The sequence below is a fragment of the Lepidochelys kempii genome, chromosome 26, assembly GCF_965140285.1.
Source record: "Lepidochelys kempii isolate rLepKem1 chromosome 26, rLepKem1.hap1, whole genome shotgun sequence".
In the NCBI taxonomy this organism is placed as follows: Eukaryota; Metazoa; Chordata; order Testudines; family Cheloniidae; genus Lepidochelys; species Lepidochelys kempii.
The window spans coordinates 2,657,893-2,729,784 of record NC_136405.1 but is presented as its reverse complement, the minus strand read 5'-3'; the positions used below and the strand labels follow the sequence as shown (position 1 = coordinate 2,729,784).

The 71,892-nt window shown below is 47.3% G+C and overlaps 1 protein-coding gene and 1 long non-coding RNA gene across 2 annotated transcripts; one reads left to right on the top strand and one right to left on the bottom strand.

Moving 5' to 3' along the window:
- Positions 1-25,191: 25,191 nt before the first annotated feature.
- LOC140903600 (uncharacterized) lies at positions 25,192-57,190 on the bottom strand. The gene is made up of 4 exons (XR_012156302.2): positions 56,247-57,190; positions 36,673-36,764; positions 27,833-27,993; positions 25,192-27,234 (listed from the first exon to the last, which is right to left on the bottom strand). It is a non-coding gene; the product is annotated as an uncharacterized LOC140903600 (long non-coding RNA).
- Positions 55,717-59,910, top strand: ZNF703 (zinc finger protein 703). Its single transcript, XM_073325124.2, has 2 exons — positions 55,717-56,285; positions 57,250-59,910. The coding sequence occupies exons 1-2, from the start codon at positions 56,046-56,048 to the stop codon at positions 58,693-58,695; spliced, it is 1,686 nt and encodes a 561-aa protein (XP_073181225.1). The 5' UTR covers positions 55,717-56,045; the 3' UTR covers positions 58,696-59,910.
- The last annotated feature ends 11,982 nt before the right edge of the window (positions 59,911-71,892 follow it).

The following is a 71,892-nucleotide window of genomic DNA, read 5'->3' as shown; positions in this document are numbered from 1 at the left end:
TACAATGAGGCCCTGTTCTTGGCTGGCCCCTACATGCTACCGTAATAAACATGTTAAATAATCAATTCTAAATGAATGTAGTTATTCCTCAGAGTATCCATCCATTTAGGAAGACTAGTCTTCTTATTCCAGAGACCCGGTATTTTTGATTTCCTCGGTTGTTGTCACTCTTCTGCTGCTGAAGAGGGTTTTCTTTCCTTCTCCTCTGAACGGCGTGCACTTCACCTGCCTCGTAACCGTCTGCCACAAAAAGTCGTCACCTGTCATCTCATCCCAAGTGACTTCAAAAAAAAGGCTACGGCAGCTATAAATAATTAAGGCCCTGTCTTAGGTGGGTGCAACGACAGAGTTTTGAAACTTCCTGTACATCATTGAAACTCATTTGGTAGCCAAATGGGGATCTAACCTGGTACAGAAGGATGGTGTGAACAGAGCCATGACCATTTTTTAAGAGTAAATAAGAGTGTGAGCAAACTCTAGCCTCAATTCCTACCTAGTAATCTCTTAGCTAGGAATAACCCGCCCACAGTGGTGAGTCAAATCATGCTAGAACCCCATTTGGCCACAGCCAAGTTCAGACTCTGCTTAAGCCCGCAAGAGAAAAGCCCTAAACGGAGCAATATTTGCCCTAAGCCTAGGATTCCAGGCACATGGCATATCTGTATCCCTTCATATGTCATGGGAAATGAGGAGCTTCTTGCATTTCCACAGCCTCTCTCCATTAGCATGCATGATTTACTGATCAAATCCTCCAGTCATCTCAGAGCGTGTAAGAAGTTAACATCAAAGCCATGGAGGGGAGGGGATGGTGAGAGTTAGAGAGAGATGTCACATTAGTGTCTGGCTCACTGCGTGCTTCTGCATTTTAAACCTTGTTCGTTGAGATTTCAACTTCATCGCCGTGTTTCATAGAAAGAAAACAGGCCACACATACCTCTTAAGTCAAAACATCCCCAAAACATCCTCATCTTTTCGGACAACTGCCTGGGTCCTGCACTCAGCATGCAGCACGCTCTGTGTTCTGCTTTGCAAAGTTTGGTGTTCTGTTCATTTCTGTTCGGCTCCCATACTGCGTGGTGTTGGAGCATCCGCCGGTAGGCCAGTGAACAAAGGGATTCGCTTCTATTCTGTGGGTCTCTTTCCTTCTTTTTCTCTTCCTCCCCAAATAAGAGCCTTTGCAAATTTCACCACTTCCACCAGAGAGTGCTTGGGAAGGCAGCATGATCTAGTGAGCAAGGGACTAGATTAGAGCTCAGACCTGTGGAGTCGACTTGCCTCTGTCACTGACCCATCGTGTTACCCTGGGCAAGTCACTTCCCCACTCGTAACATTGTTTCCCCTACCACTCTTTGTCTGTCCTTGTCTATTTAGAGGGTAAACTCTTCGGAGGAGGGACTATTTCTTAGTATATGTTTGTACTGAGCTTAGCACAATGAGGCCGCAACCTCAGCTGGGTTTAGGTTCCACAATGACATTAATACCCCAAACAAAATGTTAGGATGTATAAATAATGGGAAAGACAATAATATTGAGGTGGTAAGAAAGGCATTATGTAATTCAATGGTACTCCACGCCTGGAATACTGTGGTCAGTTCTGGTCCCCCTATCCTAAAAGAGAGAAGACAGAATATCCGAGGTTCAGCAATGCCTGACAAGCTAGTTAGAGTCCTTCTGTGTATAGGACAGGGTGAACAGTTGGGACTTTTAGAGAGGGGACATGACAGAGGTATAAAAATAATAAACAGGCCAGAGAAAGTAAATCTACTTACCTTTTCTTGTAAAACAAGAATAAACAGAGTAGGAATAAAAAAAACAGATTAGACATTAATCCTCAGTCCTGCTTAGTGGGGGAATGAACTAGTTGACCTCTTGAGGGCCCTTCCAGCCCTACATTTCTATGATTTTTATGGACAATGAGAACAATCCACATTTAAATGAAAGGGAATGAAAAAATGACTAAGGGATATACACCCTTCTGCTTTGGGGCATAAACAAAAGCAAGGCGTAACTGACAAGGGTTAGGTAGAAACTTTGTGTTGGAGCAATTCTGTAACTATATGCTAGGGCCCTGATCCACCAAAACATGTTTAACTCCCACTGAAGTCAAAGCACCAGTGAGGGTAATTAACCATTGGGACACCTTACCTAGGGGCATGATGGATTTAAATAAAGGCTGGATGTCTTTCAAAACACTGAGCTGTGAATCAACCAGAAGTCATTAGGCAGAGCTGGTTGAAAATTCCCTGACAGAGCAGGTTTCTGTTGGAAAATGCTAACTCAACAGAACTGAAACATTCCGTGGGAACAAACTGATTTTGTCAAAACTTTTGACGGAAGAAGGAGGGCAGGCTAGGTGGCCCTGCCTGGTTCCCTGCCAGCTTGCCCAGCTCCCAGGATCCCTGACTCCCCTACAGCCCGGCTCGTGGACTGCCTAGCTGGCAGACAGGCAGGCAGGTTGCCCAGCTCCATGCCTCCCCAGGCATCTGGCTCCCTGGCTCCGCATGGAGCTGGATGGCTGGCCCTCTAGGTGGCCCACCTCTGAGTTGGCCAGCTCCCTGGGCTACCTGCCAGGCAGGCAGCCAGTAAATTGAAAAATTCCATTTTAGTTCTCCAAATCTCTCAGAATTTCTTTCCCAAGGGAAAATTTGGAATATTTGATTTTTTTGGTCCCAATTTGTGATTTTTCTTTTTCTTCAGATTTGAAAATTTTCACGTGATGGAAATTCCATTTTCGGGCTAGCTCTGTTACTGGGCTAGAGGCAGGAATCACAGTCTCTGCCCATGTTCTGCAGGAAGTCAGACTTGATGATCACTGTGGTCCCTCCTGACCTTAACATTTATGAACCTTTGCTGATTTGGGACACCTGTTGAATTGCAGCTCTGGAGTTCTTGCACCTTCCTCTGCAGCAGCTGGTACCAGCCAGAGACAGGAGATGAGGCTAGATCAGTCTGATCCAGGCTGGCAGTTCCTGTGTTCCTAGGCTGATAAGAGAAATCATACAGTTCTGCCCTAGAACAAATCATAAATGTTCACTTCTGTCTTATGCAAAAAAAAGTTATTTTTTTGCTGCCATGTTTCAATGATGTCTTTTGGCTTTGCGCAAACCAGAGAGAGAATTTGCAACAAACCAAGAAAATACTTCACAGGCCTTTTGCAAATCCCATGATCAGGGGCCACCTTTCAATCCCCTGGTGGTATGTGCACTTACTGAAGCCTGAGAAGAAGAATTGAGCTCTTCAACATCATCCCGCTTCAGATCCTCCCAGGGATAAATCTTTGGCCCCAGCCCCTACCGTGTTCATCTCTCAGACACATGCAGTAGGCTCTGGGATTTCTCCCTCCCCACCAGTTTTTACGAAGGGACACCCATTAGCGCAGAAAGCTGCTTTGGTTTGGACTCCATGTTACAGTCACGGAGAGATTTATGACCTGAGCAGCTTTGATGTGGGCCTCTGATAAGCATCAGGAATATGTTTGTTTCATGACAATGTCAGCCAGTAAACTCTGAATGAAAAGAGTTTACGGGCAGCAATGTTTCCTGGAGCTATTCAGCCAGCTGTTACATACCAAGGGAAGGCCGGCCATTAAAACAAAATCATAAAAAACCCTCCTGGTAGGCTTTGTAAATAGAGCGAGGCTTCTCCTTTAAGGGAGAGGATAGGGGAATATTTCCATTTCAGTTGGAGGGAGAAGCCCTGGAACAAGACTACAGAAAGGCCTGTGTAGAATTTGTCAGAGGATTAGCTCAGGAAAAGAGAGAGAGCAGGATTTTTCCCCTTCACACTCACTCGGCTGTTATTCCAAATTAGGCTGTTCATGTTCGGCTCGGAGGAGGGATAATGAAAACCAGAAGGACAGCAGCGGCTGGGGCTGGGTGGAAGGGAGGGGGCGGTTTCAAAGTCGAGAGCACATGTGGCAACTCATGCTGGCCCAGACCATCTCCTCCTGTGATTCCTCGACAACCCGATGCAGGAGACTGTGGTGCAACCCCACACACCAGTGCAACACAAGGGGGCACCCTCCGCCCTCTATGCCCAGGGTCTCCTGCCCCACTGGATTACCATAGTCAATGTTTGGGGAGCGAAGGGCCGTCAAACCAGGATGCATCTACTAGGGATGGGCGGAGATTGTTGGTGCCATTGGGATACCTTGTCTGAATGTTAGAGGATTCCCCTCCCCGCTGCTAACCTCTGCTGCCCGCTCGCCCTCACGCCTTGGGAAGGCTCCTCTTTCACTTCATGCTCTCTTCCTGCCAGGGACGACAGGTTCCTAAATGGGCCACAGGTTATGGGGGAGAGAGAAATTATCTTTCCTGCCTCCCTAGTGCCCAGCCAGCTTTCTGGTGTGCATGACCACCTCGTGGGCAGCTAGGAAGTGTGCAGCTGTTATGAATGTGTTAGTGTCCTGCTCCTTTCTTGCAGCTTTCCTGGAAGGTGAGCAATCCCCAGGCCAGGCAATGATACACACAAGTGGCCATGAAGACACATGGACAGTGATTAGAAGGGTTTTTTTAGGGGCTGGGTGTTTGGTCATCAAGGGAAGCACAGGATACTCTAGCCCTGGTTCAGACAATGCAGCAAGGTTCACATGCAAGGAATCTCACAAGAAAACCCAGTGTCATTTTGCCCTCAGCAAAGCACTTGGTAACCAGACAGTAAATGACCAGCAGAACTGGAAACATTCAAGTAACTGACACTCCTGTTTCTCAGCATTGCATTTTATCCAATCAGGGAACAGAAAACAATACCATGTGACCTCAGTTCAATCCAAACCAACCAAGCAATTCAAATTTCAAAGACTCACAATGAGCAAGAATCATAGAATCATAGAATATCAGGGTTGGAAGGGACCCCAGAAGGTCATCTAGTCCAACCCCCTGCTCGAAGCAGGACCAATTCCCAGTTAAATCATCCCAGCCAGGGCTTTGTCAAGCCTGACCTTAAAAACCTCTAAGGAAGGAGATTCTACCACCTCCCTAAGTAACGCATTCCAGTGTTTCACCACCCTCTTAGTGAAAAAGTTTTTCCTAATATCCAATCTAAACCTCCCCCACTGCAACTTGAGACCATTACTCCTCGTTCTGTCATCTGCTACCATTGAGAACAGTCTAGAGCCATCCTCTTTGGAACCCCCTTTCAGGTAGTTGAAAGCAGCTATCAAATCCCCCCTCATTCTTCTCTTCTGCAGAATTATTTCCCCTTCTCCAAAATTAATTCAGCAAATAATGTCCATTAACAAACAAATCAGAGCACATCGTAAACATCTCACAAACACAGGAAAAGAGTCTGAAAACACAGACTAACAAATTGTCCACCAGGAACCATCCTGGACGCTACCTTGAGCGTCGTCTCAGGATCCCCGAGAGCGAGGCAGCATATTCTAACACAACTTGGATGGCAGCTGAGGATGGGACAGGTCATTTTTATCCTAGGATCCTCGCCCTCACCTGCTGCTCTCCTTCCCTTCCTACATCCCCTGTCTCCATTTTCTAGTGTTATTTATTATAGATAGATTATTTATTATCTGTACTGCAATAGCTCATAGGAGCCTCGGTCATGGACCAGGACCCCATTGTGCTAGGTACAAACAGAACAAAAAGATGGTTGCTGCCCCAAAGAGCTTTCAATCTATGTATAAGACAAGAGACACAAGATGGACACTACTGGATTTCTAGGGTCACTCCCTAGCTGAGTGAGAGCACATTTTTAAACAGAATTCTAATACAGCTGGTTCCTGTTCATACTGGGCAGCCAAATTGGGTTAGGAAGCAGTTTATCCAGAAGCAGGTTTAAACCTTGCCCTGGATCTATCCATTCCTGAGCCACGCAGGCCTGCGTGGGAGAGGAGCTGGCTTTCCTCGGCTCACGGGGGCTCAGGCCTTGTGGTACCGTCCCCAGGCTGATCCAGCCTACTGCTTTGAAAGGATAATTGCCTGGCGTTCTCCCCACACCAGGCTCTGCTCACTGTCAGCTGTTTCCATTTGATTTATTTGAGGTTTACACTCCACTCTGTAATGTGAAACCACCAAGCACATTTCTTCCTCCTTGCAATTAAGCACCCCCCACCCCGATGCTGCAGCGCACACCTGGCATAAATAGCTGTAAAAAAATATATAGCACCAGCCCAATTTAAATGCTGGCAATGCAATGTGACACCGAGGTGCACATCCAAGAGCAAGACAAAAGGGGGGCGCTGGCTCCAAAGGCTCCACATTCACAAGGCAGAGTTTGGGAACAGCAAACAGCACTGGGGGCCTAGGCCGCCTGACAGTACAGCTGTGTGACTCTCCGAGGAACCCGGCACGCTCTTGCTCTTTTGCACCGCCAGGGATGCAGAGGCTTCGAACAGCCACCACTGCCCATCACTTTCTCCAGTTCTACTGCTCCGGCACCCTGTTTGCAGCAATAAAAAGGTGGCTCCCCTTTCTTTTCGGTCTTTCTTTCTTCACCAGGGAAAGCACAGAGGCTTTCAAAAGGGAGCTAGATACTTGGCTGTATCCTCAGAGTTAGCATCACAGCTTGAACCCAGCATTATGACAATTCCCTTTTCAGTCCGCACCCCTCCCCAAAAGGTACACATACAGCCCTTCCTCTTCAAACTGAGATTAAAACATGGGAGCCACATCTAAAATGAGCTCATTAAAATGCCCTGGGCAGCAGACTAGTGTCCAATCCATCATGCTGTATTCCCCGCTGCTGCTGCTGAGACTAAGAGCTGGAGGTGCAAGGGAGCTACAGAGCATCTGTAGGATAACTCGGATTATGTCAGCCAGTGCCTTCGTAGGCTCCCATACTAAAGTTAACTCACTTCCTCCGTAATGGAACCGGACGATGAGAGAGAGAGAGAGAGCTTCCACTCTAACAGCCATGGGAGGAGAGTTACTAAAGTTGAGCAAATTTACCCTGCCTTTGGCTCTCGCGGTACTTGGCTTGCGTCTGGCTCCGATGTTCCCATCCCCAGCTGAATATCAGGCAGCGGCTGAGCCCACCAGAATGTTGGCACAATGCAGTTTTTAGGAAGCAAACATAGCAAGGAAGCTTCCCTCTGGTGCTCGGGGTTCCAGGCCCACGTGATTGTCATCACATCTGTGTGAACCATGGGCCTGAGTCTCCATAGCATTAGCCCAGTGCTCCGCCAGCACAGAACTGGAGGAACTTAGCGGTGAATCAGGCCTCTGACCTCCAAAAGGTGCCATTACAAATTCTCCACGTCATGTCAGTTTTCAGCAGAAATGCAGCATCCCACCTTTCCCCTTCCTGCCCCAACACTCGGCACTCACCGCTCAAGCAGACTATGCCAGTTGGAAGTCAGAAGTATCAGGCTTGTTAGATACTTGATAGGTATTACATTAGGGGAGGGGTTTTTTTATGGGGACTGAACGTTCTTCCTGCCTCAATGGGAGCACCATGCATCCACGGCCAAGCTCCAGGCTTTAAAGTAAACTGATTAATGCTGGATGGGTTTGAACTTCCCAATGGTAAAGAGAGCGACAACAATGGTCTTCCTGAACTTAACTACCATGAGATGAAGCCGGCATGAATTCTAAAGCATGCTGTCTGCAGGAGGCTAAGTCCACTTGTCAGGGTGCAGTGGAATGAAAGAATCGCCTTACAATTTGGAGGAGGAGACAGAAGTACAGATGCCTCACCAAACCTCCGTGGTCTAGAAATCAGATTGGAACTGAAACCCATAAGAGCCAGGAAACCCATGCCTACAAATCAAGCAGGTAGGGCCAACATTTTCCAAGCAGGGTCCTTAAATTTTGGCTCCTAAATCCACACCTGACCATCTAAATAGAAAGTGGCCTTATCTTTTTCCCCAAAGGTGCTGAACAATGTGCAGCCCCCCCGTGACTTTCCTGTTTGTGCCTGTGAGTCTACTGTGGATGCAAAATTGCACCAGCAAAAATGGAAGCCAAGTAGAGGCCCCTGTAGAAATCAGGAGCACAAAAAAGCAGACTGCAAGTGCTGGAAAATGAAATAATGGAACAAAACACCACACACCTCCCCTCTTCCCAAACCTCCCCCCACGTGTGCCATGATCAGATTGCTTAATACCAGCAAGTCCCTTCAGCCCCGTCATTTCCCAGATTAGTGTTGGTGAAGCAGGCTATATTAAACAGATTCTGAGGAAGAAGAGGGGCCCTTTGCACATGTTTGTTCCCCTTGTTAAAGCTGGACAAAGGGACTGCCACTCTGCCAGTGGCTTCCTGACAACGATGCACAAACCCCAGCATTTGGGCTGCCACTCACCGCACCCAAACCAGAGGTCAAGCTGCACGGAAGTTTAAATCCTAGGTTTGCAGAATGGGGCACATGGGTGGCTGGGCTTGCTGTTAGTTCTCCCCTTAGTCACAGTTAATAAACCCTTGATGGATTAGAGTTGGGGCATCTTGTTGTTTTTATGTATAATACAGTAATGCTTAGGGGCTTCATCTGAGATCAGGGCTAAGCGCTGTATAAACACATAGTAAGAGACTGTCCCAGCCCCAAAGAATTTACAGTCTAAGGAAGCACAACCAAAGTCTTTGCTGTTCTAGTATCAGAGGGCCCTGTTGCAGTCAGGTGAGCCACATGGTCCATTCCTTCAAATGCAGGTGTCCTGGAAATCTGCTGCCCTAATGCCTGGAGAACAGGGCTTTTCATAGCAACAGGAATCCCCAAACTCCAGTCAAAACTGATTAAATGGCCGCATTTCAGCCTGTTTTCAACATGGAACCATAAAGCAGGCACACTTTTATTCACAATGTGGCCCAGCATGGTCATGGATCCCAGCAAAGAGCCTGCACCAAGTTTCAGGCTTGTAATGAAATGCAGTGAGGGGAGTTTTGCACCTTTGGCGGGGAGGGGGTGTCTCACTGATATCACTTCAGCAGCAAGAAGAAATGGGCATAAGCCACAGAATTCAACTCTGTGCTTCAAGCACCCCAAAAAGCTGGGTGTTTGCACTGGGGGATTTCATTCAGATCCATCCCTTGTAGTGCTCTCTGAATAATATATTGTTCAGATGACTGGCAGTTCTGAAAAATAGAAAAAAATCATTGTGGTCAACCCTAAAACTGCTGGGGGGTTTTCAGAATTTTCGGTGAATTGAAAAGTTAAAAAAAATCCATTTCATGTTGAATGAAACTTTTGTTTCTATTTCAGGCATTTTTAAACTTTTTAAAGTTCAAACAGTAGGGGAAATGTCTACAGGAAATAGCACTGTTACCCAAAAAATCAAACCATTTTGTTTCAAAAATATCAAAACAACACATATTTACTTTTTCAGATTTTTTTCTTTTAGTTTTTTTCCCACAAAAACAATTAGCTGAAATTGACATGAAATCACCAAAAGTTTCACCCAAAAAATACCACTCCGCTCTAATGACTGGCAGCCATGGAACATGGGCAGTTGCATTTCTAAAGCGCCTCAGATTGTTCCATTGCGGCCAAGTTTGCAAAGCCAGGCCAGACATCTGGCAAGAGCAGATTTTCTCATGAGATTTCAGACAGCTTGAATTGCTCTGGTCCAGAAATAAATCCAGTCTGGAAGCACCTTTAGAGCAGGCTCTCTCACTGCATTTTTGGCAATTTCAGTCCTTTGCTGGAAGCTCACAGTGGGGAATAACGTTGTCGCTGAACACCTCCGAACCATTAAGAAATGCTTGGCTTGAGTCTGGTTCTCAAATAACGGACAAAGACTTGGAGGGAGGAGATGTCCCCCTTTTGCCCTTCACAGGAAACAATCAAACACAAGATAGGAGGCTTCTGAGATGCACCCAATCATTTTAGGTAACCTCACTTGAAACAACCTCAAAGCTCCAGCCATGGGGCTAAATCCTGAGAGGTGCTAAGCAGTGCAACTCCATCTGACTTCAGACCTGGAAATCTGTGGACTTCAAGGAGATTTCTGATGTGGATCCAGGGCAGCATGCTGTGACACAGACATGCCCACGCATACCCAGGCAAAAATGTTGAATTGCTGAGGCAAGGCAGGTCTCAGGGTTAACTCAATCAATATTAAGAACAGTGTACGTTCATGGAGACAGCATTTTGTTTATTGTCTGGACCAGGTGGAGACTGGAGCATTTACAAAGACAAATGAACCCCAGGAAAGTTCTCTGAAGATGGGGCCCCCTGGGCTAAGAGCCAATAGCCTGTAACGGTATAAGAGCAGAAGAAATAGCACAAGTGGAGAGAATCGGTTAGTGGGGGTGTCTCATGAGAGGTGAATCCCAGCTCTCAGGATGGGACAAGCATTGCAAGGACTGACCACTGGGTGAGAAATACCTTGTTAGACAGGAAAGTCACCTGTTAATAAGTACTGGCTACAGAATGCATTTTATGGTGTTCTTTTGACTTTTACCTGAAACCTTTTGTTCCCAAATCCCTACACTTGCTTTTATTTGAAAGTTTTACTCAAGTTAAATAAACTTCAGTTTGGTTTTATTAATGGTTAAGTGCCTTGTGCTAAGGAGAATGTAGAACTGAGGTGAAACCAGTAACTCGAGGGCCCTGCTTCCATGAAGATCAGTGTCCATTGGGCTGTCCAGAAGGCCGAGGACTGGGCACTCGGGGGTAACAAAGTGGGGTGTGTAAATTGCAAGCCTGCAGGAGAAAAGAGTGTGGCTCACAGAGCCCAGGGCACAGCACCTGTGTTACCAGCAGCTGATGGCTGGGGAGAGTTTTCACTGGTGGGCACAAACAGGGCTCCCTCCTCCTGTGAGTGGCTGGTAGTGATTCACACTGGACACCTGGGGTAACCATGAAAAGTGTTACACACACCAAGGGACTCTTAGGCCCAACTCCTGTCTCACTGAAGTCAATGGTGGCTTTGCCATTCACTACACTGGGAGCAGAATTCGCCCCTGGTGCATCTTTCTCTGGGACATAGTCTCTCTTTACACTGGCCTGAGAGCCATGCAGGCAAAGGGAAGGGTGGGCTGCAAGAGGAGCAAGCCCCACGGGGATCTGTTCACCAGGCAGGAGAACGAAGGCGACCTCCAGCCAACTGCGTGGCTGGGTTTTGTGTCTGGGGAAGCGAGGGAGTCCCGCCATGTGCAAAAGGAAATCTAAATGCTAATACAGGCCGAAAGCAAACAGCCAGGGCTTGGTTGGGTTTGCAGAGGTAGCGAGAGCAGGCGCCTGCTCTGTGTAGCATTGCAATTTACCCTAGACAGGCAAGATGTCTGAAATTCCACCACTCAACATAAGGAAATGAAACTTTTTAATTGGACTCCGCTTAGCAATCACGCTGGAGGGGTGTATTATATGTACTGCATATATAACAAAAAAAAATTTACAGCATATGTTGGCCATAGCAGACACATCTGGGCTGCCAGCCTGTTATAACCCGAGGGTTTGCAGTGCACGCGAGAGGGGGGGAGAGAGGGAGTGTCTGTACGTGTATGTGTATGCATGGAATTGGAGTGAGGGAGAATATAGTGCAAACACAAATGCAGAGATTATTCCAAATCCTACCCAGCGAGTCTGCGGTTTCACAGAAGTTTGCTGAGGGAACAGGAGTCTTTTCAAAAGGAAGTGTACTACTGAGGTATTGGTGAGTCCCATGGCCTAGGCCCGGTTCCTGTAAACATTCTGCCACGTGCATTCAGGACCCATCCATAACAGGCCAACAGTTTCATTGCTCCAGTCGAATGTCGTTGTCATAACAGGTCACAGCAATGGCAGGAGAGGCAATCTGGCAGGGAGGCTTTTGACTATCAGGACAGAGGCACTTCGCTGGCCAATGTACTCAGTGGAGAACCAATGCAGAGAAGAGATGATGCGGCTGCATTTTGTGCAAAGGAGTGCAGCTCCATTCCTCCACACAATGAGTTGCAGAAACCATGCTTGAAGGTCACAAATGCATCCATCATCAATGGTGGGTTCTGTGCCTGATAGGATGGTGGGTGGAGGACAAGAAGCTAAGAGGCCCGCCTCTAACCACTCTCATGCCTGTTGGTAATGGTGAGAAGAAAGCTCTTCTGCGTATTCCTTAACCAGTATTTATCGTGACCAATACAAAAAGTCTGCTCTTACCGTATAAATAGGACACAAAACCTGAATTTGCTTTGAAGAACTCACCCAGCTGAAAAATGGAAGCATCTAATTAAGACTAAATGCTATTTTAAAAAACACACACACACACACATTATTTTTAGAGACTTCTTTCTGACTGTCAAGGCCTTCTGCATAAATTAAAGTGAAAGGAAACAGAAGGCATGAGGGCATGGAGACTTGTCCCTTTTAAGTGCATCTTAGCCCCGCCCCCGTTGACTTCTTCCTGTGTCTTTCAGTTCCCTCCACTTCGTAAACATGCCCAGCTGTCCATCAAACTCATTTATATTATTTGGGCCTAATGCATTTACCTGGCAGCTTATTCCATACAATTCCTAGGAACTGAGGGAGTTCTTCCTGCATCCCTTGGTTTGTCTCAATTTGCTGTTCATTAGCAATTATCTCCTGACAGTGCATGTGCGCCACTGAAAGAGCTGCCTACCCGGCAGAGGGTGCTGAGCACAGAGAGCTGCCCCCCCGGGAGAGTGCATGAGACATGAGAACAAAGTGCTGAGGGCCAAGGCACCTTCCACTGGTGCTCCTCTGAATGACACGGCTCTTGAGCACGTGTGTTGCTGTTGTAGCAATGCTGGGTACTGTCGGTGGGGTATTGGGGTATGCTGTGCTATGCAGGGGCGCTGGACCAATGTGTATAGTGGGGGTGCTGAGAGCCATTGAACCAAACTCTAAACCCTGTATATGATGGGAACCACTTTCAGCCAATCCCTCTGGTGCTATGAGGGAATATTCCCAGCAAGGTGACTCCTGCTCTTATCTAGCTGATAGCCACCCACACGCTCCAGAGAAGAGCAAGCCTGGACAGCATTTATGCCAGCCAGCCCTGCTCAGCATTAAGATCATCAGCAAGCGCAGATTATTCCCCCCCCACCACCCCCATTATTCAGGGAACAAAACACACAGAAGCGCCAGCCCCGTCGGTAATCAAATATGGTTTCTGTTCAGAGTCTAACAAATAAACATTTAATCAAAACCTGCTCAAGCACTTTGCACAATTAACCTTTTATAGCCCTCAGGGCTGCCATCAGGCAAACCGAACTGGGAGCAAAGGAAGGGATACAACACAAGCCAGCTGAGGCCAACCCAGGCCCATGCAACCACTCCTCCACCAGGAGACTCCTCCTCCCACTAGCATCTGCCTGGTGTGCATGGGAAGGAAATCACAAGGCCAGGGCACGGAACCCCTGGAACAAAAGGGAACATGCCTTTCCCAGGTCAGCCCTGCAGGGTTCTAGGTAACAGGTTATTACTGGGAATCAGATGCATGTGTGGGACTGTAAATTCACATTGTGCTTCATGGCCAGGCCCCATGTGCGATGGCATGTCTGAGAAATGAGTACTATTGGGGCACGCCCTGAATACAGACATACCCTGGTGGTGGTGTGAAACAGGGCCTGCGCTCATGGGACTTACACCAGGAACCAGCCAGAGCAAGCTACGCGCAGGTGCAAATCTCCCTAAGGTAGGCATGCCCGTAGTCAGGCCAGGCCCAGCACAATTCAGCCGAGGGAGGGTATGAGGAGGAGACGGTGGGAGGAGGGATTGCCCGAGGAGGTGAGCTTTACGAAGAGATTCTGCAGTGGATACAGAGGCACTCGGCAGGTGGGGCCAGGGAAATGGCATGGTCCTGCTGTGACAGTGGAAGCCAAGAACAGGAGTAAGGCAAGAGGACTGGGAGGAGCAGTGATAGATGGATGGGGTACAGAAAGAAGGAGCGTAACGATGGATTTCATCATCTTGCAGGTAAGGCAGTGGACTGGGGCTCAAAAAATATGGATCAGTTCCTGCATCTGACAGACTCCTTGTGGAGCTTGGGAAGGGGCCCCAGGGGGTTGAAACTGCAGGGAGAGCAGTATGGGATGCTGCTAATCCAGAACAGAAAGGGAGCGCACCGCTGCTTTAGTGGGGAATGCAGGTTTCCCAGGCTAGGCGTTCCATCCTGAGGAGCTCTGTTGTCCCTACCTGCACCCGACTTTAACCCCAGACCCTGGGCAAACGGCTTGTGGCCAGATTTCCCAGGGCTCAGCACCTACATGGGGGGCCAGGATTCCAGCAGAGCTCTGCACCCGGTGTGCTGCAGTCGGTTAAAAACCTAACCACGAATTTTGGTGGCTAAGTGGTGTTAGGTTCCAGGCATACACACACAGAAAGAGGTTAGCTAAAAACACAGCTCCTCTTGCTGGAAGGTTGCAACGCCACTCAACTTTATTTCTTTGCCTTCAGAACGATAACACACAAGAACCCAAAACCTGAGCGAGAGAAAGCAGGCAGCTCCCTAGCGCAGCAAGGCCCAGCTCACCTCACTTCGCTTGAGGCTGGCTTTTTCCAGACTGACTCTAAATGCATGCTTTGCTACACGGTCTCCTAGCCTGCGAGAGGACCAGGAACCTCTCCCTCCCTACCACGGGTAAAGTGACAGCGTGCAATTCCTCAGTGAGAGCTGAGCTTTACTGAAAAATCTGGCCTTATCTTCTACGCACCTCTCCGTTTCTTCCTCTCTAAAACAGGAATAATGACACATCTTCCCTTCACAGTGTAGCTGTGGGGGCAGATCCAGCGATGCTATTGTTTATGCGTGTCTCAAACACTTCAGTGAAGTGGGTTGGATAAGTACCTAGGAAGAAGTAGGTGAGGATGAGGTTATGTGATGCTTTGTAGGCTCTAAAACCTGGTGGCTTAGATGAATTAGTTAATCAACAGCACACCTTGAGCTGATGAATTCCAGCCTCAGAGCTGAGCAAATCGAGCCCACTTCTTCTGTAACCCCAAGTATCAAATATAAATCTTCCTTTCTTATAAATCAGTTTGATCTCTCTATTGACAAAGGAACACAACCTGGCAACCCCCGCACAACAAATATACAGTAGGAGTTCTGGAGCACAGATCGGTCATTTAGATAAAAGACATGCCAAAAAAAAATTTTTAAATCTTTTTTTGAGCTAACGATTTTGCATTGTGTTACCCGTGAACAATCATTCCCTTCATAATAATACCTTGCAATTATATACAGTGCTATTCAGTTCAAAATGAACAGCATTTAATATTATTTCACATCAAAGAGAAAGGTGGGGGAATACTATGTAAAATAGCATTTATTTCTCTTCTATGAAGGACATAAAGTCAGAGGCACACAAGATAACAGAGCTCAGCTCTGTTGTATTCACCTAGGGACTTCTATAGCCCTCATCACCCTAGTATCTGAGTGTCTCATAGTTATTAATAGAATTTTATCCTCCCAGCAGTCCTATGAGGTAGGCAAGTGCTATTATCCCCATTTCACAGGGAAATAGAGGCATAGGGCAGATTCAGTAACTTGGCCAAGGAATTGAACCCAGCTTTCCTGCATCCCAGACCAGGGAGCCATCCTCTAGAGCAGCATCTTTCACTGGGGATGCGTGGGAATACATGAGATTTTTCTAAACTATCCTGTGGCTGCCTATGCCCTTCAGATAACATCTTTCCTGCCTTAGACTCTGGAGAAGCAGACCACAAACTTTCATGACCCTTCTTCCGCTTTTGGTGTGATTTCACTTCAAAGGGGCATGGGATTCTGACTCTAACTGCAGTATGCACAGGTGGTTGACGACATTATATCAGTTGACAATAATAGTGAGAGATGTAGAAGACCTATGAGCCCTTCCAGTCCATCTCTCCATTAGATAGATGAGCAAGGGCAGAGCAGAGGCTGTTCCCCTTGCTTGAGATGATGCATTTTATCTTGATACTACCCTTGATCTAAGCCCAAGGTCTAAGGTGTTACTCATTAGTCAGTGAAGGACCTATTGACTGAGATGTAAGACCAAGGTACTGGCCACTGGACCACTGAGATCTTCACGTCCATTCCCCTTCCAAGGCAGGGTAAAGTCCATTCCCAACTATATGATGTGCTAGGGGTTCTACTGACTCCACATATGATCTTAGCCAAAGGGCTCAGATTTCACCAGTTGCTTATTGAAGGCTAAGGAAGAGGATATCGTAGCAGCATCTTCAGAGGATATGTAAAACTGAGGTCCTGACTTCTTGGTAGAACCTGGCCACCCTCAAGCTACAGGACAACCTCTCATTATTTGGGGTTAGGAGGAAATGTCCCCTGGGCAGGTTATTCCATAACCACCTACTGCAGGGTTTATTGCACCTTCCTTTGAGGCAGCCGGCACTGGCCAATGTTGGAGCCAGGATACTGGACAAGATGGACCATATCCTACATGGCAGTTCCCAAATCCCTTTGTGTATATGAGGGAGCACAGGTATGCAGAGGGAATGCATTTGGGAGATGTACCGGAGAATTAAACGGGGGAGGTGTATACGCAAGGGTGAGGGGCCTGGGGATCTATGTACACACAGGGCTATGCTCCCCTGTGAGTAGCTGGTGTGAATAAGGGGAGCAGACTGGTTTCCTCATGCTTTGATCATAGGAAATTTCCTGGCCTCCCCACACAAGCAGGACGGCGGGTTCAACAGGCTTGGCAGGCGGCACAGAGTCACAGGAAGCATTTAATGTCTGAACAAACATTTTCTTTTCTATTCTCGGCCGACGATAACAATCAAATCCCCACCTGCAGGGGATGGAGAGAGCTGAGAACAACAGGATCTCTTCCCCTGACTGCCACATGGGGGAGGATCCAGCCAGTCCATAGCAAGCCATGTCCTCTCCCATTTCCCAGAGGGAGTGACACCCCAAGTCAGACGCCAGGAGCAAATGCACCCAAACCTCTTGCATCATAATCTACTCCCCACATGCCTGGCCTCTCAGTAAAGGTTTGTGACTTTGTTTTAACTAGGCATGGACCCCACATGTAAAATGTGAACGCACCATTTGAAGCTGTCCTGCCAGCTTCAGTTCTGAAGTGTTTGCACCCAGCTTTTGGCACAGGCCCATCTCTAGCTATTTCAGGTGTCGTTCCCTCACCAGCCATCTCCCCCTCTTTGCTTGTCCTCAGCATTATGCCCTCCCCGTTGCACAAGCTCCAGGAAAGTAGTGGGGAGGGATAAGATGCTGTGTGCACCTCAAGCTAATCTGGTGCAGATGCTCACTTTTAGCATCCCGCTGAGCTAACCCACTTTCTACACCTTGATGTGCCTTTCGCTCAGCAGAGAGCCAAATGCGTGATTATGTCATAGCTTGGCTGCCGCGAAAAAAGCCGCAAACATGGCTCATCCAGAAAAAAATCAACACTCCCAGGATCTTTACAGCTTGCCTCCAATCTGTACCTACCTCCCTCGAAATTATCAGAGGGGGCTTCAGGGGACTTTGCCCTGAAACTGTTAACGTATGTGACTTTTTACCCAGCACTGAGCAGGAACAAATCAGCAAGCGGTGTGGCAGTTTGCCAGCAACAAAATGCCTCTTTCAAGGGGGAAAATGGACACACCGAGATATCAGGCCTCTTCTAGTGCAGCAGAAAACACCTGTTAAGGGCTTAAGTATTAATGACAGGCCTGAGTGAGTGGCATGAAGGGTAACACCTGCAGTAGTGTCTGCCCCCCTTTGAAGGTCAATGGTGCCAATTTAAATCGCACTAGTGAGAAAAACTTCAATCAAGAGCTGCCGACTCCATTACTTATGTTCAAACTTTCCCCAGTCATCCATGTAATTGACATAACGGTGGGGATTTTCTCCTAGCCAGCGCCTGGGAAGGGTTGTTTGAGACCTTGTTTATAGGATCTCATAAATGCACCGGGTTGTTTTGTTTTGTTTTGCGTTGTTTTATGTCAGTGTAAGGTTTAACTTGGGAGGCTTTTTCCCTTTGGCACAGATGGTAAGAGCTGCAGAGCAAGGAGCCTTCCTGCAGGAGGCGCTGTGGGGACCTATCCTCCCCAGTGCCACCTGCTAGGGGACAGTTTATAATGAGAAAAGTTTGTACAACACCTGCAGTCAGAGATTCCTCAATACAGGGAAGGATTGTCTTGTGGTCAAGGCACCAGACTGGGACACCTCAAGAGCACTGGGTTCTATTCTTGCCCTAGACTCCCTGTGCGACCTTGAGCAAGTCATTTCCTCTCTCTCTCTCTGGCCTCATGCATTCCCCCGCTGCTGGAGAGGGAGTCTCCTGTATGCCTTGCCATGAGTATCGCAAGTAGCAAGGTTTCTGGGCCGTGATGTAGATGGCGGAGACTGATCCCATCAGCCTGTGAGCCTGCTAGTAGAAGATAATCTCCCAGGAGCAGAGCACCACAATCTATGTCAACCTGAACGTCCTGTGGTACCTAAGAAAGGAAAGATGCAGAGGCAGGAAGCTGATCTGACGATGGTGTAAATTCCACTGAAGTCCACGTAACCTGGTGGGAGAGGAGTTTCTAGCCAATGGCATTCTGAACGCTCAAGACACAGGAGGATATGTCAGGCCGCATTCCCATCCAGCAGAAACTGTGGCTACCATGAGGCTTCTCCTGTGGGACTGTGTTGCAATGAAATTCCTGGACCAGGTAAGCATGGAGGAGAGTTGTGCTGTCCGGCAGGTACCCGTTATCCATATTTCACACGGGAGGAGATAACAATTGGGCATGTCACTCCTGAAAACCAGGAACTCAAAGCAATTTTAGGTGAACTTTCAAAATGATGAACAAATAGCCCTGTCCACATTATACAGCAAATAAATCACACCAAAATGATAGTTGTAATTCCCGAAAGAACACAGAGGATTGATTTTTGCTATGACACTCATCGTGATAAACTGGCACAGCAGCACACAGGCACATCTTAAATTGCAGCGGGTTAACCCCGTCCATTTATCTCCCAGCCCATCTGCACCATCCGTATTTACAGTGCCATTATCACGACTGTTAGCAATAATCCTGGAAGCCACTCCAACTCGTCCTGACACAGCAACCCAGCCCCGCTGCTTCTCCTTATCCCGCAACAACAAGAGCCAGGCCGGAGCTGCACTTGAGAAACTGACCACACCGCATAGAGCCATTTTAACCTCCTAGTACATTGATAAGGCTAGGGGGTCATATTCTCAGCTGGTGTAAATTGTCGTGATGTCAATAGGGTATGTTTACACTGCAGCTGGGAGTACCCTTCCCAGTGCAGGTAGAAAGACGCATGCTAGCTCTGCTTCACCTGCTAACAAATAGCTGAGTGGCCAGGGGTAGCAAGTGCCACTGGAGGGCAAACCCACAGAAGTGCCTCAAATGCTTCAGAAGTGTGCTACAAACCGGGCTGGGCAGATTTTAGACCTGTCTACACTGAGGAACATTCAACCAAAAGGATTTTAAACCTGATTTGAGCAGTAGTGATCTTGAGACCAGTCCAGTAAAAATGGGTCAGACTACCATAAACCACCTATAATCAGGTCTATGCTAATAGGATCTAACCAGTTTTAAAAGCAGTTTCACTAAATTGGTTTTAAAACCTGTTAGAAAATGTCTGTAGTGTAAACAGGTCCTCTCCAGGGCTAAATACTAGTTTAGTCTGAACTGATTTAGTGGACACAGACAAGCTGAAATGGTTCAACCAGTCCTCCTGCTACTGTCCCATGGTGCACTAATGGCTTAGTGAAATCTCCCAGAGTGCACTGCTTCTGGGAGCTACACTAGGAATTGAGGGATAGGTCCCAAGAGGCCACTTCAACTGCAAAGGTGTAGGACAGCTCTAGTGTGGACAAGGAGAAACCTGCAATGGATCCTAAACAGATTCAACCTGGCTAGCGTGGAAACAACTCCATGCTTGTGCTTAAACAGGTTCTATACAACCAGACTAGTTCTCTAGGGTAGAGAAGTCCCTGATGACTCATTCTGCCATTCTGATCTCCTTGTTTGCTGGAGCCTTTGCTTTCATTGGGACAATCACCCCCATTCCTGTTACTCTGTTCATCAGGTGAAAGAAGCAGTTGGCAACTTGGGATCCAGTAGGTTATCCCAAACAAAGGACAAGGAGCCCCCCTTAAGCAGTATGTCTGTGTTCCCTGGCAATGCCCAGTGACTTTCATGTTCCCAGGCTGGCCTCAGAGCAGAGAGGCAGAAGATGTAACCCAAGTTCCAAAAGAGAATCAAAGGGAGGTCTAAAATTTTCAACAGGAAACTCAGTCCCTCCCCGAAGCACTCAGTTGTTCTCCCAGAAAGAAAGCAGCAGCCGTGACTGTGCGATGAAACCAGCTACATGAGGATAACATTGTTTTCAATTTGCAATCACATTTTAAAAACTACACCCCTTTGTCGGAGCCTCACCAGGCCCTCCCTCCTCTCCTTTATTTGTCTTACTGCTGTTGCAGTGAAAATGTATTGGCTTTTCGGTTAGTGATTACATATCATCACCTACCCAATTTACAACACCATACCCCAAAGAACAGATGTAATAAAGCCAGGCCAGGAAACAGCAATGTTATAAAACAGAGCAGTCAACTCAAAGGTCCTTGCACGTGTGCAGGAAAGAAAGCATTACACAGAGGGGTTCAGCAGGGTCTCACTTTGTGCTCAGAATGTCAGTATAGGATGTGTGCGCGCGTTGGGTTATCTAATCCAAGAGTTCCTGGCCTGGGGGCTGTAAACAGGTATCAAGGGGTCACAGCCATCTGGCCCTTCTTGTATTGCTAGTTGGGGGGAGGTCCAGGGTGACCCCCAGAATGGAAATGGGGGGCACGAGGTGAGAACCTCTGATCTAGTCCATCTCCTTGACAATGTAGGATTATGAATGTGGAACCAACACACACAAACAGCAGGAGTCTTTTGTTATCTCCTAATTCTTGGTTTATGTCTCCCTCCCCACACATACCCCACCACAACTCCGACATCCTCTATATTCCCCAAACATCCCTACAGAACAGCAAATCACCAGAGAGCAAGCAATATTCTATGCCCTGGCCAGGAGGACAGCTGAGAGTGCTTTCTTCCATGGCACTGTCAAACCACAATTGTCCAGTAGGAAGCACTCTTATAAGGGTCTGGCCAGCACCCTTTGCTGGGAAGCAAGCTTTTCAGCTGAGGGAACAATCAAATCTGCCTGGTTTGGACTTGGCTCATATAAATCCAGAAGATAGGGCTGGGGGGAACAAAGCTGGATCATATATATCTGGAGCTAAATATGGTCTGTACAATTCCTAGTAGGATACAAGTTTTAATACCTGCTGACTGAACACCCACTGTTATGAAGACACCACACTGGAGTTAAGCCCATGCTGTACATTAGCTAGGACACTTCTTCCTAGGCCCAATCTGGCCTTTACTCTCTTTCAGCTGCTTACTCAGCTCTGATCTGGTAGTGCTATTGAGCATTTACATCACGCTTCCGATCTTCAAAGCTCTTTGTAATGCGCTCACTAATCCGCACACCACCCTTGCATGTTACTGAGCAGTATCTTCCCCATATAACAGGGAAACTGAGGCAAAGAGGTTAAGTGATTTTGCTCCTGGCCATATAAGGAGTGTGTTTTAAAGCCAGGATTAGACTCACTCCCAGCCCTGTGTTCAGGTCACCTCTCTGTCTCTTAGGTGGCATGGGATGAGGGGAACTGTTACTGAAATAAAATTAAAATGCAATGGTTCTCCCCCTTCCAAAGCCCTGAACCAAAGAGCTGTTGAATCATGAGAGCCATCTTCCAAGAGGACCTACCCAAAGCAACAATTTATCTTCTATTATTCCTCTTCCACAGAGACAATGAAATCTACCAGCATGACTGACTAATAATAACCAGAGATGGACATAAAATCCCTGGCTCTGATAACCTGTGCAGAGGCAAAAGGGGTTAGAACAACGTAGCATCTGTGCCTTGATAAAGCCAGCTTAGAAAAAAGCAGGTCTCCATTACGGTGATTCCAAGCTTAAGAACAAATGGGAAGACCCTAACATTTCGTTATCTATAACTGTTCGTTTAATCATCCCGGGTAATAAAATACACCTCTCGAGGGCTTTGCACAGGTAAAGGAATGCAAATCAGTGATAAAGAGTTTTGAATCTAGCTACCACAAAGAGTTTCTATTGTTTCTATTGTTCTCCTTTGGATCATCGAGGGGGTTACAACAATTTCCAGCTCCTCCTTTAGCGTCCTGGGGTCAGGCTTGCATTAAGAGGGTTTTTGCTAAAATCCAGGGGCCAGCCTGAGTGACCTGCAGAGGAGAGCGAGGTGACCTTTTTTGACAAACAGTTTATTGGAAGAAAAATGCAGCGTCAGTCGACCCAAAACTACTCACAGATTTGACACAAATTGTTTTGACCGTTCGCAAACCTGCTGGAGGGAGAGGTGCTGGTGCGGTCACTGCTCCCCCCAGAAGCTTCGGTTCCGGCACTCACCGGGCCTGGGGGAGACCTAGATTCAAATGCCCCTCTGGAACAGCCCTGAAATGGACTTTTTCAATTCACTAAAAATTCTGATCATTGTCAGATTCGGAACGCCCACTGACCCAAACATTCAGTTACTCACCCAGCTGTGCTGAATCAACGGGCTCCTCATCGCTAGAAAATTAGGTCATGTTTAGAGGACGACCCGGAGGAGTCATGTTAACCAGCACAACCTTGCAGCCAGTGTAGGCAAGGCCAGGTCATGCTAGACGTTATGTTAGCTCTACTCCTCAAGGTCGTATTAACGTGACAATAATTTTCTAGTGAAGGGAAGCCCAATGCGAGCAGCCGTCTGCCACCAGTGTGTCTGTGATAGAAGTTCTCATCTAAAATGTCCTCCTGTTGCCACCACCAGTTCGGCTCCACTAGCAGGGAACTCCACTGTAGACAGGGGTCTGGGCAGCCACTGGCATCTGCACCTCCCAGGGTGGGATTTTCAAAAGCATGTAGGTGATTTAGAAGCACCGGTCCCAGGGACTTCCCTTGAGATATAGCATTATATAGTCCCACCGACATTCCATGGGGTTTGTGCTCCTAAATCTCTTAAACTCCTTTGAGAAATCTCACCCCACGTCATCTAATCCTGCTCATATCAGGTCTCCACAACATGGTGCTTAAAACCCCTCACCTGCAATAGGGAACCCAGTCTTGCTATCCGAGTATAAACAAGGGCACTGGGTGTGCTTCCAGGACAAGCTTGGGCCACACTGGCAGGAGAAGTTGTGGGGGTGTGCACGCACATGTGTTGGTGGCATCTTTTTGTGTTGCTGTCCATGCTACCCCTGTCCTGGCAGCAGACGACAAAAGTCTCCAGGGATGTCAATCCAGCACCTTTCGCCAGCATGAATCCACATGAAAAAGTAAACAAAGTAAATCACATAGGAAGGGCCAAAGTCCCTTAAGCTGAAACCAAATCTGTCCGGGATGGTGACTTAGGGCGAGGAATGATCTATGGATGATGAAAGCAGCCCCTATCGTGTTATATGACACACACATGCCCACATCTGATATAGGCTCTGGGAAAATAGTCATATTAAACAGCAAAAAAGTTTGAATACATCTTGCGTTCGGAGTCTGATGCATTCATTGACCTAATCCCTTGCAAATGTTTGGCAAACATGCACTAAGGAGGTTGTAAATACAATGTAAAATACAACCCTGTATGCCTGTACACTCAGAGGGTCTAATCATGGTTCTGTTGACTTCAAGGGAGCCAGGATATCCTCCATAAGGTTTATGTGGGACTTAAGTGGTACATTAGCCTTCTGTACAGGGATGACTTTCCCCCAGTGACGAAACCAGCAACAGCCATTCCCTCCCCCCAGCAAGCCCAACCACAGATGCTACCAGGAGGGCCAATCCTGGGGATTGTGTGGGTGACAGGAAGGATGCTCTGTGAGGCAGACATAGGGAGGGATAGGCTGTGGAGGTTCAAGCTCACGAGATTTGGACTGCGAAATGAACCAGAAGAGGATGCTTTGATTTGATTCCAAGCTGTGCAGGGCTCCGCTCCCCGACACCTGTATGAACCACATCTTACAGGGTTGGCACAGGGTACTGGCCATTGTCCATCTAAAGGAGAAGAGCAGGAAATGCAGGTAGATAGATAGATATATGGAGCTATTGGCTGATATTTTATTCTGCCCATCACTGTCATGGGCACCAGTCAAAGCTAAAACCACTTCATCCTTCTGCCCTGGATATACAAGTCACGTTAGCAGGAACATCTCGTCACGGCAGACTACATCGAGCCAGCTTTTCAGGAAGATTGCGGATAGGGGTGACATGCCTGCTGTTACTGCTTTGGCAGCAGGAAACAGGGCCACTAGTTACTGCCATTCTCTTATTTTAGAGGAATCAATGCTGGGTCATTTGAAATCAAAGCTAAAAGCATAAGAAATTTAAAGTCGCTGAAATGGAAAAGAAGCAAAACTAAGCATTGAAAAATTCACTGCTAACGAGACCATGATGGGACAGAGTTAAAGCCAAAATTAAATGGGGTTATAATGTCCCAAGCAAAGCCTATACAAGAGAATGTAAATTATCTAGAAAAAATATCTAATCCATGTGCAGAAATATATACACCCTTACTAGACTGGCCTGTGTTAGCTACCCTAGTCCATGTTTTCAAACCTGGCTGCCTACGCCTGCACCCATCTTTGAAAACAGTGGGCAAAGATTTTCAAAATTAAGGACCTAAAGTTGGCCTCCATGGAAGCTTCTGGGTGCGGAGTGTTTTTGAACCTACAGCCAGTAGGACCAGATATTCAAGGGCTCAGTATAGCAGTTAGTGCAAACAGCAGCTGCATGCTGGATGCTAAACTCTTTTGAAAATCTGGCCCCAATTTCCAGTGCTGAACATTTGAAAATCTGGTCCTGAGCAATTTGGAAAGTCCCCAACACTGCAAACACTGACACCCATGGTTCACTTTGCACACAAGAGAGTCCCAGTGACTGTAATGGGACTGTGTGGTTGCACAAAATTTTGCACGCAGGTATCTGCAGGATCAGGGCGTAGATTAGGTACCTAAATATGGATCTGAGGCCCTGACTGTAGGCTTCTGTTCTTTCAAACCTCAGCCTTGGCTGTTGTATATAGTTTGGAAACTGACATTATGCAAATTAGTTTGCTTAAAAAGCTAATCACTTTGAAAGGTCAAAACTCTCATTCATAATCGGACTAAACAAAAAGCTAATTAGAGGCCTTTTGTGTGTGTAAATGAGGAAGGAGAATTCTGTGTACTCTCAGGAGCTTTGATGTTCAGGAGGGCTCTTGGCAGGATTAATTCCATCCTGAGGTATTTACTAGTAAAACACGCTTGCAAAGTGAGTGGAAATAATGACACAGAAATGGCAAGAGTTTTAAATGTGTATTACTGTAGCCATTATGGATTGAAGGATGAATTAGAGAGAGGCCAGAGCCAAAGCTGGACCTTTGGCTGGAAGTATTGAGTATAGAGCATGGGAGTCACCATTATTGATGTTAGAGATAGTTAGACACCTTGCCCATCCTCTCTGGCCCGCACCAGACCGGTCCTGACACTGTACTCTATCTGGCCCCCCATTACCATAGCATCTAAGGTACTTTGCAGCCTTTAATGTATTTAAAGACTCTGAGCACTGACTTGTCATCCCCATTGTACAGGCAGGGAACTGAGGCCCAAAGAGACTAAGTGACGTGCCCAAGGTCACCCAGGAAGTCTGTGGCAGAGCAGGGAATTGAACGTGAGTCTCCTAGGCTAATGCCCTAAGCACTGGACCATCCTTCCTTCCCGTTCCCCGGTGCTTTGACCAGTCCATTTTAAAATGAATCTAGCCATGGGGCTTTTACCACTTCCCTTCTGAGATTATTCCAGACCTTGCCCTTAGGAAAATATTCAGCACATGATTCTCAGAAATGCCCATTCACTGTGGATCTGGCCTTTTAGAGGAGCTTTAGAGGAGCTGTGCTGATAGCGGAAACAGGAAATCCATTCAGTGAAAATATCGTGTGCACACAAAGGCAATGTGCGCAAAATAGCCACGTGGGAGCTCCTCGTCTGTGCAGCCTTCTCATTAGCAGTCCCTGATTTGGGGTGTGTCTTCATTCCTGGCTGACCCAGTGCACCCCCTTGCAGGTGGGCGTGGTATTGTGGGTGAGCCCTTCCTCGATTTTTCCCTCTCCCAGGGTATTAACTGGTCCTGACAGATGCTAAAGAGCACCTCCACCGGCTTTTGGAGGCCCTTATTTATTAACAGAAAAGCTGCCGCAGGACACAAACAAAGCTTTCACCCCAACATTTCAGCTGGTGACCAGGTCATTCTTAATCCATCTGTCCCCCACCTGCGTCCAGTTCTTGCCTCCAGCCAGGCTCTTCTCCGGGGGATCTCTCAGTTCCAGTCTCTGCCCTTGGTGTTAGGCTTCCTGTCTCTGGAGTCAGGAGTCCAGGGAGGTCTGTCCACTGCCGCTCTTCTCCATGGATAGTGGCTGATCCTTGCCAGGTTGGGCTTCCAGATGGCGTCAAGGGCATCCAGGGCTGAGACCAGGCCCTCCTGGATGCCCACTGACTGCAGTCCTGCATCTAGGAAGTTCGCCCTTTCCGCAGCAGCAGTCTGTGGGGTCCCCAGATAATTCTCACTCCAGGCTCTTCATCAGCAACTTCTCCTGGGAGCTGCTCTGAACAGGAGCGTCATGTCTCCCTTGGGGGCTCCCCTCTAACTGAGCTTGGGGAACCTTTATTAAGTCCAGGTGCTCGATTACTAACCAGACACCTGGGGCAGTCAATTACCCCTAGGTGGGGCCTTCATAAGGCAGTCAGGGGCAGACTGGGCACTAACTCCCCATAAAGGGCAGCTGGTCTGTAACTGGATGCCTCAAGTTTGGGTGGCTGAGGAGAGTCAGTGGAAGTCTCTACTGGTTACATCTATGCTGCAGCTGGGAGTGGGCTTCCCAGTGCGGGTAGACAGAAACAGGCTAGCTCTGCTTGAGCTACTGTGCTAAAAATAGCCGGGGAGGTGGGGTAGCACAGGCCAGGGCTCGGACTAGCCATGCAAGTGGAAACACGCCCCAGCACCCTGGGTTCGTATTCAGGAAGATAGGCCAAGCCGCCACCATGCTGGTATTTTTAGCTCACACAGACCTAGCACGTCTGTCTAAGTGGGCTGGGAAGCGCACCTCCAGGTGCAGGATAGACATTGCCCTCAATGCGGTCCCTCACTTTAGGTAACGAAAATCAGTGGTGTGTTGGAAAATGTAGCTGTTCGATCCCAAACCTGTCGAAAGTGACTTCACTTCTGTCTCAGGGTGCTGGGCCCCAGCTTGCAGGATTGGGACCTAGTCAGGCTGTATTTGCATGAAGGCCGAGTCAGACGCGCCCATGGGTTTGGGATAAGGCGAGTCTCAGCCGTCAGAGGAAAGGCTTTTGAAAAGAAAAAGATTAAAAAACATGGGGTCAGGCAGAAGATAAACAGTGCTGCTGTCACTCTCCGAACAGTCCAGCTAACAGCACATGGACTGCTGGGGACAGTACAGGCTGGGACGTAGACCGTTGATCCCCTTGAAATGGGTTTTCACACTGGTGTAGCACCAGCCTTCCAGCTCTCCCCAGCTGTCATGCTGCACTGTCACTCCAGCTGTTACACAGCAATGGATTCCTGTTGCCAAGCTATGGATTTGGTTTTAATAACAGTTAGTGCAAACATTGTAAATTTACTGCTGTTAGAGAGAGTTTTTGAAAACGTCCAACTCTGGCTATAATTTTTCAACCGCACCAGCTGTTTGCGTTCTGTTCATACCTGACACGGTGCTTTGAAATAGCAATCACTGTATTTATAAGAAGGGAAGGACTCATAAATATGTCAGGAGTGGAATATACAACGCCATATTTCACCATTTTCTATTTTAAAATTGTGAGTTATGGCTACAGAAATGTGGACCCATTAAAGGTGATATGATGTATTTTGTGTCTTGTTCAGGAGCCCATCCATCATTGAGACAATAAAGAAAACCGCACTTACTTTTTTCTCCTGTCGTCTGTAATTTATGATGCCCAAAAAGCTGTAACCTTTTGGCAGGCTTTGCAGAAACTGCTGCTCTGTTAGCAACTAAATAACCTTTTATAAGGTTTTAAATGTGTTGCTGCAGTCTCAATGCACTTGCCATATCGATCCAGAATATCCTGCAAAAAAAAAAAGGGGGGGGGGAAGAAACATGATCTATAACAGGATCGATAACGGTATATAGATTGTTGAAAGATGCTGTAATGATTTTTGCCAGCCATCATCTCTGTGTGTTGCTCCCCGCCTTTTAGACTTCAGCCTTTGCTCAAATTAATTAACCTTGCTGAGGCTCTCTGTGCTCCAGAATTAGTACAGCAGAGACAGGGCGCGCTGCAATGGCTCATTTGCAGGATGGAAATGAACCCCAATAAGTAAATAAATAAATAAATAATGAAAGGCAGCAAATAGGGCACTAGTCAGGAGACCTGGGTTCTATGCCAGCTTTGCCACCCACCTGCTGTTTGACCTTGGGCAAGTCACTTCCCCTCTCTGGGCCTCAGTTTCCCCTCTCACACCTTTGTTCGTGTCCTCTATTTAGACTGCTGGTTTTCGGGGGGACGGGACTATCTCTTGCTGTGTGTCTGTACAGCACCCAGCATGGGGGAGCTCAAATCTCATCTGGGATCTCTAGGCCAGTGGTTCTCAACCCAGGGTACATGTACCCCTGGGGTACTCTGAGGTCTTCCAGGGGGTACATCAGCTCATCTAGTTATTTGTCTAATTTTACAACAGGCAACATAAAAAGCACTAGTGAAGTCAGTGCAAACTAAAATTTCACAGACAATGACTGGTTTACACTGCTCTGTACACTATACACTGAAATATGAGTACAATATTTATAGTCCAATTGATTTATTTTATAATGATATGGTAAAAATGAGAAAGTCAGCGATTTTTCAGTAATAGCGTGATGGGACACTGTTGTATTTTTATGTCTGATTTTGTAAGTTTTTAAAAGTGAGGTGAAATCATAGAATCATAGAATATCAGGGTTGGAAGGGACCTCAGGAGGTCATCTAGTCCAACCCCCTGCTCAAAGCAGGACCAATCCCCAATTAAATCATCCCAGCCAGTGCTTTGTCGAGCCTGAACTTAAAAACTTCTAAGGAAGGAGATTCCACCACCTCCCTAGGCAACGCATTCCAGTGTTTCACCACCCTCCTAGTGAAAAAGTTTTTCCTAATATCCAACCTAAACCTCCCCCACTGCAACTTGAGACCATTACTCCTTGTCCTGTCCTCTTCTACCACTGAGAATAGTCTAGAACCATCCTCTCTGGAACCACCTCTCAGGTAGTTGAAAGCAGCTATCAAATCCCCCCTCATTCTTCTCTTCTGCAGACTAAACAATCCCAGTTCCGTCAGCCTCTCCTCATAAGTCATGTGTTCTAGACCCCTAATCATTTTTGTTGCCCTTCGCTGGACTCTCTCCAATTTATCCACATCCTTCTTGTAGTGTGGGGCCCAAAACTGGACACAGTACTCCAGATGAGGCCTCACCAATGTCGAATTGAGGGGGAAGATCACGTCCCTCGATCTGCTCACTATGCCCCTACTTATACATCCCAAAATGCCATTGGCCTTCCTGGCAACAAGGGCACACTGCTGACTCATATCCAGCTTCTCGTCCACTGTCACCCCTAGGTCCTTTTCCGCAGAACTGCTGCCTCGCCATTCGGTCCCTAGTCTGTAGCTGTGCATTGGGTTCTTCCGTCCTAAGTGCAGGACCCTGCACTTATCCTTATTGAACCTCATCAGATTTCTTTTGGCCCAATCCTCCAATTTGTCTAGGTCCCTCTGTATCCTATCCCTGCCCTCCAGCGTATCTACCACTCCTTCCAGTTTAGTATCATCCGCAAATTTGCTGAGAGTGCAATCCACACCATCCTCCAGATCATTTATGAAGATATTGAACAAAACCGGCCCCAGGACCGACCCCTGGGGCACTCCACTTGACACCGGCTGCCAACTAGACATGGAGCCATTGATCATTACCCATTGAGCCCGACAATCTAGCCAACTTTCTACCCACCTTATAGTACATTCATCCAGCCCATACTTCCTTAACTTGCTGACAAGAATACTGACAAGAAATTTGGGGGTACACAAGACAAATCAGATTCTTGAAAGGGGTACAGTAGCCTGGAAAGATTGAGAGCCACTGCTCTAGGCATTACCATAATACTACTAATAATTTTACACCTAGGGAACAACAGTTTTATATCCCCAAGAAGTTTGCCCAAGATAGTGACTTAGGACCAGTTCAGCCGTGGTACTCAGAGGTGCCACTTCCATTTGCACCATCTCTCTTATGGCCCGAGTCCTGCCTCCACTGAAGTCTATCTAGGTACTTGTATGGCCCCTATCATCACAACCTCTCCCAAATATGTAAAAACTGACCACCCAGATCCTCAGCTGCGGCCTAGGAGCATCCGGTGGTTCTAAGTTACCTTTGCACTCCACTAATCCTGGGTCGCTTGTGAATCAGGCTGGGTCTCTAATGTGAGTTACAGCCGTGGCCGTTCTAACTTGCAATGGCATTGCAAGGTGCAGAGGAGCCCTGAGCATCCCCTCTTTTCCCCAGCCATGCCTCTACTCTGGCAGGAAAGGTGGGTGGGTGCAATAGATGCTGCTGGCCAGGGATGATTCCCCACCCCACCCCAGGGCCTGCCCTGCCAGCTTTAGAGAGGTTTTGCATTGGCAGTAGGCTGCAAAGCAGAATCCAGCCCAGAAAGTCAAGGGTGAAACTCCCGTTGAATTTAACGGGGCAGGATTAGTCCCTTTGATTGCAGAAGCCCAACTCCTTGACAAAAAGGGAGGGCTTGTGAATAAGGCATTGCCATAGAACTTCGGAGACCTAGGTTCAGTTCTTGACTCTGGCACAGACTGGCTGGGTGACCTTGAGCATATCACTTCATCTCCTCTGCAACAGCTTCCTATGTGTAGAATGGGGATAATAATACTCCCCATGGCTACGTAAACGGTCAGCTCTCTGGGGCAGGGTCTGTCTCCTACTGTTTCTTTGTACAGCACCTAGTACAATGGGCCTGATCTCAGTTGAGGCCTTTAGGTTCTACTAATACACAAATAATACATAACAATGGGCATGGGACAAAATCAAGCAGCACAAAATGAACACCTGGCAGAAATCGCTTAGAGTGAAGTGGGATCAATTATGTTAAGCTACAGCATATTTTTCCAGACTCTGATTTCTCTAGAAGAAAGTGCTGAGCACCCACACTTTGAAAATCAGGCTATTTAAGGTGTCTCATGTTGGGCACCCAAAATCACAAGCCTCTTCTGAAAATCTTGGCCTGGTGGAATTCTGCTGCTAAGCTAGGTCCACTCACAGACCCACTAGTTTGTAGACATAACAGATCCACTTTCCCGGGTTTAATTATTAACACTAGACACTTACAGGTTTTCAAAGTGCTTAGTGGAAAGCAATTATAAGGCAGAAGTCTCCTGGTTCGCAGAGCTAGTCAATCAAATATAAAAGAGAATACAAAATGAACTGAGGAAGCATGTAGCCATGTATTGACAGTAGACTGCTCCCATAAAGCATAACTCCGGTTACTGTCCCTTTGTGAATTGGTCTCTTTGTCATTTATGTTCTCCCCCCGCAGCAGCCACCAAATCATTATTAACATTATAAATAAAATGAGAGGGCAAGTTATTAAATCTAAAATATGTGGAGTTCTCCTAGAACTCACTGAGTAGTTCATAAATATGATGGCTTAATTTCATCTGTAATCCAAATGGCTGATGAAGCATTACACAGCTCTCTGTTAATTGAAGTTGTTAACAAAGCTGAAGAGAGAGATTATTATGTATAGACTTATCCTTCAGGGGTATCATCATAACAGATCATAAATGGAAATGAATTCATTGCCTTCACGTGCCACTGCAGGATCCCTGAACACAGTTTTATCTCAGATGGATGGACACAGACACCCAGCAAGTTTGGGGGATATTGCGCTGCTGAAAACGTCGTCTTTTGGATGGAATATAAAACAAAGGATTTGGACACTTGTGGTCGTTAAAGTTTGTAAAGAACAAGGTTGCCAGCCCCATGTCCTGACCAACTTCCATTCTCCCTGCTAATCTTAGGCCAGAAGTTTCAGCTGAATAAGGTATTCTCCTTCATTGACTATCCTAAACCCCTGTGAGCCATCAAACAGCTGCCTCATTCCACCCCACACATAGCTGCATTGCAGGCTGATCCTGTGTAGAGTTGGTCTATCAGACTGTGATGTTTGAAAAGCTCTTTGAGACCCTTCAGGATGAAAGACTCTATAGAAATGCAAGATCATTGTCATTATAAGGAGTGTACAATACAGGAGTAAAGATGGAAAAGCCATTCCAACAGCCCATATACCCTGACAGAACTGACCAAATGCAATAGACTCCTCTGAGTTCAAACTGGTTAATCTACTCCAGAGCATCAGCCAAGTTTCTTTGCTCGTTACATACAAACAAAAAACTAGCACATTTTTCTGATTCATAGACAAATGGTCATTATTATCCCCATCTTAAGGGTCTATATTTTCAGCATGTTGCTTACAGTAATAATTGTTTCACTTCTGCAATAAGTGCTTGTTAGTGATGGGCTATTTGTTTTACGGACAAGAGGCTGCATGCTGTAACTGAGGATTAGAAGTTTATTGGTACAACTGTACCTCTTCCAAACGCTTTTGAATCTTTGTTTCTTAAACTCGGATTCCTTTGGGCACCAGGAGATATTCCAGACACCGAGTGCATGCACATGCCATCAGAAAGTAAACTAGCTAATCTAATTACGCCCATCTCCATAGGATCTATAGCGTCTGTTTCTATAGACATACATGTTCTAACCACCTAATGGAATATTTTAAGCCTTATTTGATGTGTTGCATTTATATAGCTATCATGGATTCATATAGCTATATTTGTGTAACAGAGAAAGGATGGTCTTATAGTTAAAGGACTGGATTGAGAATCAGAAAATCTGCATTTCCGTTCCTGGCTCTGCCACCGATTTCCTGTATGACCTTTGGACAGTTAATTATTCTGTGCCTCAGTTCCTCATCTGCATAATAATGAATAATGTCTCAGAGCAGGAACTGCCTCTTGCTCCGTGTACATACAACACATAGAACAATGAGGCCCCAACTGGGTTGATTGCCCACCCTCCTCCACCCCACATATACAACCTGAAAACACCGCACTGTCCTGTCACAGGGTCTCTAGAAGGTCCTGTCAGGGTGATACTAATAAAGAAATAATATTGCATCGCAGCCAAATGTGGGGTGCAAAATCATGTACAGATCCAGCCCATCAAATTTGCTCACTGATCAGAGGATCCGCGCCGCCCCTTCCCTCCCCAGCAAATGTGCAGGACTGGCCCTTGTCCCCATTAGTACTGCCTCAACCCTAAGGTTTCCTACGGAGCGCAGCAGCCTCTCTGTTATTACTGCTGCTACTGGTCTGCCGTTGTATTTGCAGCCCTGCAGTATGTATTTCTAAGCTGTGCCTATTCCAGGTGGCGTTATGAAAACACACAATGCTGTTTCCTTCTCCTGGATCCCATCGGGTTTTTCCATCCAGCACGTTATCCAAGAAATTCTCCTCTATACCTCTGAGGACTTACCACGCTTATCTGGAATGTGTTACTTGCACACAGCAAATGCAAATTAACATTGTCTTCACATTTCACTGGGGCAGTAAAGGGGAATGTTGACATCAGCCTGAAAGTAGAATTAGCTTTTGCATTATGTGGCGCGAGACAGAGGTGTTGAAACCTGCATGTGAGACTTTCCAAGTTCAGTAAAGAACTGTTCTGGCAGCACTGCAAAAACATTGTACGGCTTCCAACAGCCAGAGGTAAGCTGAGCGCTCTCTCTGTTAGAGGCTGTATTATTGCTTTTGCTGGCCTTTCAAAACCCTGCCATTTTGTCTAGTTACTTCTAATGTGCTGCTGGTTTATTGCAAGCTCATCTCATTAAGAAGAACAGAGTTGCAATGCTATCAGGCTCTGCTACTCTCTGATAAAGAGCTGCTTTAGTTCCTAGCCACATTAGCCCCCAATTACAATCTCTCTCTAACCACATTACTTTTATAACATCCATAGGAACACTTTGAACTAGACTAGACGTGGACTGTAGGGACTACTCTGTAATGCCTGGGAGTCAGGCGGGTTGCAGGGCCGTCGTACCCAGTGGTCAGAGTTCATGCAAGGGGTCTGATCGCCAGAAGATCCAATCCAAGGGGAAGGTGCAGCTGGCAGGGTCAGGGGGTCCACGCAGCAACTAGTAGGCAATGGCTTGTTGCTCAGACAAGGGCAGAAGATAAGCAGGAAGTTTTATGTCGAGTCACCAGCCAATCAAGGCCAAGACCATGTGGCCAATCAGGAAGCGGGTCACGGAACCCCGGAAGCTGGACCACCCTCGTCTGTGTTGATTTGGCACGGTGGCTAAGCCTGCTTTCTGAAAGTGCAGCAGGCCTGGATTTGAGACCAGGGTCCTGACGCAATCCTGCACTGGCGGAAGTGGGACATACTCGATCTCTCCCAGCTATAACTTCTGTGAGTCTGTGTTAACACCTGGCACACAAAGGTGATGTTTAAGCTACTGGCATCTACTTACATTGGGGCACAAAGACTCCATAGTCAGATACAAGACTATGAGCTTTTCCCATGGGCATTCATGCACCAGCATCTAACCTCCAAGATACTGTGCCCAGCCCTGGCAGGGATGGTCTCTTTGGCTGTTCCACAGTCCTGCAGGAGATGTCCTTGGGACCCCACCGTGATGTAAAGATGCTGGAATGCTCACTCTATCTCACTGATTCACTAATTCTGAAGGGTATTTTCTTATCCCCGGGAGATCAACACTAGCATTTGTGTAACAAAGTGTCTGGTGATTTGGGGCACCCAAAATGAAGCAACTTAAAGGGGACTGATTTGCAGACAGTGCTGAGCACTGACCCTCTGAAAAGCAAACTTCTTTAAGGTGTCCCAGATTGGGGACCCAAAAATTCAAATCACTATAGAAAATTTTGGGTGGGTAGAAGTCAAATACTTCATGCTTTGTCAAGAGCAGCTGTTGCAATGAGTGCTAGGCTCTGGCCCTGCCCTTTCGATGTACCGAGAACTTTCATAGTGATGGTGGAATGGACATGTATCTGAAGCCATGGTAGGTCAGGGTTTGACCCCGAGCTTGTGAACGGTGTTGGGCAGCACTGTCACTGGGCTATTTTCCCACAAAAGTAGGTCAGTTTCAGTTTTCTATCTGCTGTTTCGGAGCCGTCAGATGTGTTGCGGGTTTGACGTTTGGCTTTTTCACTAATTACATTGAGAACCACTTTACCAGACACGCTGAGAAGGCAGGGGCTAAAGGGAGCAGAGCTGAAACCACGAGGGGAAGGCAAGAGCAAGACACTTACAGGGGACAGGCTTGTAAGGTTAAGTAGCTTTCCTTGCCTGGCAATTATATTCCGTCCTTCTCTTGAGGCAGAGTTTTGAGAAGAAGGGTAAATTAGGCTGCGTGATTCGAATTAACCCTTCATCTGCCTTTGCCTCACAGATAGCCTTCAGCACCTGCAAGACGAGAGGCTGTTTGGGGATCCCACGTAATCCAATCCTTACCTCTAGGGAGGCTTCCCACTGTCTGGTTCCACCTTGCCCAGAAGCAGGCAGCAACTTATCACTCTGTCCTCCTACACAGGGTCCTGATCTTTCCTATAAGTCTACGGCCATACCTCCTACTTCATGGGGGGACCTGACAAGGAACAGGGCGAAAGCTGATGGAAGAGGAGCAGCAGTCAGGGATGCAAAGAATAGAAAAAAATTGGGGTATGTGCCCAGTGGGGGCAAAATCCTCACTTATCTCCTTGCTTGTCAGAAATTATGCTTGCTGCAGTATTGTTATGGTAGGAGTCACCAGGTGGCACTGTTACATATAGTCTTACAAGTTCTTCTTAGCATGCAAGCACTGTCCAGTCTTTGAAGAAAGGCTGTATTGTTATTAGTTTTGTTTTTACAGCATCAATTGGAAGGTGCCGTTGCAAACAGCAGGAGAGTTTGCTCTCTGCCTTAGTTCTCCAACTGTTCAGTTCGTGGGGCAGAGTTGCTTCCTGGGTGCCAGGCATTGGTGTTTTGCCTGAAATTCCTAAGAGAGGGGATTGCCTGGGTGTCATTTGTGACCACATCTGTTCCAGGACTGGTGTATATAGTGTAAATAAACAAATTACACTAAGAAAGAACAGAATTATCAGACACACAGATAAACATGATAAGTTGGGGAAGAGTCAACACAGCTTTTGTAAGATGGAAATCATGCCTCACCAATCTACTTGAATTCTGTGAGGATGTCAACAAGCAAGTGGACAATGGTGATCCAGTGGATATACTGTTCTTGGGTTTTCAGAAAGCCTTTGACAATGTCCCCCACCAAACACTCTTGAGCCAAGTAGGCAGTCATGGGATAAGAGGAAAACCCTCTCATGGATGAAGACAAGGTTAAAAGATAGGAAATAAAGGATAGGAATAAATTATCAGTTTTCACGATGGAGAGAAGTAAATAGTGGGGTCCCCCAAAGATCTGTCCTGGCATCTGTGCTGTTCAACATATTCCTATATGATCTGGAAAAGGGGGTGAACAGTGAAAAATGTTCAGACAATACAAAACCACTCAAAGTATTTAAGTCCAAAGCTGACTGCAAAGAGTTACCAAGGGATCTCACAAAACTGGATAACTGGACAACAACATGGCAGATGAAATTCAATGTTGATAAGTAATGCACACTGGAAAACAATCTCACCTGTACAAACGAAGTGATGGGGTCTAAATTAGCGGTTGCCACTCAAGAAAGAGACCTTGGAGTCATTGTGGAGAGTTCTCTGAAAACATCCACTCCATGTGCAGCGGCCGTCAAAAAAGCAAACAGAATGTTAGGAATCTTTAAGAAAGGGATAGCAAAACAGGAAATATCATAATGTCACTATATAAATCCATGGTACGCCCACACCTTGAATACTGCACGCAGTGCTGGTCATCCCATCTCAAAAAAGATATATTAGAATTGGAAAAAGTACAGAGAAGGGCAACAAAAATACAGGGGATGGAACAGCTTCCATAAGAGGAGACACTAAAAAGACCGGGACTGTTCAGCTCAGAATAGGGATGGCGAAGGGGGATATGATAGAGGTTCAGGAGAATGCGAGTAGGGAAGTGTTATTTACCCCTTCCCATAACATAAGAACTAGGGGGTCAACCGACTAAATTAATAGGCAGCAGGTTTAAAACAGCACACAGTCAACCTATGGCACCCATAGCCAGGGGATCTTGTGAAGGCCAAAAGTATAAGTTGGTTCAAAAAAAAATTAGATAAATTCATGGAGGATAGGTCCATCAATGGCTTTTAGCCAAAATGGTCAGGGATGCAACCCCATGCTCTGGGTGTCCCTAAATCTCCAACTGCCAGATGCTGGGAGTGGATGGATCACTCAATAATTGCCCTGTGCTATTTATTTCCTCTGAAGCATCTGGCCACTGTCAGGATACTAGGCTAATGGATCCTTGGTCAGAGCCAGTAGGGCCATTTTTATGTTCTTACGGAAATTCCCAGATTCCATATCACTGATTTCTCCTCCACCAGAAAACCAAACTGTAAGGCCACCCCAACTTCTGCTACTGACCAGCTCAGGGGTGAGATTATTAGTGTAAAGGAGAAAGCCTCCTGGTGTGGCCTGGTGATTCATGTTCCAATCTGCCAGGAAGCCATGTTGTTGAATGTTTCGAGCTGGGGAAGCAGGATTCCTGGGTTCTATTCCCAGATCTGGTACTGACTCACTGTGTCACTTTGGGCAAAGCACTTGCCCTCCTTGTGCCTCAGTCTCCCCTTTAGTAAAATGGGGATAATACAGTCACACAACTCTGCCTCACAGCTGGGTTCATTTGGCTTCCCAGGTCGCAGGAGAGGGATGATGCTGCTGCAGATGAAGGCGCATACCCAGAGCATTCATCCAGGATGAATTGGGAGTAGTCTTCACACTTTCTGAAGGGAGGCCACATCCAATCTGCTCTAGCCAGAAAGCAGGCATCCATCGTAACAACTGGGGCTGAGAGGTTTGTAAATGGGGAAGGAGGGAAACCCGGTGATGCCAGAAGCAGGTGAACGAAATGAAGGAGCATTATGTATAATATTAAATGTAATGCTATTCCATTTTCCATCTCAGTTATTGTATTAACTGAGAACTTATGCTTGCACTTAGAAGATTCTGTCACATTTTATGAATGCGATGATCTCAAAGTAATTGGTGCTAGAAATATGTCATATTAAATTACAGATACCAATAAACCTTATTGAAACTCATACATGGTAGATAAAGGATATGGGCCAGATTCTCCATTGCCCCACTCCCTACGGAGGTATTTCCATCTGTGCAGAATGGGCATCAAATCAGAGGAAGCATTTCAAAATCTCTGAGCACCGGGGTAAATATTCACACAACTGGTTGTCAGGGTTTAAGGTTCCTTTGCTTTGGTACTTGCTTCTTACCTTGAGCCACCAGAATGTGTGCGTGGTGACCTTCAGGGCCCCATGTGGACCCATACCACTTTTGCTTTGCACCTTGAATCATCATTTACACAGTATAAATTGGGTGTAAAATGCTGTACCGTTCAGATTTGGTAGGTCTTTGCATTCCTTTGCACGATAACCCAAGGTGCAGGTCAGTGGTGATTTGGACCATTTGGCCAACATTTTCACAAGTGCTCAGCAACCCACACGTGGGGCCAGATTTCAGAAGAGCTCAGTTCCCATTTAGGCACTTAAATAAGTGGCCCGTTTTCCAGAGATGCTCAGCACTTCTGGTGTGTGTTGCATGACAGTCCGGCCCTACAAATCCAGTCCTTTCTCCCAGGCTTTTCCTGGTTGGGTGGGGCTGAGTAGGATTACTGGGGTTCTGGGGTGGAGATTTTGGAAGGAATTTGTGCTATGGAGACTTGCCCTGGGACTGATTTCAATTATACCCTTGGTGTTTATTGAAGGCATTAGTTAATTATTCTCTCACTATTTCCTTGTGCTCCCTCATCTAGCTCCATCTGTCTCTTGATTGTAATCTCTTTGGGGTAGGGACTGTCTTTTTGTTCTGTGTTTGTACACCTAGCACAATGGGATGCTGGTTAATAACTGGGGCTGCTGGACGCGACCACAATATCTATAATAAATAGTAATAATTAATAATAACTCCCTTGTGCTCAGAGAGCTGGGGGTGTCAGATGGCTGTGGGAGTGGCCAGTCTCCTGACTCAGAAGGCTTTTCACAGGAATCCCTTTGCAAACGTTCCTGTTGCTCTGTGGATTAGGTTTTTAAAACTTTTGTAAATGCTGGAAGAACTTGAGAGGGGCAGTAATAAACCAGAGTAAATAACAGATAGCTGTAAATACCCACACACCTGAACAGGACTGAACACTCTGCTACAGGAAAGTATAAATCAATTCATTTGATAATCTCCACCCCCAAAGCAAACAGAGACATCTCCCAGGTGCTTTGGTTATCCCTTGGCTGGAATGTCGGTCACCTGCCAAACAAGCTTTTGCTCACAGACTGCACCTTTCCTCTGCTGGGAAGTTTATATAGGTTCTAATCAACATGAAAAGACATCCTTGCAACTTTAAACGCTCTTATCGCTTGCCATACTTTACCCAGTGGCTGGTATCATGATTTGAGACCACTATTCTCATCATTCTAGAGTAGGAGGACTTGTGGCACCTTAGAGACTAACCAATTTATTTGAGCATGAGCTTTCGTGCATCCGATGAAGTGAGCTGTCGCTCACGAAAACTTATGCTCAGATAAATTGGTTAGTCTCTAAGGTGCCACAAGTCCTCCTTTTCTTTTTGCGAATACAGACTAACACGGCTGTTACTCTGAAACCTGTCATTCTAGAGTAGGTTGTTTTATCGACTTCGCCAAACAACACAGAACAAAGTTTGGAGTGTATCACAACGCATACACTCTGTCCTGTCTGGAGCGGGACATAGACACAGTGTTACTCATTCCCATAATCCAGACAGAGCCCGCAGAGGCCTTTGCAGAGGGCTGGCAGCTATCCGCTCGGAGAGTGTTGCTTGATGGTGTGGCAGAGTGGAGTGGTAGCCTCCAGGAAAGTGACAGGCCTGGCTGAAGTGGGACAGGTGTTCTGAAGGGGAATGCTGGCGGCAGGGGAGATATTTTTTATCAGCATCAAGATTTCATTTCTCCATATCAGAAGCGGAATGATGCGGGTCTGGGCCATATTCTGTGTCACTTCCACCAGCGTGAATCCAAAAGACCTGCTGTACCGTGCACGCTCATTTGCGCCAGTGCAAAGGGGGTGTTAAACACCAACATTCTGATCTGGTAGCATTTCACACCCATTTGCCCTGGCATCATGGATTCGGCCTGCGTTGAGCTCAGTGGGCTTACTCTGCATTTGTGCCAGCGGAAGAGAGAGCTGAGTTTGGGCAGCTGCTGTTTCCTGAGGAATGCCGGAATCCTTTTCTTTATTCCATTCCTGAGTCACATACCGAGGTCTTGTCTAGATTACAAGTTACACCAGTTTCACTAATGGAATGTTTTGTTATTGATTTTAGGTAAATCTGTATGTACACTTAAATCAGTTTAAATCTGGTGTATTTTAGGTTTAAACTAATCTCATCAGGGCCCACACAGACAGCTTCACCAGTTTAACCAAGGGCTTCTCTACACATGGAATTATTCCATAATAGTTATGTGAAAATGGATTAAACTAAACCAGATCAAAGCACTTTTAATCCAGAATGAGAGATTCCACACACAGTTATTCTGGAATAGCTATTGCACCTTAAATTCACCTTAATCTGAATTAGCTTTCTAGTGTAGACAAGCACATAATCAATAAAAAGCCACCATTAGTGAAAACAGTGCAATTTATAACCTAGACAGAGCCCTATTCTCTCATCTCCTCTCCCTGTCACTCATCAGACAAGACAAAGCTCACGCTGCCCTCTGCACTGCAGAGTTCTTGATACCATTCGCTTTGGGTTGCTTTAGGGCAAATGTTACATTGTCCTTGTTAAGAAAGTCAATTCTTATTAAATAGGACATCTTATCAATTTTAAGCTGCCAGCTCCTGATCACTGCATGACTCTCACGGTCTTCTTAGCATTGTTCCTGGGATGAAGGTGAGCAGGATTGGGCCCTGTGTTAATAATAATAGTCAGCACTTTATCATGCTTTAAAACATTCAGAACTCTCTACAAGCATTATATCATTAATCCTCCAAGCAGCCCTGCGGGGTCGGTAAGAACTAATTATTATCACCATTTTACAAATGGGGAAATCAAGGCAAAGAGGTTAGCATGTGTCTAGCTAAAGGGGACACGGCATGTCAGGGCAACACTGGGCGTAGACCTGAGGAATTCCTGGCTCATTGTGGAAGGCTGCGTTGCTGGTTGGGAAATGGGTGGAAGGGAAGAGGGAAATTACAAAAATGTTCTCCTCAAAAAAAAAAAAAAAAATCTGCAAAAATGTTGACAAAATTCCATTGCCATTTTTCATTGAAATGTAAGTTTCTAAACCTCCCTCTGCTCACATTAAGTTGTGCTGAATATAAACAGTGAGGCTCGATCCTCAGCTGGCATAGCTCCATTGACTGCGCCAGAGCTAGGCCGATTTCCACGGGCTCAGCACCTATCCAGTGAGTCACGGACCCGGTCCTGCATGGCTAACACTCCCACCAAGGACCAGCCTGGCATGAAAAAGAAACACCTCGAATAGTGTGTGACTCTTGGGCATTGATTATAAAGACCTTTCAAAGAGTGGCTCTGCTTGCTGTGCTCTCTCCTCCGCCACTCCCACCTCGGTGTTTTGCCAGCTCTCCCAGCTGCCTGGCAATGCAGCACGCCCTGCTCCCTGCGCCCTGGTGGCGAGGGGGAATAATTGGGCGCAGCAGCACATGTCGTATGGCTGCTTTAATCCTGATCCAGGTGGCTGCAATCCAGTGCATGATTTACATTGCCCTGACCCTGAGCTGTCAAGAAGGAACAGCCAGATTAATGGGGTGGGCGGGTGAGTGTAATAATCGTTTGTTTGATGTGACAAGCCTGATAGGCGTTGATTTACTTACAGACTGATAGGCTTTTAATTGAGCACCTCCATCCCAGTCACATCAAAGGCAGAGAAGTTGACAAGAGGCCCCCTTTTACGGAAAGCTCTCAATGACTGACAGATCCTGTATGCTAATTATTCGGGGGTTCTCAGGATTGGCCAAGCCATATTCAGAAAAAGCCCCTTTTCTTGCGGAGGGTGTGTCCCTCCCCCACATTATCCAGTGCCCTCTAGCAAAGTAACACATTCTCTCTGTAACTCAGCAATAGCCTTTTGTCAGCTTTCCAAGAGGCCTTTTTAAAGCCCCAGTGTCTCTTTCCTGCTGCTAGGAGAGCAAGAGGGATGTGTGGACAGGGAGTGGCATGAGATGATCAGAGGCCATGCTATGCTGTAAACCCATGGGTGGTGAGTTTATTTTGACACAAGCGGGAGTGGCAGCTGCCACTTGTTTGCAACTAAAATAATACCCACAAGAGTTCTGATGGCGGACAAGAGGCCAGTCGGAAGTTTTACCCATGAGCTATGTATAAGCTCTGAGTATTGGCTGTCACTTTGGGTTTAAAAGTAAAGGGCCGAAGCACCCGCCACTTCCACTAGAGACCAGGGAACTCTCACCACCAACAGTCAGGTCCTTGTGTCTTGGCATTTGCTGTCTCCAACAGCTCTTTGATTTTGTTTTTAAAAGAGGATTCAATTTTGTACTATTTGGTGGTCACTTAATTCTTCATTTCATACGATGGGGCAATGTTTTCTTTCGGTACAGGTAGGCCTTATCTGCACTGGAAAGGGTTTGCTAGTCTAGCTATGCCAGCAAACCCCCCTGGTGGAGATGCATCTGAAAGAACTTGTTTCCCAGTATAGTTTATACCAGTTCCCCAAATAGAGTTAGTTATACCAACAAATGGATTTGTGCGTATGTCGTCGTTGAGCCTACACTAGGGCTTTTAAGGGCAGAGCTGTCGGTCGGGATGGGAACAAATCACACCTCTGACTGACAGCGATGGTGCTTTGCCTGGGTTGGGATTGCCGGTTTGGGTTTATTATGAGCCCTGTTTTGCTATCCTTATGCAGCCAGAGTAGTCCCATTGAAGACTCTTCTCAAGCTCAGTACGAGTTGCACAGAATGTAAATATGTGTTTTCCTTATGCCCGTCAGACAATTTCACTGTAGCTCTGGAGATATTTAATCCAAGATCACACCAGAGCCCTGCAGCCAAATCAGAGGCCTAGGTCTGTTCTGAGAGAAGTTTGTATCCTTTAGCATGAGGGGTCATCTTTGTGTTTAGAACCAGAGTTCATGCAGTAGGACACAGTAGGTACCTGAAGAGTGTATACTAGCCAGTATTGCCAATCCCAAACATTCAAAAATCGTGAGATTGGCTTAAAAAACTCATGAGAGTGTACTTTTTATTTGCCTTCCTGTCTTTGAGCCTTTAGGGGGGGTCACATTTTCAAGCTTTTCTTCAGAACCATGAAGGCTAGATTCTTTCTCTTTTTAAACAACAATGCAAGCCGAGATTCCCATGTAGTATCATGATTCCATGAGCTGGAGCTTTAAAAAAATGCCAGATATCATGAGACCCACGAGAGTTGGCAGTGTTTGTGAGATCACTGTGAATATTTCAACTCAGCCCACGGAGGGACTTTAAAAATGTCCCATAGAAATACTGTGTAAAATGCAATTAGCCAAGAACTTCTAGCCCTCAGTAATATGACCCTCTTCCTCCGCCGCCCACCAAATTGAGCCAGATGCTTGGGCCTTTGTCATCCTTCACTGATGTATTAAATATTTGACACAAACCCAGTTGCCCCCTAAACACGGCTAAGCTTGTGGTTGCATCTGTATTAGATCATGAACAAAAGATGGTTTAGAGGATGTGAAACTGGGGAAGCAGGAGCCAATATGCAGTTGTTTTATAGCTGATTTGTTATGTATCAGTTACTTTAATCTGTTTTATCTGGTGTATAGTCTCTGTTGGGATTTGGTTACTCCACTGAAAAATAAATATTGTGAATTAGCTAGAGATAGGCAAAGACAAAGAAAGTAATACTGTATCTGAGATGAGAAAAGTGTATGAGTGTGGTGTGTGTATACTTTGTGTGTTCATCTGCAGTGTGTCTAGTGTACACTTTCGTAAAATATTGAATGTGGGCTAAAAAAACCAGATACTTTATGTGAGACTTAAGGGAGATTATACTCTTACTGGGAAATTTAAGAAACTAGATATAAATCATCTACAGTACAGTATATGCCTGAGTCTTTGGGGTAGGATTAGCTATGTATATTTATGCTTTAAAGTCTGATGTGTTTTTCAGCATCTAAGTATAAATTATTTTTACTGTATCAATGATTAAACATTTTTCTTTGAGATCACAGAGTCCAAAAAAACAAATGTTTCTGAAAAGGCATTCAAAAAAAAACAACTGAGAGCCTCTTTTGTCATTGGCAACCGATAAAAATGCCTATTGTTATGAAGGGCTCATAAATAATCTGATTTTGGCACGCGTTCCTACCATACAGAAAATGAATAAATTAAACTTGATTTACAGCCTTTTCCATTTTTATTAGCACCACTCCAAACATTTTATGTAACGAACATGCCAGACGAGCTATGCCAAAAGGTTTAAGGCTCTGGTATTGATATTGTATAAATTAATTTGCATAGTTCAATTAACTAGTACTGGCAAGGAAAAAAAGAAAGCCAGAAGTAACTGCCTCTGCATCTGAAAACTAGAGGGACCCACTGAATCAGAGAGCCCCAAAAGCATTTCATTCAGCTTCAGTCATCAGTCAAATGTTTTCATTTCTTTTCACTGTACTTTGTTAAAGTATCGTTACAAACTTTGGACCAGATCCAGCACCCGTTGCAGTCAACAGGAATCTTTTCCATTCAGTTCAGTGGGCTTTGCACTGGGCCTCTTAAACTAAATACCAAGAGGTGCTGGGGACCTGCAACTCCCATTGACTTCAATGGGACTACAAGTCCATCGCTGGATCAGGGCCTTGCAGGATTGAGCCCTGCTTGCATTTCAGTGAGTGATCTAAAATGTCAACATTTTCCTAAATAGGCATCCAAGATGTCACAAGTTTTACTACTCAAGCTTTCCAGCTGACAAACTCCACCTCTTATCTGAGAGAAGTTCTAGAGCAGATGTGGTTTGGGGAGGAATATTCTACCATCCTCTGACTTACACCCCTCAGCAGACACTGAATCCCACACAGACAGGGACTCCAGGCACTCATGTGGAGCTGAGTGCATGAGCGGGGTCATAATTAGTTTAAACTATGAGACACAACTCAGCGGGCTGACTCGTGGCTGAAGCCTGAGAGTTTTGTCCTAATTGGGAGAACAGGATCACTCCTTGTTTTTCAAGAGCAACAGTAAAACTGTAACTAAGTTGAAACAGTTTTTTACTCATTCCAATAGTATGAACACTAAAAAAATAATAATCACACACCTTCCAAAAAGAAAAGGAGTACTTGTGGCCCCTTAGAGGCTAACTAAGGTGCCACAAGTCCTCCTTTTCTTTTTGCGAATACAGACTAACACGGCTGCTACTCTGACACCTTCCAAAGCACACCATCCGCTTGGTGCTGTGGTCTGTGCATGACTCTCAGACTTGGATGTTAAAATTATCGCGGTTTCATGCATGGCAGTATGAGAGATTGTCCACATTATGCAAACAGAGGATTTCTGTCCAAGCAGTTACATTTGTATTTGGCGTAGGCCAGGGCTCTCAAACTACTACTGTCCGCTGGCCCTCAGAATGAAGGATTTGAAAATCAAGCAGATAACATTCTCTTTACGTAGTGCATAATTGGCTTGTGGAACTCACTGACACTAACTGTCATTGAGATTGAGAGCTCATTGGGATTCAGAAAAGGATCGGACATATACGGGTAACGAATGGATCCCGTTAGATGTGTTAGATGTGTGTGGGTGAATGGGGGGAATATGTTAGATGTGTGTGGGTGAATGGGGGGAATATATAAGGGATATAAAACCTCATGCTTCAAGCATAAGCAGTCCCTAACTGCTGGGGGTTAGGAAGAAACTTATTTTTGAGGCCGGTTATTCCATAATTGTCCTTTACAGGGGTTCTTAGCACCGTCCTCTGAAGCGGCTGGTGCTGGCTACTGTGAGAGACAGGATACTGGGCTAGATGGGACTGGTGGGGTCCAATGTTCCTAAGCACAGTGGGTTGGGAGGGGAACTGATCCATGTGAGGTGCGCTCTTTCATTAGGTGAGGAATGTGGAGAACCACCAGCATAGGCCGTTTGGAAATGAATTTGAGCCAAAAAGTGAGACATTCAATTAAACTTCTAAGGGCTCACTGCTACACATTTAGCAGTGGGTGAAATTTTTCATCGGAAAAATTTTCATTGCCAAAAATTGCTGATTAGCGTTGATCAAAACCTTTCATGCATTTGTTCAGATTTCAGCAAATTGTGTTGGTCGGGAGGAAGAAAGGGGTGTAATCAGAAATGTCAAAATGGCTCATTTCCACACTTTTGAAAAAAAAACAAAACCCCAAACCTTTTTGATTATTCGGACTAGATTCCCAAGTGGACTTAGGTGCCCTTCACAAAAGTGCGACGGTGATGCCTCCTTTGTGCCCAACAGCACATTTTGATTTCAGGCTGACTCAGAGCAATTTTATTTTGGTGACTTTGTTATTTTTTGTCACTGCCAGCAAACAGAAATCAGTGTTTGCGCAGCTCTCTGGGCTGTATTGTGTGTGTGTGTGTAGCTGGGGGCTTGTACTGCATGGTTGCCTTAACTCTGGAAACCAAATGAGTTGAAACCATTTTGTGGATGTATCACGCACAGTATATGGAAAGCTGTAAATACTCAGGCAACAGCAGGCTTTCTAGCTCAGAGGCTAAGATGGCACTTTGAGCTTCTCCTCCTTTGTCACTCAGCACCTCCTTGCGGAGCACATACCCAGGGACACTTCCTCTTGCCCCCACCTACTCCACGCCGCCTGTCTGACAATTTCAACTGAGCCTGGTCTACACCACACGGTTAAGTCGACGCAAGGCAGCTTACATCAACCTAGCCGTGGAGCGTCTACACTTACGTGTTGCTCCCGCCGACATAACTGCCCCACTCGGCCGATGTAATAACACCAACTCCCCGAGTGGTGTAGAGTCATGGTCAAAGTAGTTAGGTCAGTGTGGACGCTGCGTTACTTACGTCAGTTGTTACTGGCCTCCAGGAGCTGCCCTACCCTGACCTCTGCAGCACCCCAGTGCAAGCGCTCCTGGTGAGGACATGCCCCGCCGGAGCAGTGTGCGGACTCACAAACGATGGAATAACTGCGGCGACTGTATGCCAACGTATCTTAGATCAACATAATTTTGTAGCATAGACATGGCCCAAGGATGGCAATTGCTGTTGCCTTCTCACACGTTCAATACTCAGGGCTTGTCTACTCTTACGATGGTACAGCTGGAGTGCTGCAGCTGGGCCACTGGAGTGCTTCAGTGTAGACGCTACCTACGCCACTGGGAGGGGTTTTCCCGTTGGTGCAAGTCGTCCACCTCCCCAAGAGATGGTAGCTAGGTCAATGGAAGAATTCTTCTGTCAACCTAGCACTGTCTACATGGGGACTTAGGTCGGCTTAACTGTGCCGCTCAGGGTGTGGATTTTTCACACCAATAAGCGATGTAGCTGGGTTGATCTAGTTTTCTAGTGCAGACCAGCCTGCCCGCTTAGCAGTAGAAGGAAGGAGCCCAGTGTTCCTGCCGGCTCACCCAGCCTGTTAAACTTTCAGCTCTTTAGCTCACTTGATTGAGCTTTGAAATCTGAACTCTGAGATCCTCAGTGGAAATCCCTCATGTTCCTCCCCCACCACCACCACCACCCCTGCCAACATGTTTCCCTTCTGAAAAGCCCTGCAGACTACCATTAGCACCCTCTTGAAATCCCTGGCCTTCCCATGAATTAAAGAGAGGTACAAATAACCACTGATAGGCAAGGGGTGTTTTTTACACACTTCCTTGGTGCATGCTCTGAAAGGTTTCTCCGAACATTGCTGAAAATGTATTAGAGGCTGAAGTCCTGCGCGGACCCTTACAGCCGGATCCGGCTCCCACAGATGTCAATAGGAGACTTTCCGTTGACTTCATGGGAGTTGTATACGGCCCATATGAAATATACAGAGTTTGGGGTTTGCTGTGAAGTCCAGGAAAAGTGGTCACATGGAGGCTATGTCGTCACTGACCAAAAAGGTGAGATCAGCACGACACCCCTTACCTGGGTTTGACCTCCCCTCACTACATTGCAGTAAAAACTACCTTGTGCTTTTCGTCACTCGAATTTTCCAGTGAGAGAGGGAATGTGTTCTAAACCTGCTGTACACACAAGGCAGTGTAGAGTTTACAACAGGTTAAGGTGGCTGGGTTGAGACCTATTGGGGAGAGAGACAATTTGCCCTGTCTCCACTAGAGGTTTATAATGCATAAGCTACCACCTGCTAACACCACACCTTTAAACCCGACTCAGTTCAAGCCATGTGAGATGAAGATGTAAAACTGTAAACTCTTTTGGGCAGGGACTGCCTTCTCAATAAATAATAATGCCAAGCTCTTCTAGAGCGCTTTCATCAGGCCATTTCAACGCACTTTGTAAAGGACGTCAGCGTCATTATACCTATTTTATAGAGGGAGAAACTGAGTAACAGGGCAGCGGTGTGACTAACATATGGACAGCACCTAAATACATATAAGTATTAATACAGTTGGATCATCTGGGGGAAACAAATCTGAATTACGGTCATCCAATATAACACGAACCACTTTTCAATGAAGAACATCATTTTGCTCATAAAAGACCCTTTAAAATAAGTGAGAAAAAATAGTGTAAACTAATATCACTGTGACCCAGTGTCAGCCACTCAAGAGTGTATTTTGATCTGCTGGCCATCCCTGCAGAACAGAGGAGTGGTGTCCACCCAGCACTTTGATAAGTGTGTGAAGTTCTCCTCCCCTTGCGCAATTTATCCTGTAGAACTTCACACCAGGAAACAACTTCATTATATCAACAACAGGAAGACCCCGCTGATTTGTCACAAAGTAAACCAGCTGTTAGTCACACATCAAGGGAATGGAGGGGGTGGGGAATGGGCACTTACCTTTTTTTTTTAATGTTCACACAGTTCTTTAATGTTAATCACTCTGTAGAGGGAAGCAAGCTACCAGGCTATTCAAAAAGTAACCATGATCCAAGTAGAAAAGGAGTACTTGTGGCACCTTAGAGACTAACCAATTTACTTGAGCATAAGCTTTCGTGAGCCACAGCTCACTTCATCGGATGCATACTGTGGAAACTGCAGAAGACCAAGTGTATATCAGTTAATATCTAAGTGTCTTGCTGTTTTTCCTGCTACGTGATTGCTTTAGAAATAAAGATCAATTCCAACTTTAAAAAAGAAAACTCTATTTTTATCATTGCCAGAAGTCTATGCGATTTAAAAAAAAAAAAAAGAAAGAAAGAAAGAAAGAAAGCACTTGCTTGTCGTTTTACATCTTGCAATTTTGTCAGTTGTTTTAAAACATGTCTCCTGTAATAAATAAGATCATTTCTAGGCACTTGTTCTGCAGTTACAAAGGAGGCCGTTCGATTGTGTAACACTCGCAGTAAGGTGGGACTTCGAAACCTGTGGGGAGAAATAGCTGACGTGTACAAATTTTCTTCCACAAAGTCAGGTGAAAGGGACTGTTACAGTTTGAGTACAGGTTTCAGAGTAACAGCCGTGTTAGTCTGTATTCGCAAAAAGAACAGGAGGACTTGTGGCACCTTAGAGACTAACCAATTTATTTGAGCATGAGCTTTTGTGAGCTATAGCTCACTTCAGTGTATGCATCCGATGAAGTGAGCTGTAGCTCACGAAAGCTCATGCTCAAATAAATTGGTTAGTCTCTAAGGTGCCACAAGTCCTCCTTTTCAGTTTGAGTACAGGCTCCCATCATCTCATTGACAGGGCGGCTATAGATTTACCTATAAACTAGCAGGTGCATAACAAACCTTTTCTTCACTGTTATGTCAGAAAGCCATAATGGATCACTCCTTGCCTTCACTGTCCCTGCCCCCACATCACACACTGCCACCTTCGCTTCCTCCCCGCAATAGATAGCCTAGATCTTATCCTGCAACACTCATTCAAGTTAAGATCCTTGTATTCCTTCCTTTGCTTGCTTTCCTCTCCATTGGGCCTGATGCAGATCATACTTATACCAGCATCACTCCATGGACCACAGTGCCGCTACTCCTGATTTACTCCAGGGCAAGCCAGCCATTTCTAGCAGGGAGAATGGAGGTTCACCCGTTTTCTTGGCAATGTCCCTGAGCCTCTCCTTTCATCCAGGCGAGCTGCCTAGAGCCTGGACTCTGATCTTCTCCACGGTCAGACCATTTCGTCTTCAAAGCAAAGAGGTGGAATATGGGGGTGCAGCATTTCCCGCTTTCTCTTCTGGGCCTTCTCTACAAGTAGCCTCTGAACAGGGAATGAAAATAGATGACATGCAAAGCCCCAGTATGGCTACCTTAGCCCTAAAGCTACAAGTGCCATTTCCCCACATTTCTAGTACTTTAGCCCCTGATTAGGATGGCATTTAGGGTGTGATCTAAAGCCCACTGAAGTCAGTAGGAGAACCCTTCCGCTGAGTACAATGGGCTTTGGAGCAGGCCTTTAAACACATACTGAAGTCCATCCCGAGTCAGGAAAGCCTCTTAGGCATGTGCTTAAATTGAAATGTGCTAAATCCCATTGAACCATGTACTCAGAGCTAAGCAGGTGTTTCCCTGGATACAGAATGCTTTCCTGAATCAGGACCTTTATGGCAACTGCAATGTATCTTCCAGCGTGCATACTATTCTCTTTACCCTCTCTTTCTTTGCAGTCCCATGGGCAAATACAGTTCTTCTCTTTTGGATGTTCTTCTAACCTCTAGGGGACTGGCTTCATGAGAGGTTCTCCTGAGATAAGTTTAGGGTGTGGATTAAACTGAGCAGTATAACTCCACTGTGGACTCTCTTATTCAGCAAGGAGAGTGGATTTTTCCAGTTTAGCTTAAGCAGTTTCCAAAGCGACACACTAAATTGGAAAAAGACACTCACAGCGGTATAAGAGTGTCTACATGGGGAGTTACACCAGTATAACTATAGATGTTTAAATATACGCTACCCCTCATACCACTATAACTTCCTATGTGGACAAGCCCTAACATTCAAATACCTCTTCCCCTGGTTCCAGATCTGGGATTTGCTCTTTAGCTAACTTGTTAACTTTCCACAACTCCACCCCTCGGTTTCAGAGAAAAATGCTTACATCATTCGCTAGCACAAATCCAAGCCGTAGTAGATGCAAGTCTTGAAGCTCAGAGCAACATTCTGCATATCAGCAAGACAGGAATATGTTGTAAAAGTCAGGGGTTCTTTGTTGAACGACAGGGCGGGCAAACAGAACAAAAACGTCCAGTTTGAAAACTCTGTAATCTGTTAACTGAAGACTGAAAATATGCAACCTTATTGGCTACAAAAGCAGATAGGTAAGAGAATATTGTTAACACGGTAAGGAACTATGTCAATTCAGTTATTTATTACTGCTACAGAGTGGGGGTGGGGAGTGACCACCTCAAACAGTAATTTCTGGAAGTCAGGATTACTGTCCAATCCATCATAAATGACGTGCTTCCTGTGTTAGTAACTCTACAGACAGGTCTGGTATTCAGGGAGTTTTTCCAGTAGTCCCTGTACATCACTCACTTCCCAGTTTGCATTTTTTTATTTTTGCTCTTCTCCCCCACGCCCCTGTCCAATGTATTATGTTTTTCTTTCCTTTAGAAAGCACTTTTTTTTTTTTTTGGTAACGTCTTAAACTGCTGGGACGAGGCTGGAAACAAGTACAAGGAGTGATGGACGCCCTAATCTATGTGTTTAAGAAGGAAGCCTTGCCAAAGGGTAATTACAAGTTGCTGAAAGATCTTAAACACAAGAGGAAAACAAAATTCCCTGTTTGACATACATACTTTTCAGTTTGTAAATATATAAAGAGCTGCAGAGGGAGATATTATTACATGTTGTTGCTATTAGAAGGTGTGTGTTGTTGTGGATTTGCAAAGAAGAGATCAAACAATACAGAGGGGAACACTTTGGGTAGTTGCATTTATGTCCTTCAGTGGAACTATTCATGTCCATAAAGTTAAGCACTGTAGATTAAGTGTTCTCAGAACTGAGGCCTGAGCTAATACAATTCATCATAGAACAATATCTGTTGGAGCATATTTCCTGGCTGTGAAACTTTATTTAAACTATTACAAACACATAAATATTTAGGGCCTACATTTTCTAGAGGTTTTAGGTGCCTCCATTTTTTGGGTGGCCAGATTCAGGCACCCTTTGAAAATCAGGCCCCTTTAAAGGCACCTGAGTTTGGACAAGCAAAATCATGGCACCCAAAAATCATTATCAAAATCCCTTTTGAAAATCTTGCCCTCAGTTCCCAAGAAAGCCTTTTTTGTTGTTTTACTGTTATTCAAAACATTGTTTCTCTTTATTCAAGGCTGTGTGTGATTTTTTTTTTCTTACCAAGTGTTCTCGTTTCTACTGTAAAAATATAAAATATATATTTCTTGAAAGGCATTTTTGTGGCGCGAGGTGACTTTTTACAGAGCTGAAATGAATATGAAATAAGGTCTTATTTCCCGTCCCCCCGTTAATGTTCTGCTTAGGGAAAATAGCACCCAGACAGATTTAAAAACCAAGAGCATAATCAGAGATAATAAGTCCCCATAATATTAGAATGTTAAACAGGACTCCTCATTATCTTGATGATCTTTTGATGATGTTTTATTCCAGCAGACACAAGTTTGATCTGGCAATTTTGTTTCCAATGTACTGATAACTGCCACACTCTATTCCTGCAAATGCTCCCCTCGCTCTGCACTTGTTCTCTGGCTTAGAACTTTTAGAAAGAAAAATAGCCCCTGCCTGAGCCTGAAAACTGTCAGTACGATTCAAGCGTCAGAATGCCGCACCTTGATTATCATTAGAAACTCAAACGCAATCTCTATAATAAACCCTCACTTTCGGAAGGGGAGAATTTATTTTCTCTACTAACTTGACTGGTTGGGATTTAAAAAAAAAAGGGGGGGGGGAGAAACCTTGTGTAATTCATTCGGTTGGGCTGATTCACCACTTCATTTACTCTAATTTTACAATGGCATAACTCCATTGACTTCAACAGGCTGCATCAGCATCCAAGCAGAGTTGAAGCAGGGGCAAACTAAGCCCTGTAATATTTCTGGGGACCAACATATACAGACCTCAAGATACCATCTCTCCACTCTCTACCTGTATTTTTTTGTTTGCTTGGAAGTGCAAGTGCCCGATGTAATGGCTGCTGAATTCCAGCCCACATAACAAACTAAAATAAAATAAGGTGGGACGTGGGTGTAAACGTGGTGTTGTTGTTGGCACACAACTTGAATTACTTGGCGGAAAGGTTTTTATTTCCTTCTTACTTGAATGGCTCCTTTGAAAGGCAGACTTCTCCTTTTACATTTTTTGTTGTTCGGATTGAATCAATCTTGAGGTCAGCTTCGGAAAAAAAAGTCTCACAATGAGGCGGAATTGACAGGTCTGACAAACAGAGTGATTGATTGTGGTTGGGAAAGTGGTCCTTGAAGTGAGGCATGTAACACAGAGATGCCTTCACTCCACTGGGGGAAATCCAGCAAAGCTTTTTTTCCCAGAACGCTGAGCACACAGACTGTAATGGGTGGCCGTATGAACTTAATAATAGCAACATTGTTGTTACATAAAGCATCTGCCAGGACCTAATATGATTAATTATATGTCTCTCTCTTGCACGCTCTCTCTCTCTCTCTCTCTCTCTTTTCCCCCAGGTAGCTGGAATGTGAAAAACACTGTGTGCAAATGTAAAAGTGTAACTGTACTGCAGAACTCTGGTTCCCAACAGTGAATTCCCCTGGCCAATAAAGTGTATACAGAGTTAAGAAACACACTGCTGAAAGGTTGTTCATTTCCATTATCCACAACTATGCAGCAAACAATTGCCATGCAATGTACTACTGGCAAATTATATGCCTTCAGCCAGAAGTACATGAAAGAAAACATGAAAATGTCAAACATTCAGAGTTATAAATATGTTAGTGATATGCCAACCGGAGAGGCAGGGTTACTGGTTTTTCAATAGGTAATTTGTTCCAGATAAACCCCAATTTTTATACTGCAGCAATGACATCACCCAAAATGTACTAAGTTAGTGGTTTTCAACCTGTGGTCCACAGACCACAGAGGGTCTGCAGACTGTCTAAGATTTCCACAGGGGCCCATGCCTTCATTCAAAATGTTTTAGGAGTCCACATTTTGGAAAAGGTTGAAAACCACTGTACTGAGTAGTTGTTCCTTGGCTTTTCAGCACATGACCTGTCTGTGCAGAGAACACACGGCCTTTAGTGGGTTTGGTGATTGTTTCATTGTCTAAACACATGGAAAATAAGTTATGATGGCTGCCAAAAATAATTAGATAGATAAGTAGAATGTGGCTTACAGTTAATTCTAAAGAAATCACATTTTTGTTTTATTGGCCAAGGCAGGCCTCTCAACTTTCACCTACCCACAGCCCCCAAATTACTCCCTGGTTTTCTTCCATGAGCCCATAATCCTTTTCACCTCTATCCCAGAGTTCTCTGTTCTACACAGGCCTCACTGAAATCCTGCAAACGCTCATACAGGTGTGTAGCTTAAATGCCAACTCTAAAAAGACTTAGGTAGGTGCATAACTTTATATAGGTGAGTAGTCCGGACTATTTAAAATTAAGCACCTGCATAAATCTCTGCAGGACTGAGAAAGGCCCCAGTCCTGCAGCCTAATGTGCTTAATTTTACTGCTCCCACTAGTTCCCCTGATTTCCACTGGAGTAGTCAAAGTAGTCAAGTTTTTAGTAAATGTGCAAGTGTTGGCAGGATGAGAGCGTTACTTTGCCCTGGTTCACTAGGCTATGCATTCAGTGCACACACCCTGATGATTTCACATTTAATGATTACATAAATGTAATTAATTAGTGAATGTTTGTTCAGCACTCTGAAAACACAAGGTGCTATATAAACACCAAGTAGTATTATTATGAAGTATATTTTAAATGCAGCGATTGCATACTTTATTTTACAAATTATAATATATAAACTCCCATACCACATTGCACAACACTACAGGATATTTCCAATAAACCTAACTACTGCACCGATTTGCAATTGGGGAGTTAACCTGGCAACCAAAACTGGACACTGCAAATAAATAAATAAATAAGGCTTGGCTTGGAGAGAGAAACCTCACAGCGTTGCAGATAACAGCCTAGCAGCCCACCGAGGTGAATGTCACTGCTCCGGTTACTAACTCAAGGCTCACACTCTTAAACCTAGACACTGTCTGGGGTGTGCCCTGTTGCAGTCACCTGCTCTGTACCTTTTCGGTGGGTTATATTTCACCACCTGTCTCAGGCATGAGCTTGGGGCCTCTCTAAGCCAAAAAGCAGCTCTCCACACCCCTTCCTTTTAGCGCTGTCATGATCTTGCTCGGCTGGGATGGGATGTGCTTTTAAAGGGGGGCGTGTCTCGTCCCTTCTACGGGTGGAAATAGGTCTGGTTCAGCCTGGATCTGGCATTGTTAGAGCCGGGGACAGGAGGGCCGCCCAGGGCCCTTTAAGCATCTCCCCTCCTACTCAGCTAAGCTCCCCCCACGGCGTCTGATCCCGCCCCGGGGTCCCTGGCAGGTCCCGGATTGGTGGGGAGGGTTGGTCTCTTTGAAGCGTGGCTGCTGATCTAGGCTATTTGACGTGTTGATAGGGGAAGGGAAAGGTTTTTGTCTTACCGGGGCCGGTACTGCCGCCGCCGCCGCCGCCACCGCCCTGCTCAGCTCGGCAGCACTGCGGAGCTCGCCCCGCAGCCCCCGGAGCTCGCCTCCCTCCCTTTCCCCTCCCCCCTTACCCTACCCCACCCCGCCCGGCTCTCTCCTCCTGCAACCTCCTCCAAATGAGCGGTTCGCCCGCTGGATCTAACCCAAGGACATCGCAGAGCGGCGGAGGGGAGAGCGCACCGTCCCCAGCAGCAGCAGCGTGCCCGGCGCTCTCGCACCTGCCCGCGGCGGACCCCCTGCGCCAGGCGAACCGGCTCCCCATCAGGGTCCTGAAAATGCTCAGCGCCCACACCGGCCACCTCCTGCACCCGGAATACCTGCAGCCTCTCTCCTCCACGCCTGTCAGCCCCATCGAGGTCAGTCCCGGCCAGGGGGCCCCCGCCATTCTGCCTGCCCGGGGAGGGCGCAGCGCGCTGTCCCGGTGCCGCGCCTTTCTCCTCCTGCCCCGGGCAGGGATCGCACCCGGACCGGTCCCCGAGCCGCCTTGCCCAAGACCGCCCCGGTCCGCTCTGCTAATCCGCTCCTCGTCCCTTCCCCGGTCCCTGACTGTGCCACGCAGCTCTGCCCTGGGGCAGGGCGCACAGTGCCTCCCCGAAGTGCGGTGCGCCTTTGCGCGCACACCCCGCAGCAGGGGATGGCACTATGTGCCCCGTCGCTTCCCTTGTTTCTATCCCTCTCTCGGCGCTAGGAAGCTCCGGGCTCCTGCGCCCTCCTGGGAGCACGCTGGGGAGGGTCGCCCCGCCCTGCGCCTCTCTGATCTCTCGGGGTCGGGCAGCCTGGGAGAGCCTAAGGAGTCCAGGCGACTCACACGGCACCGGGGTCCCTCTCCTCTGCCAGGTTTCCAAGCGAAGTTTCGGAGCGGGGCGGGTGGAAGGAGCAAATCCTCTTTACCCTGCCGGGGGTAGAGCAACAGGACGAGCCTGGGGCGAGCCTTCCCTTGGCGAGGATCCAAAGGAGAGAGACGGGGCTGGGGCTCCTCCTGGTGGGGACCAGCAGGGGCTGAGAACCCGGAGACCACCCACCCCAGTCTCTGCCCCGCTGGAGGGTGCCAATGGGGCTGTTACCCCCAGTCTCTCCCCTGGGCTGTGGGGGTCTGAGAGCGCCCCGGGGCTGAGCTTCCTCGTCTGCCCCTGGGCTGGGGGGCTGAGCCCTTCTCTCTCCCCAGCCTTGCGCTGGGGCTTAGCGGACACCCCCCAGGGTCCCCCGGCTTTGGGGGGCTGTCTGCGCGAGGCTCGGAGTGAGCCGCAGGGTCCAAGCCCCGGCTCCCCGGAGCAGCATCACTGCGCCCGGCTCATCTGCGCTCTGACCTCTCTCCCGCAGCTGGACGCTAAGAAGAGCCCGCTGGCGCTCCTGGCACAGACCTGCTCCCAGATCGGCAAGCCGGACCCGCCGCCTTCCTCCAAGCTCAACGCCGTGACCGCCAACGGGCTGCCCGGCGCGGACAAGGAGCCTGGGGCCCGCTCCAGCTCCTCCGCCCTCAAGCAGCTGGGCGGCGGCGGCGACTCCCCGGCCGAGGACAAGTCCAGCTTCAAGCCCTACTCCAAGGGCGGCGGGGACCCCCGCAAGGAGGCCGGCTCGGCGGGCGCGGGCCCCGGCGCGGACAAGGCAGGGTTTCGGGTGCCCAGCGCCACCTGCCCGCCCTTCCCGCCGCATGCGGCCGCCGCCTCCTCCCCGGGCGGCTCCCGGGGCAGCTCCCCGCAGCACGGAGACTGCAAGGGCCAGGAGGACAAGAAGGAGCCCGAGGCGGCGGCCAAGCCCAGCCCCGAAGCGGCGCCGGGGCCCGGGGGCAGCGGCTTGAGCCGGGCCGGCGGGGGCGCAGGGAGCGCAGAGACCGGGGCGCATGGCGAGGCCGCCTCGGGGCGCAAATCGGAGCCTCCGGCCCTGGCGCCCGCCGGCCACGTGGCCCCGGTGTCCCCCTACAAGCCGGGCCACTCCGTCTTCCCTCTGCCCCCTTCCAGCATCGGCTACCACGGGTCCATCGTTGGGGCTTACGCCGGCTACCCGTCCCAGTTCGTGCCCGGCCTGGATCCTACTAAAGCCGGCCTGGTGAGCAGCCAGCTGCCGGGGACCTTGGGCTTGCCCGGCAAGCCGCCCAGCTCCAGCCCGCTGACCGGGGCCTCCCCGCCCTCCTTCATGCAGGGATTATGCAGAGACCCCTATTGCTTGAGCTACCACAGCGCTTCGCACCTGGGCACCAGCAACTGCTCCAGCTGTGTGCACGACCCCGGCAGCCTGAAAAGCGGATACCCCCTGGTGTACCCCACACACCCCCTGCACTCCGTCCACACCACCCTGTCCTCCAGTGCCACCCCGAGCCTGCCCAGCCACCCCCTCTACACCTACGGCTTCATGCTCCAGAATGACCCCCTTCCCCACATATGCAACTGGGTGTCTGCCAGTGGACCCTGCGACAAGAGGTTTGCCACCTCAGAGGAACTGCTCACCCACCTACGGACCCACACGGCTCTGCCCGGGGCGGAGAAACTCTTGGCTGGCTACCCTACCTCTGGCCTTGGCTCTGCGGCGTCCTGCCACCTCCACCTCCCACCCACCGCCCCAGGGAGCCCCAACACTTTACCGGGATCCCTGTCTTTGAGGAGCCCACACACTTTGGGACTAAACAGGTACCACCCTTATGGCAAGAGCCACTTGCCCACAGCCGGTGCCCTGCCAGTGCCCTCCTTGCCAGCAGCTGGAACCTACTACTCTCCATATGCGCTGTATGGCCAAAGACTAACTTCAGCTTCCGCGCTTGGATATCAGTAACTAAAGCACCCCCGTCTCCTCTCCCTCCCCCGCTCTCCTTCCCTTCCTTGGACTGTGTATTTATTTACTGTATGTTAGCTTAAAGCTGGGAATATTAAGTGCATTAATACACCAATGAATCAATGGTATGCAAAAAGTCTGTGTCTAAAAAAAAAAAAATCCTTTCCTTTGCAGGTGTGGGGCTTTTCTTTTTCCTTTGTTTTCCCTTTTACTTCTTCTTTTGAAATTTTATTTTATTTTGCCCCCTCCCCTTCCCTCCCCAGGAAGTGCTTGCATGCCTCTTTTAACAAATACATTTTCCCCTCCCTCATTTTATCATTTTGAAATTCCGTTTCTCTTTGTTTGTACAGTTAACAGAGATGTAATTTTTTTTTTGTAATGTATTTTGGGGAAGGGGCAACGGCGGTGGGGAGGGAGGAAGGGCCGCTGGGAGAACATCTATGGCCGTGCTACCCCAGAGCTCTCTTCATCCCAAAATGCGGTACTGTCTGCAAAAGCCAAGGAGACCTACTGATCAGGACAGTGGGTGGACGCTCCCTGCTTCTTTCTATAGTTTGGAAAAGGACAAAGGAAGTGCCATACTGATTCAAACCAGTGGTCCTCCATCTAGTCCGGTATCCTGTCTCCTGCTCTCCCGTGCTTGGAAAATCTACCTTGCCTTCCAGCACCAGTGGGCTCCTGAACAAACCTATAACTAGTGCACCAGTCAGCCTGGTCTCTGGACTCCCCTGATAATACTGAAGGAGTCCACTGATGTCCTGGGATAAGGTGTTAATGGCTGTGCCATTGCAAATGACTTGCTTTCGCTCGCTGACCCACCACAGGGCACCTGATCAAAATTAAAAGATGTGGATTATGAATTTGGTGTCCGTAACTCACTGATGGGGGCGGGGGAGAAGAGACCCTTCACAGCTGCAGAAATCGGAGAGAGCCGCCCTGCCTGGTACCAACTGGGTCGTTTAATCCAGCGCCCAGGGCCAAATCCATCTTGATCTGATCTCTACAGGCCCAGTCTACATACCAAAAACCCCGATCCCCAGACCCCAGCTTTTCTTGACCTACAGGAATGAACCATGAATGGGGTGCAGAGCCTGCCCCACTCCCGTCCCCAGTCTAACACAGCAGGGAAGGCTGTGGATCATTTTGGGTGAATAGAGCTCCATCTTGGTAAGTCTTATTTTGTTAATAAATGAATACTTGGTTATATTCACCCTGTGGTGTGTTCTCTCTTGCATTTTCTCACCCATTTCCCCCGCTTTCTTGTCTTTACACAAATCGCCTCCATTAGCCAGGCACTTCCTTTGCAGCAGCCAGAAGGTTTTCCATGAAAAGTGAGCCACAAATGATTTGGGGGGAAAAGGGAAAAGCCCAGAATGTTGTTGTAAATGTCACGCCTGAGTGCTGTGGCTTTTGTTCCCCGTAACGAATGGTGTTGGGTACAGTTTTATACAGGCAATACAAAAAATGAAGGGCAAGAGCCTGTAACTGAAGAGGAATAAGAGAGCTGCAGAAGCAGCTGGTGGAGGGATTTTGGGGATGGGGGGGGGGAGAGTTGGTGGAGGTGGAGGCTTGAAGGGTTACAGCACCATCTAGTGGCACAAAGGAGCCCAGTAGCGAGTTTATTTCTCTACCCCTTGCCCTACTTACACCTATTTTACCTGCATTGCAATTATGCACCTGGAAGAGAGCAAGTGGAGGTGCTGGCACTGCCTGTTTGCTCATCTGAGTAACGCCAGGTGCCAGGCATTGGGTATAATGGTACCTAGCAGCTACTGAGTACAAGCGATATGGCCCTAGACAGCATTTCACCAAATATTTTGATCTCAGCAGCACTCAGAGTTAGAAAATTGTCCCCACGTTGCAGATGTTGGGCTGGGGGAGGACGGGGTGAGAGTGCTTATAGACCAGTCCCTCCTGGGACTAGATAACTGAATCGAATGAGTCATGGAGTCCCAGGCCAGAAGGGATCATTGCGATCTAACACAGGCCATTGAACTTCTCCAGAACAATTCCTAGAGCATCAGGGTGTTAAGGATACCATTATTTCCATTCCTGGCCCAATTATAATGTCATTATTGGACAATACAGAGCTAACCGTGCAGAAAGGGATATCTGGTACCTTGGTTCCTTATTAATATATATGCTTGTGTGGAGGTTCTGCTCATGTCATATCAAGCATGGTGGGAAGGGGTGGGAATGCTGTTAAGAACCAGGAGCAGCTGTGCAAAGATCCAAAGCCCCTCAGAGTTTCTCTAGCTATTCAATTCCAGATCATCTCTGTAACTGCAGCCATGAGAAGGAATTTATATATGGCTGGAAAAGCAACATAAAGGGGAACCCATGCCTGTTCCTGTACCTAGCTCAGTGTCTCCCCTAAGGTAAATGTGAGTGCTGCCGAGAGTGATTTTTCTCCGGTTGCCTTTTCACCATGCAGGCAGAGCGAATGAGAACAGGTTTGAAAAATGAGTCTGAAATCCGTATCCTTCCCATCTCCATCCTGCTTGGCAGAAAAGATTACAGGCCACCCAACAGCGTCGGTCTTCACACCGCGCTGAGCTTGCCGCCGTCAAGCTTGGAGCAGTTTGCGAAATGGAAACCTGGGTTGTTTTGGAAGGAAAGGGACAAGGTGAACCATCTCGCCCTGGCTGGTTGGCGGGGATGAGAAGGCAACACCTACCGCTGCCCCCTCTTCCTGTGGTGGGGGGGATGTTCTGCCCTTCCAGGGGGAGAGAGGCCTGTTTCTTATCTGATCTCTTCAGTTTTTTTGGCAGTAGTGGGATCTCCATAGGCACATCTATCTTGCTGCACCTAAAGTGTCTCTACCTGCAATGCACTCCCTCTGAGGGCTTTAATCCTGTTGCATGGGGTGAATCATGGAATTAATTTTAGTTAATTACTCTCTCTAATATGTGTCTTGTGCCCTGCATTTAAATTCCTGGATGTTCCTCCAGCTGAATATAACATGCTTAAACGGGAGCTCCTAGCCAAATGCAATCTTTTTAAAAAAAAATTCCACTATTCAGCCAAATTGTGCTTCAGGCAGCATGTGAGGGAGAGAGCACACAGAAGTGCACTTGAGATACGCTGGGGTGTGGCCAAGCTGTCATTCCCCCTGCTCCCTGGCCATAAGAGACTCTGGGCAGTTTCCCATGCCCTCATTCTAGGGCACATCACCACCGCTAGGCTGTTCAGGGACATCATGGTACCTTTGGGGCTCGGAAGAGCCCAGACACACCCTGCCCTTCCTTACTGCCGGAGGTTTTAAATGTGCTTACAAGAATTCAGGGGCAGGAGCTAGCTGAATAACAACAGTCCCAGGGGCTTCCCATCTGTAAAAGTGGCGCAGTTCCCCCACCCTCCTTTGAGCTACATTGTCTTGCTAAATCTTTGCCTAAGGAGCTAGGGAACTGCCCAGGTGAGAGGACGCTGTAACGTGCCAACCACCAGTGCTGCAGGTAGAACTGCTCAGGGGACAATGGCCCCAAGTCGGCACTTGGTCTTGCAGTCCTGTGCAATGTGTATATGCTGTGACCATCAGTGGGGGTTAGGTGTATGCACCGAGGCTGCAGGACAGAGTGGGTCTTTCTACCCTGCCCCATTCACCACAGTCCTTCCTCCAAAGGATTTCCTGCTGCAGCTGCATTTCACAAGGTCAGGATGGTAACAGTTTAATGGGAGGGAAGGCTTCTCTTCCCTTTCCTTCTGCTCACATTTTCCCTTACACCCACTTTCCCTCAACTTGAGCCCTGACTACAGGTGAATAAATTGCCTGCTGGTTCTGCTTCCTTGCCTTCCCCAGCCTGATGACACAGAGGAGGCCCCAAGCCACTGGAAATAAAGAGGACTCTTAAAGAAGAGATTGTCATGGGCCCAGAAGGCTGGGCAGAGAGAAGGTGTGTCATGAGGGTGGGAGGCATTCCAGCCTGGCTCAGTTTTCAGTGATGGGGCCTGGGTGCTGAGATTTACAGCCTTGCCACTTTTCCTGATTGTTTTTTGTCATCTCTTGCTGCAGCCGGGGAAGGGTGAAGGAGGGCATATCGTTAATCCGAGTTTTGATTTCAGATTAGCAAATTCCATGGTGTGCCTCTAGGGCACTGGAAAGAGACTATGCTGATGGCTGGAAGGAGACCCATGCTTTGCGCTAGGCATGGCCTGCAGCTGGACAAAGGTGCCTTCTTGAGAGCGGTGCAGCGGCGTGTGTCTGTGTGTGCGTGCGAGTGTGAGCCTACACCCCCAATCCTGCATATGCTGACCTTTACACACCAGAGCTGCTCCTTGGGGGGTAAGGCATTTGCAGGATCAAGACCTCTCTTTGCTGACCATGGTGCAGGGCTCATCTTTTCAGCAGAGCAATCGCCTGAGCTTGGTCTGACTGTGGAGGTTTTCCCTGGATCTGGTGGGAGGTGGGAGGAGTTGCTGGGGCTGTGCACAGTGAGCCATGTTGCTAATGATTTGTCAATGCCGTCTACTCATCATGCCCTGATGCCCCAGCAATGGGCATGTGCTATATGGTTAAATAATAAGGAAGCTGTGAGTATCTGAAGGAGGTGGGAGGAGGGTGTCTCTGAGCAGGAAAGGGCATGAAGGAGGAACGAACTGCTTTGTCTGAGCGTTTGCTCCATCATCTCGGGCACGGCACATGGTGGTGGTGTCTGACCATGTGCCTCTCCCTCCTGCCCCCTGTGGAACCCCCACAGGCACAGATTCGCATCTTCCAGGAGCCAGCAAAAGCTGAAGAGTCCATGATCTTGCTAACCCTTTCTGTGTTGAGCCACTGGGGCACCCCACTGATGGGGGCTTGCACAAAGCCCCAAGAGAGAAGAGGCTTCGTAATCCAGGGCTGGTGCCATCACAGGTTGTTACCACAGGTGTTTTATTCAATTGACTCTCCCCACAGTAACAAAAAGGTGCTTTAATTATCACCAGAGCCTGCAAGTGAAGGCACCATCCCATTTGCAGCAGATCTCATCATGGCAGGAGGGAGTGGGGCAATGAGAGGACCTAGAAGGTGCAAAGCCCAAATGATCCTCATGACTAGCACAACCAGCAGGAGAGTTCACCGCAGGACAAGGGAAAGGCTGAACTGGCCGGGGTCCTGATTCAGAAAGGGATGTAAGCAAGCACCTAACTAACTCTAAGCAGGTGAGTTGTCTTTCTGAGGTCAATGGGGGCACACCAGGGCTGGCGGCAGGGAGGTTTGAAAGATCTGTCCTGTAGGAAGGACAAGCAGAGCTGCTTTATCTCCCTGCCAGAGCATTCCATTGCTTTAGGAATAATTTCCCAGGTTAATGGGATGGAGAGAGTGGGGCCAGATGGATTAGCCCTCTACAATGAAGTTGCCATTTTTCCTGGTTCCCTTGGAGATCTGCCCTTTGGGGGACACTAAGCCCCCAGTTGAAAATGTAGCTGTCTTAAAGAGATCCTTCCCAAGTTTGGACTCCTCATGGAATTAAACCGCTGGGGCACAGTTCCGATATGTCCATACGCCAGGGTTGCAACTCTCTAAATTCCTTGGTCTTCTTGCAGGAAAATTCTCCATGGCAGTTGTTTCCTAAAGACTGCAGTACCTGCCCAGACTGTGTAAACACTGCAAAGTATCCTCTGATGCCAGTCAACACTGTGACTTTCTCTGCTAGGAAATGATTGTGTTGCCAACTCCCCATTGAATGTACGTCCTGGTTACTGCAGAATTCATCTTCTAATAAGAGCTCTGGGATGCACTTTATTAATTATTCTAACAATCAGCACTCCACGGTTTCAGTTTGATTTGATTTCATCCTGTCTTTCCGCAAAATATATGGCTGAGTGCATCGGATAATGTATGGCTTAATTTAGAGTTGTATGGGTTTGAATTACAGTTTGCATAATGTGCTGTGCGTTACTGTGTGACATCATTTACACAGAGAAATGTACCTGGTTTCAAACTTATTCTGAAAGCAAAAACCACCTAAAGGCAACACAGTGAACCAAGGAAGAGCTTTTCAAACCCAGATAGCAGTGGGTTTTGTTGGAGGGGGAAGGGGGGAGAATGTTGATAACACAGGTGGGTGTTAGGACATTGGTAAATGTATGTTTGGATCGGTATTGGCAGCAAGCAGCTCGCCTCATTATTGCATAACAACAACTTCTCCAGCTCGTCCTGTATTGCAGGAGACCTCCAGTGGTTGACTCTCAGTTGACCCTGCTCCCAGCTCTCTCCCATGAATGGCTATAATAACACCAGCTGTCCGTTACTCAAACTCTGACTGAGGAGGAAAAAGCACTGATTATCCAAATACAGTCATTAAAGGGGAAATGTGTTTTTAGGACTGTCAGAGTGATTAATGAGGGTTAGCAATCCTTGCAAATGCACTTGTTTAGTCTAACTGGCAGCCTCTATTTTCCTATTGATTTATTGCAGCAGTTGCTGAGGCCACAGCGTGTGTGTGGAAGGAGCCAGGACACTTCACAACTGTGTGCTATTTAAACAGAAAACATGCAAGATTTTGTTGCCGGGGCAGGGGGAGGAGGATCAAATGAAAGGCAGGGTGCGCTTTTGCTTTGACTCTGCCTCCGACCCAAAGTGAACAAAGGCAACATTATCCCTTGTGCTGGAAAAGGAGTGACTTGGACGCACATGCAGAGCAGTTCCTTATAAATATCCCCATTGGTAAAGGCTGAAGTCAAGCTGACCGCAGAATGATCTGCCCACCTAATAAATATGTGAATGAAAGGGGAAGGCGTATTTTTCTCTCTCTTCTGCACACGGATCCCTGGTGTTTTTCAGATGAGGCAGCGGTGTCTGCCCACAAACACACACAGCATTTCAAAGGACAGAGCGGGGCACAAAGTTACGGTGCCCCTCAAGAGCGTCCGACACACACATGCCAAACGAAGGTCACAGGGGCATGCTGGGCAGAGGCGAGGGGGGGAAGACTAGGAGTTCAGAAAGAAGCTTTTCTTTTCTTTCCCGCCCCCGGCAATTAGTCCTGGTGGAAGCAGCAGCCGTGGAGAATAAAGTCCTGCATTTATCCACAGAAGTGGGACAGGGTGGACAGTGCCAGCCCCATGCCAGGGTATCCCCAGTGCTGACCTAGAAAGGCTATTTCTAGGGGGCAGAGGGCAGATCAGTCGCCATGGCCCATTCAGCCCTCTACTGATGTTGCCAGGAGAGAGGACATTCAAGCTAGGCATCATGGTGTCTTTGTAGGCCAGCAAACCTCTGCCCGTTGCACTGATTTTTGGTTGCTAGACTCACGGGCCTAGATTTAACCTGGTGGCCTAGAGCTGATGCGAAGAAGCGCCATATATAACAAAATGAGGCACCCTGGAAATAAGACAGACAGGAGGGACATACTGTGGGTGGCCCGAGAGGAAATAAGACCCCTTGGATGCTGTGGTGCAAAGGGGCAGTGTTCCGTGCAAGTACCCAGAAGGTCAGCACGGCCCAGTGCCACACCTGCTGTAGTGAGCGTGTGTCCTTTGCCGATCTGCGTTGGAGAAGTTGATGAAAAGCCGGGAGGTAGCAGAAGGGGTTGGGCTCCTAGGACCCCTGGTTACAGGGAGCAAAGCAGGTAACGTGGCAATGCTCAAGGGAGCCATGGCTGGGACAAACAAACAGGGAGGGGGGCTGTAACCACCAACATGTACATTGGGACTTGCTCAAAGGACAGTAATAAATCAGACACACCGAATTCTGTTCCTCCGTCACGGGGGGGGGGGGCTTAACTCGTTACCCTTAATGGAAGCCGTGCGTGCCCTGGGGAGAGGGGACTAGACCCTGTGGTTTGACGAGGTACGGGAGCATATTCCTGACAGTGTCACACCCACAGTGTCTGTTATAAAGGGTTAGATAATTTTATGGCCAATAATATTGTAGTTATACATGTGCTAAGATCAAGGCAATTGCATCTCATGCTTCAGGGCATAAGCTGATCAACTGCAGGAGACTAGAGGAAATCCCCACCCAAACCCACAGCATTGCTGATAAGGCTAGCTGGGCTCATCTTCAACCAAAACACCAATCACTGTCAGAGACAGGAGTCTGGACTAAATGGACCATTCATCTGGTCTGATAAAGGATTTTCTATGTTCCTAGGTGTTTAGGGGTTGAAAGGTCAGGGGGCGGGTGGGATACATGCCTGTGTTCTACTTAAGTCTGTAATTTGGAGTGAAATGGGATTCAAATATGCACAAACCCCTGCAGGACTGGATCTGTACAGAGCAAACCTGGGGAAACTGTAGGCAGGGCTGGGGTGGAGAGAAGTTCCATGCACTAAGCACAGGGAGCGGGCACAGAGGAGAACTGAAAAGCAGTCAGAGTGAATTATTCAATGCCCAAGGGTTTGGGCGCAGCCCATTCCAGCTGCAAACACAGCATGTGGATGGAGAAGGAACTGCAAAGAGTAAGCCAGAGAAGAGCAGCAAAGAGAACTGGAAGGGACAGAGTCCAGAAGGTGGAGGCGAAGGAGCCATGAAGACGAGGAAAACACGGAGCACGTAAGAAAGTTTCACCAAGGCTTGTTGGGGAATGGCTACTGTCATTTCCTTGATTAAAATAGATTTATTAGACAGATTCTTGGCACGTGTAAATCAGCAGAGCTGCACTGAAGTCAATCGAATTGTGCCAATTTAAACCAGCTGGGGATTAGATCCATTGACTTGATAATGATAATAATAGCACTTAGCATCAGGTGATCTCACAGTGCTTTACAAAGGAAATCAGCATCATTATTCACAGTGCACAGAAAGGGAAACTGAGGCCATGAAGTGATTTGGCCAGTGTCATCCATCGGGCCAGTAGCAGAGAGGAGAACATAACCCAATCCAGCGCCGTACCACTAGGTCACACTGCCTTGTCGATTTACACCAACTAGGGATCTAGCCCATTGACTTCAGTGGAGCGATGCTGATTTACACCAATGGGGAGTCTGGCCCATTGTTCCTTTAGACGTTGCAAACACAGTCACATTACATGTGGAAAAAACAGCATTGTTATAAACAAGCTTTTGTTAGGATATAAATCAATCTCAGGGTTACTGAAAAACAGCCTGCAGGACAGGTTAATCCATAATTGTCCACTGTGGGGTTACTTGCACCTTCCTCTGAAACATCAGGGACTAGCCCCTCCTGGAGATAAGAGACTGCACTAGACAGGACACTGGTCTGATCTGGTATGGCAGTCCCTACAACAGATATCTGTCCTTTGATGCAGTCATTCAGCTGGTGGCAGTCTGGAAAATGCCATTGTCCAAAGGGTTAAGCTAAGAAGACATGGAGATAGCATTACCTGACCTGTTTCTCTGCAGAACGTAGCCTTGTTAGCTTTCATTCAGCTTTACACAGCAATGTTTGTAAATGATATTGTTCATTATTGTGATGCATGGTTAATAGTTATCCCTCTGTTTACTATAATGACAAATAAGTGAAGAGATGTAATTCCATATATACAAATCTCTCCGCTAAATGCTCACTGGAGATCTCTGGGAGAGACATTCAGCTGACAGCTTGGTTTACAAAGTACTGTATAGTTCTTTAGCTTGATTCACAATAACAAACAGATTTCCACAGACCATAGTATTTTCTAACATGGCAATTATGAAAACTACCCAGAGAAGCTTCGCCATGACTTCCTACCACCTTAGAGCATGGGATCTGAGAAGCTAAACCAGGGCTTGCACACTACATAAACCTGGCAGATCTGGCCTCTGCAAAGATGTACTAACCTCAAAGACACCATTGTGTTGTCATAGGCAGTTAGATGCTCTGGTGGTGGGGCCCGAGACAGACCTCTACTGAAGTTGCACCCACTCGCAGCCAAACTGAGCATTATCAGCCGAGTAAAGCAAGGCCCTACACTCAATTTGATGGCATGTCTCTGTTGGGATATTGGGATGTAATGCAATAACATTTGAATGCCACATCCAATTGGATCCAAAATTTTAAAGAATGTTCTAGGCATCAGTGGTTAGACCCCTGTTGATTTTGGTGAAAATCGGAGAACTGGAAGGAGGAAATGGAGGACACACAGAGCTCCTGGCATCTGGTTAGCAGTCAGCAGCTTCAACCAGGTCTATAGTTGTGAATAGGTCAATGGCCTGGCTGCTGGTGCCATTAACACCCAAAGGGTAAACAACAGCCCCATCTCAGTAATGCCCATTCTCCCAATAGAGTTTAACATGCTGACACTCTGATTTATCTCCCAGAAAGAAAGAAAAGAAACAATAATGGAAGTGTGGGAGAAGAACGGGGAACCCCAGAATAGGAGGAGGGGGAAATAGGGGCACACAGACCCCTTGGTGGGGGTAGGGAGAATGGGGAACCCTGGTATGGAGGGAAAGGGGATATGGGGGACACACAGAGCCCCTGCCATGTGGCATAGATGGAAATGGGGGGGCACATAGAGCCCCTGCTTGGGGAATGAGGTTCACGTGAGGGCACAGAGAGGTCCTGATTGGGTGGCAGGACAGGTGGTGCACAGGCAGCCAGATGGAGAGATGCCAGGAGCCCCTGGAGGGCACAAAGACCCTGGCTGACAAGCTACAAAGCACATGCCACCTAATAATTATTATTTATCTTACTGCAGCGCCCTGCAGCCCCAACAGGGACTGGAGCCACAGTGTGTCAGGCCGGAGTGAGTAAGCCTCTTCTTCAAGGAGCCTGGTGTCTCAGCAGAGGTGATGAACAATGGCAGGGAGGGGAAACGCGCCTGAAGAGGGGAAGGGACTTTCCCGGAGTCACAGTGCAGGGCAGCAGGAGAGCTGGGAATGGAACCTAGGTGTCCTGGTTCCTAGGCCAGCAGCTCACCCGCTGCACACGCTGCCTGCAGGGGTCAGGCTAGATGGTCAGAATGGTCCCTGCTGGCCTTATCAGCTATGAATCACTCACTAAGGAGATTTCACACTTGCTCCTTCAAGAGCCAGTGATTCCCAGTGAGAATGCAAGGCTGTAGCTTAAAAGAAGCAAAGCCTGGTGGGATCCCGGCGGTAGATATAAGGCCTGCTTTCTGCCAGCGGCTCCCTTCTGGGCAGGTTCTGCTGCTGGGGGACCAGGGGAGGGAACCTGGGAAGGCAGTGCTGAGTCTGGAGCCTTCATAGCTTTTATTTGCTTTTCCTCTTTTTTGTTTGTTTGTTTTGTGAGAGCAAAATTCTTGGCTTCTTTTGTGTGCTACAACTGCTGAGTTTGCCCTTCCTGCTTCCTTTATCTCTCTCCCTAAAGCACCCATAGTCTATGATTTTAATTTTCGTGGTGGGGGAGAAGGGAACAAACTTTCTTACGGTAGCTGGTAGTTTGTTGTGGGAGAGTGGGCGAATCCAGCTATTTATTTGCTGCCAGGGCCTTCCTGCTATCTGACTGCACCTGTTCTATGAGAGGCTGTAATGCATGCAATGGAAGGGCCAGCAGAGGTAATAATTAATGGGTCAGTGGTAGGTAGGGGGCTAACAGACTGTCCACTTACCTACAAATATCAGATTGCTGGATGCAGAGCCAGCCATGCCGATGAGAGCCATGTGTTTACTAGCGCTCATAAAAGTGACTAATTGTTTCTGCTGAAGTGATTGTTACCTTTGTAGCTTCTCATTCCAATTATCTGCACAGTTTCAGTGACGTCTGTTGGTCTGGAAAAGAAAAGAATCCAGGTTCTTCCACCCCCCCAAGGTAGAAAGAGTCATGAGTAAACTGCTAATTTGTCACAGACACAGGCTGATCTAATGCTTTAAGAGTGTTGTCGCCCTCCCTAGAAAGTGAAGCTCTGGCCTTGCAGGGGTGGGAATGGAAAGTTTTTATCACTGCAGCCCTTTGGGAAAGTGACTTGAAAAGAACTTCAACCCCACTTTGGGTTGCAGATCATTTTTTAGGTGATGACTGAATTGTACATTGGAAATGTTTTCTTGGCGTCTGTCTCACTAACGCTTCCAGCTGTACAAACGTATTGTGTGCTCACGCCATAGCATCAGAATGCTACTCGTCTTCATCTGCATTGATAATTTCTGAAGGTTAATGGCACAGAGAGAGAACAGGATCCCGCTGTCCTTTCAAATTCATTCTGGGGGCAATCAGTTGTGACTCGGTAATTCAGGCTTCATCCATATTTCTGTTATAAGCCCTATTTTCACCTCCCTCTCTAGCCCTCTGTTGGAGTAATCTGAGAGAGAGAAGGTAGGTGAGGTGATCTCTTGTACTGGACCATCTTCTGTTGGTAGAAGGGAACAGCAGTGGTACATATATATGTTCTTAGTTTTGCCAAAGGTAATACTTAAAATAGGAGATGTACCATGTTGCCAACTTGTGTGATGCTTGGTGTTTTCCTTAAAGCTCTGGCTCGGAGCGCTATGTTCTTTCCCAAGAATCTCAGCTCCTTTTTTGGTAAAGGACATCTCTAGCCCTTGTGGTTGTAGAGACAAGCTTGAAAACCTACATTATTCTTTTAGATCTCTTGATTTTGGGGGTGGGGAGGCAGACTCATGACTTTTGAATGCTTGGGATGGGCAATACTGCAACAAGAAGAATTGTTTTAATGGAGATTTGATAAGTGCTGGTTTTCTGTAGCTCATCCACTCCCTCTCCAAGCAGCTCATCCCTCATGTTCTCTCCCCTTCCGTATCCCTCCTTGCCCTGCTCACCCCTGCGTCAGCCAGGTTTTATTTACCATTGTAGATGTCAGATGAATGGTGCAGGTACATGAACCTGGGTGAAGATGTGAACGGTGGCAGCAGGGAGAGGCAGGGGATGAGCTAACAAAATGCAGTCAGATTGCTGGAGGGACATGCCACGCTGTCACCAGGGAATGGAAACACTACGCGGAGCGGGCAGGGGCTGGATATGGAGAAGGAACTCAAGGGGAGCCTTGACAGCAGCAGTGGAAACACCTGGTCCTCATGCGTGGTGTTTGTTCCCAAGTCAGTCTATTATGGAAGGCTTTAGCCCAGTTACCAAACATGGGTCTGGTCCGGTCTGAGCAATGAATTGGAGCCGAGAGCCCCACTCTCTGCTGACACCAGTTTAAATCGGACGTATACACACTGATGTCAGTGGAGTGAGTCTGTAAGTCTCTAAGTTCAGGAGCCATCTCTTTGTTATACACGTGTACAGTGCCTAGCACACTGCGACTGGGGCCTCCAGGTGCCACCCCAATATGAACAACCCCTACGAGACTTATTACTAGTGCAAAACCAGCGTGAACAAGAGGAGAATCACATCAGGGGTCAGTTGTCTCAC

Bases quoted from the DNA above. Each gene is read 5' to 3' on its own strand.
- ZNF703 (XM_073325124.2), top strand. From the start codon at position 56,046: ATGAGCGGTTCGCCCGCTGGATCTAACCCAAGGACATCGCAGAGCGGC. The intron at 56,286-57,249 runs GTCAGTCCCGGC...TCTCTCCCGCAG, and splicing joins CGCCTGTCAGCCCCATCGAG to CTGGACGCTAAGAAGAGCCC.